Genomic DNA, 72089 nt, shown 5'->3' with positions numbered 1-72089 from the left:
CGAATTTATTAAAATTTCAGAGCAGAGAGCGATAACAATCAGACATGAAATCCTATGTATTTTTGTTTCGCATACAAAGTCATCGACTTAATTGGTGCATTTAATCGCGGTAGATAATGGATATGAAATTAACTAAATCCATTAGTGAAGAATTAGTATGAATACATATTCATGATGTATCAGTGCAGGATATCAGTTAAGTGGATTATAAAACGCTTGGAAAAAATATCTGTAAGATCTTCGAATCGAGAGTTTCTTTATCGTATGACAGATAAATAGCTAACTTCAAATGTAAAAGAAAAAAATGTGTATAGATTTAAGTTTTCCGATGCTTTTCACTATGATTTTTGGAGATGTGATTTTAATCAATCATGTTATTCTCTCTTCTAAATCTGAAATTAAATTTATTTTTATCCAAAAACTCTTCCTAAAATGATAAGCAAATATTTAAAATTTTGCACACAAAATAATTGGCAATTAATGGATTTACTGTTTCCCGGTAATGAAGCATTCTATGAAATTTTAGTTTTATTTAAATCGACTAAATTGTAAACGCTATAAATAAATTATAAAAAAAGTCCAATTATCGAAGAATCCTCAAAAATAGCTCTTTATCTTCAGATATGTCGTAATATCGTTCATTACTTTGGGAGATTTGCCATTTGGAAATCCTAATATATTTAGATCCTAATATATTACTTTTGCCAAAAAAAGATTATTTGATTTGAATGTAGAAAATAATTACCATGAGCTCCTGAAATAATTCGGCATTTTGAAAGAAAGGAGGTGAAAATTTCTAAATTGTTCTTCGACGAAATTTAATCATTAGTCTTCATACTTTTCTATAAATAAATAAATGGTAATTAGCCGATATTTTTATTTAATTAAAATCCGAAGCTGACTCTTCATTCGTCTCATTCATTTGAATATTCTTTGTCTTGTCTTACACTTCGGACTTCTCTCTGTTATTGCTGGATCTATAAAGAAATATTAAATTGGAATTTACATTATAGTGAAGAATATTGTGTTATGGCTGAATCACATTTTCCAAGTGAGTTTTTCAAATGTTGTTTTGTATTTTATTTTTTACTTGCCGCTGTACAAGCAACCCCGCGTATGTTTATTTGTTATATATATACATTTATATAAGAAAAATACATATAATTTTACGTCTTAGAGTTTTTGATTTTTTATATTCAACTTCTTAGGGTACTTTAAAACCCTCTGTCCTAATTTAAACAGTATCATTGCACAGAAATTTCAAAAAAATTGATAAAAACTTGAGAAATAGTTGCACAGAAATAAAATTATGTCCATAAAATGCTAGTACTTTCCATTTTAAGATAGTGAAATAATTCTTTTTCAGCAAGGAAATATTAGAAAGTTGTAACAGAAAACTGTAATATCCCTTTACCCTCATTTCACACCTTTTGAAGGTCTTAGAAAAATGTTTTAATAGCGCAGTTAATTCCTCTAGGTACTAAGGATCAAATGAGTCACATGGTTTTTGATTTTACTTAAGGTTCAAACAAATGGACATTCAAATATGTATAAACAGAGATAGCTAGAGAGAGATTTAAGAGAGAAAAAAAGGCGTTCATAGTGAATTTATATTTTAAGAATTATTTTTTAATTTATGATAAAAATTAGGTATTGCAGATTATAAATTGAACGGAACTTTTATTTCAAATAATGCTTTTCCATTAAAACTTCTAATTAAAATATTGTATGGAAATCAGATCAATATTATAGTATTTATATTATTCCTTATTTTGATTTGTTTCGAAGTTTTTGTCAAAAATATTGTTTTTCGAGTTCAATATTTAAATTTTTTGACATTTTTTTTCCTCTGCTACAATTTACCATATATTATTCTTGAATCCAAGGTTTGTGTATCTTTCTCAACCATAAGTTACAAGCATTTGGTGAATATTTGGAATTATAAAAGTGTTTTCAATTTTACTGCAAACTTTACAACAGAAAAAGAAAGAAAGATAATTATTCAATCATATTTGTAATTTTACTAGCTTCCAGAATAACAGGAAAGACACATTGTATTTAATATAGAAAAATACATTAATTCTTACTCCATTGTCATTTTCAATCATATGCATAAATTCCAGAAAAAGTTAATCAGCTTTACTTCAAAACTCGTATCCAGTTAGTATACCAATTGCTGACTTGCAGAATTGATTCGATAATAATTTGAAATTCAAATTATAAGATTTTAAATTAATCAAAAGATTAATTGATTTGAAATGTTCATTAATTAATTAATTTAAAACGGAGTTCATTTGAATATTAAACATTTCAATAAAATTGAGATTTAAAATAGTTAGTATCAAATAGTAGCGCATTTAATTGTTGACGCTAAATAAAAATGTTATAATTATTTATACTACTTTATTATTCTAGTCTTACTTTTTTTCTTAATATAACAATAAAACCATTTCGAATGAGAATATGCAATACATCTTTACTTTTCATACACTTTCATTTAACCATTTATTTGACGTTTGTGGAGATGGAATTTTACAGTCGTTTTATATTTTCTTCCTGCTGTGCTACTGTTTCGTATGTTCATGCATTCTTGAAAACAGTACACTATTTTAATATTTTCAGAACTTAATTGTAAGTTAACCTATTAATTTAATTGAACTTTAATTTTAACCTATTAATTTATTAAATTAATCTTGATATCATAATAGAAGCAACACATGGTAATGATCACGAGTTAAAAAGCAATTTCATGATTTCACAATATTTTTACGAAGTAATAATGAAAAGGAAACTAAAAATCAATCAATAAATAGAGTAAAAATGTGTGTTTTTTTTATTACACTAAGAAAAGTGGGTCTTTTAATAATTGTTTTTATTAAAAATTTTGAACAACTGAAATATTTTCCTTTTTTAAATTAAGGCTTAAAATACTATGATGATTTTATTTGGATTAATTTTTACTATATATAAAATATAAATTGCAATAAATTAAGAAGTCGACTGTCTTACTTTGTATTTCAATTGCTTTTTTAATGACGGAATAATTAATTTTGAGGTCAAAATTCTGTTTATTTCTCGTATTTGTTGTAAAATCTTTTCAGTATTTTCTTTAACTTCTTTTAAAGCGTTTCAGTCCTATCTTGTAAATGAATTTTTTAAAAATATAAATACATGCATCAAGAAACTGGGATTAGAGAATCAATATAAAGCTGCATTGTACATTATTTTTTCAATTCTGAATCATCAATTATAACCTTTTTCTCTGAACGATTATTGCACTTTTATCAAATTATCGATTGTTACTTTTTTAAAAACTTTGTTTTTTCTTTTATTCTTTTTTTAAGTGATAAATTCAACACAAAAATGCTGGAGAAGAAGTTATTATAAGTAAGAGAAACAAATATATGAATGTATGTTATTCCTGTCAAAGAAATTATGGTTGACATATAAAATGAGTTAGGGATTTCTTTGTGTCTCATATTACTAATAACAAAAATGCCATCACATAAAAGGTTTTTATAAGACATTATATTAAAATTATTCCTTAAATATAAAACAAAAAAACTATACTTAATTTACTTTAGATAGATGATCTTATCAACATTGTCAGTGGCTTGACGAGCCACAGAGAGTCTTGACGTTGCCAATCCGTTATTGTGACCTATAGCTATTTTGAAACATTCCCAACGTCAAAGTCGACACAATCAATCCATCTAATTTTAAATCTTCCTGTGAGACAGAATTTCCTTTTTACTTTTGCAAGAAAGATCGCTTAGACGTAGGCTTGTTTGATATGCCAATAATATAAACTGTCTGTCTCACCCATTTTAATTTCATAAAATTAACAATGGCAGGACGGAGCGAATAATGAAGCCTCAAAATGTTAGAATAAGACTTTATACTTAAACTTATATTTAAAATTTCAAATAATCTGAGTTTGAAAATCAGTATAATAAATAAATAAGAAGCATTATATATATAACCAAAAAGATAAAAAAAAATTTGAAATATAGGAAAATGTTCAGAATGATTTAAATCTTTGAAAATATTTCACTAGCTTCAACTAGAATTACAGATGTAGAAACAGTCATTTACGATTTTCGTCATCCGGGAAATGCATTCACGTCTTTTTTTTTTTTTTTAAATGTTAAGCGTTTTCATTATTTGATTATCAAAAGCATCTTTCAGTATATGACACGAATGAGGTGAACCACCATTAACAAAGAAAGACGAAGAGAAAGGGTGAATAAAAAAATGACTTCCAATATAATGCAAAAGTATCGATCCACGGATCAACCAACAAATCAAAAATATTTAATTGGAAATGGCAGATAAATAAATGGCCCAGAAAAGCACGCAATATTGGTACTAGTCCAAACAGATATCCTTGTATCAATTTAAAATAATATCTTATGCTTAATTTAATAATTAGGATTTTACCGTAAGGAAGAAAAAAAAGATTTGATTTAAATTCTGACAATCCAATTTACTGTCTGATGTAGCATTTTTTTAATAAATCAGCAGAATTGCAAATCACTAATCCAGAACAGAATCAATTCTTTATGTACTGAGTGCATGAAAATATTTGTAAAAATGATTATAATTTGGAGTTATATAAATGAATTTCTTACCTTTAAGTATTTACAATCGAGATATGCAATTTTTTCTACAAGGTTCTCAGAATATTTTTAATTGCAGAAGAATCAAGAATTGTATGCAAGATAATTGAAATATTATATCAAATCCAGATACAACCCAGGGAAATAATTTTATTAATATTTTTTTTTAATTTTTTAACTTTTTTTGAAAAAATACAATTTGGCATCTTTAGATTTTCGATAATGGGATTTTAAAAATTTCTGAAGAAAGAAGTTATTAATAGTTTAATTATAACTTAATAATTTAATAATAGTAATTATTATATTTTCCTAAATTTGATTGAACACTGATATAAAATATTATGTTGACTGCTTGCTTTAAAATGTCCATTAGAACTCAGTGTCAATATGGGATGTTTTTTAAAATTAAAAAAAAAAATCAAGATTTTTTCTTAGGAAAAACGTAGAGCATATTTTTGTTATTAACATCATGAACCATTAAATATATCAATCTTATACGTAGTATCAACATTTGGAGTATATTGGGTAATTTTTACTCGGTTTAGATTGAAAAATATCTGGAAATGAAGATATAAATCATTTTTTGATGTCGAGATAAATTTAAGATATACAGTAGCTCTTCAGATAATAAACTAAATTTTGAATCGAAGAAAGCTTGATTTGAAGATTTATTCATTTTAAATATAATGTTTGAGATATTATTTTGGCAATATATAATTTGATAGGAATTTGACTATTAAATAATATGAATAACTGAAATGAGATTTTTTGCCATATATAATCTTCAAAATCTGCTATTCTGTGGAGTTTCTTCTTCTTTTTTAGTATTTATAGCGTTATCAATTACAAGAATACATAAATCCATAATTTACAATATATGTTAGAAATCTATAAAAAGAAATCAATAATTTTTCATAAGAGATGTATGTTTATCATTTAATGCCCGTTATAGCAAGAAAATAAGTCAAATTATCGAGATTTCACTTGACAGTTATAGAATTTATTTCCTTTTTAATAAAATGTAAAAAAAAAAAAAATTCTTATTTTAAAACTGATTATAAAACATTTTATTGATATTCTTAAATTCCAACTTAATTTTCTCTAGCTTTTTTTATTAAATAAACACTGCATTAAACAGAAATATAAAAAGTTATTTTTGACTTGATAAGCAAAAGCAAGAAAAGCGCTAAGTCTTTTAGAGTTTTTTTTTTTACTATATTTTGTATTAATACTCTATAATTAATCATTCTATAATTATTTTTCTATTTTCGGATCTTTTTTTCGTTCAATTCGTCTCCCACATTATCATATCAGCTTAGTATAAATATGCTTTTTTTAAGAATGAAATCTGTTTTCCGATCCCATTTTTTTCTTACACTTCATTGCATGTGCCACTTAAAGAACATCTTTTTAAAAATTCTGCTTAAGATATTAATTTTGATGAATTTTAAATTGATGCTTAATTCGGTGTAACAGTCTAGCAATAAAAATAATACTTTTATCCTCTTTTGTTTATTTATTCATATATCATAACTATGTTGTTTGTATCAGCGTATCTTGTTCACGACCTAAAACTGGTGAGAAAAAACTGATTCAGATAAATAAATTGAAATCCATTCTTCGAGCGGAAACAGATGTCTTCCTGTAAACCAGGAAAACATCTGTTCTTCCATAACTTATTCTTCTTATTTAATTCAATTTAAATATTAAGGAACAAAATTATTGCAAAAAGTTTTCGATTCTAACGTTCTCTAAAAATTCAAATAAAAAGAAACTCCTCAGTAACTTTTCAGTTTCTCAAAATTTCGAAAACAATAAACAAAGATTACCGTCAAGGTAACTGTAAAAAGAAATCACAGTTCAGTTGGAGCAGTAAATTCGCTGATGCTTCTGAAGCGTATCGGTCTTTCAGGAAAACCATTTATGCATTATGTTTTCGTGGTGTGCGGTGTGAAACAGAGTATGACCTCGGTGACAAGAGGCCAGACACAGACTGACTGATTACTATTCAGGATCAATGACTAGAATCAACGCAGTTCGCTGAAAAATTCTGGCAGCGGAGAATTTTAATAATGATGCACTGTTACATTCACGTTCAAGGACGCGTGAATCGAGCTTTGTGGACAAAATCATTTCGATATATCACTGTATAATTTTTTCCATTAATAATTTTATACATTGATGGCTTTATAATGTTTTCTTTAAAAAAAATAAGAAAACGAAGTTGAAGCTTTTATAAAAAGAACTTCATGCCATAGTCTAATTATTTACGCTAATGAGGAAAAAAGTAAAAGACACTGAAGAGAAAAACTGTTATAAATTCCTAATTAAGCGCATTTAATTTTCAATTAGGAAAGTTAAAGCTTTATTTCTCATTTCGTTCTAAAAATGTTAAATACATAAGCACTGAAATTCAAAACAACGATGGAAATACAATAAAATTACAATACAAAGTTTATTTACGTCGAAAATTCCAAATCGGATTCTTGGTTTCCTATTTCATAATGTGCAATAATCTTTCATGTCTATTAGTAATTCTGCAGTAGTTTTATATTCAGCTCTAATAGAGTTTCTAGAGCACTATTAATTTACAAGCAACAATAATTAGAAGGTTATAGCTATTTTGTAAAATACATTGTAACTGAAAAAAAATTATCGTATTAATATTTGCATTAGGAAAACTCCTATTCATTCAAGATGATAAAAAAAAAAGTAAAGTTCTATAATTGATTCTCAACAAAGAAACAAAAAAATGTAGAGATATTACATTTAAAAAAGAAATATAAAAGTAGTAAGCTTCATAAAAATATTAACGCCACTAAATGCCATCGCAGATTGAGCAGATTTTTTTTCTCCCAAAATTATCATTATTTAACTAAAACAATCCGAAGGAAAAGAATATGATGCATGAACTATTAGTGCAATAATAAAGTTTTGTGAATTCTTCACTACCGATTTTAGAATTAGCAGTTTTCAATGAATCTTTCATCTCACAACAGTTGGTGATGGCGTGCAGACCTGGAGACGATTAATTGGTGTTTTTGGTAATCTTTGAGAAACATGTGGCGGGCGCTCTCTATTAAGCAAACATATGGCAAGCTATAACAGTTAAGCAGCATATCGGGTTGGGGGGGAGGGTCACAGATCGCCTGAATAGATATCTGTATTTATTTATTTATTATTTTATTTTTTGCAGTAGAGACACGTGTTGTCTACCCTGCCACGAGCAAAGAGAGTTTTCCCAAACAGCATAAGATACTTTACAATATTACTAAGATATCTTTAAGATTTTGTACATTTAGAACATCGAACAATATCTCAAAAAAAAAAAAAAACACCTTTATTCTAGAGGAACTGGCAAGTTATTTTAAGGAATGACAATAGATACGTGGTATGATATGAGGAGGTTTGAATTACATGAGTGATTAAACATCGCTGAAAGAGTATGGCTTTTCTTATGGAGATGGTAAATGAACAATCACTTTGAGAAAGACGACCAAAAAGTAAGTTTCATTCCGAAACTAGGAATTCCTCTGTATCTGTGCCATCACCTATTTGGAATGGTTACAAATTAAGTGTAATTCGATATTACACCTTGTAAAGAATGTCCGAAATTACTAAAAATTGATTATAACTACAGTTATCCGCATTCAGACTATAGCCATGAATTTATGTTCAATAATCCACAATGAAAATTCTGGGGTTTGCCTAAATTCTCTACCTTTTCATTGTAAACATATTTAAAAAAAATCACGGTATTATTAATGCATTATTGCTTTTGAATAAATAACAGTCCAAATTATCGGTAAATTTTTCAGAAAGCGAATTTACAACGGAAAAACTGGAAACAAGGCAAAGAAACTTTTTAAAAATATAAAAAACTATACGTATGCACACGAAAAAAAAAGGAAAAAGAAGATAATGAACAAATGTCGAGTTAATGGCAAAAACAAAGCATGTAAAAAAAATAGCTTAACATGGATTTTATCAACAATATCGAATGCTATTGAAAAGTGAATACGGAATTATATATTACTTGCAATCTATGCTGGTAAGTTTAATCCCTTTGCATAGTCATATGCTTATTTCGTGCAGTCAATTCCAGAATTTTAGTATTTAAATCTCTAATTAAGTCAAAGCAGCAATTAATTAAAAAATACTAAAAATCTTTTGGGCACACTGAATTTCCACAGGGTTGCTTTATGGTGTTAAATGAATTTAAATAACAGTAAATGTTCTAACGAGGAAGGGTAATCTAATTTGGAGGTTAAATAAATTTGTAGTTCAATAAATGTTTTAATTATAAATTCTTCCTTAGTGTAACATAACAAGCTCAGCTATTCATAATTAACGGACATGTTATGAATCTGTCGTCTTCTGAATAAGCAGCAGAAGTTCTTTTTTTTTTTAAACCTTTCTAAGAGATTTTTTTGTCAGTCATTCGAGATTTTTAAAAAAAGATACATACTTTCCAAATTAATTTAACATCGAAAAATGCTATTTCATTGTCAAATGAACTTTGCAGATATTAAAAACGATTAACGTTTTTTCATTTGAAAATGTAATCCATCCAATACATCAGTTCATTATACAATTATTATTATACAATTCATCTCATCTAGGTCCTATTCTGAAAAGTTTCATGAGATCGATACTTTTTTCATTTACAATGTCCTCATTAATATCTTTAAAGAAACACTTTAAATTTCGTATTAATATTTTAGAATTTCTACTGCTATCAACTTTATGAGATGCATCCATATACGGAATAACAATCCGAAATGTCGCTTTTCGTGTTCTTAAATGAAATATAATATCAATATGCTGAAAAGAAAATCAAATGCATTCTCACTTTAAAAACTTACCTAAATACTTTGAAAAAAAGTTGAGAGATTTTACACTTTTTTTTTTATTTAACGTAACTTATTTCACATTTGTAAAGATGCTTAAGATTGTTTTTAAGTAAGTTTGTAAGGATGTTAAAATGTGTGCATTTGTTTTCCGATGGCAATACATATTTTAATATTTACAGAATTTTTCCTCACTTAATTACTTAATGTAACTAAATTGTGATTCCTAATAAGAGGTGTCACCTGATAGTGAATTTGAGAAAATATTTATTTCAATGTTCCATAGTTTTTAAAACAATGAATTCTATATTAAAGACTAACAAGAAAAAATAACTAAAACATAAAATATACATTTTAGATCATTGATAAAAGAGTGTTTTGAAAAACTGTCGTTATTACATTTATTTAATAACGATATACGTTAATGTGTGAAGTATTTCTTCTACATTAAAAATAAGTATATCCATTTTTTTTTATTTTAAAATGATTTATTGACGAAAAACCGTATTTTCAAATCTCAACCGGAAATGAACGAAAATGATTTTTGAAATCTTTTTACGTCGGAAAAAATTTCTTACGCCATTTTTCACATTATTCGCCTTTAATTGTAGCCGTTTTAGCAAAGATTTCTGATTTCCCAAACTGCTTTCCTTTCCGGGAAATCTGGGAGCATAATAGTCATTCCCGGGATTCCTGAGAATGCATCAAAATTTAAAAAATCAAAAAATTCTATATTTTTAATTGATATTAATAAATTACATAAAATAAGGACATTCATAAATTCCATCAGAAAAAAAAAATGCCCTCTCAGCTTCAGCTACCGGAGAAGGAATTGTTTTCAAACCATCACCCGATTTTATAATATTTGTTGATTGTTTTTCTATTGAGCCAAATAACTGCAATTCTTGTCTCGCAATCCTACTCAAATTAGGACCCTTGCTGATTGAGCAATGTAGGGCCTTGTCCTTGAATGGATTGCTTTTTCTAATTTATTGTCCAACGTTACAAATTTCTCTTCTAAAGTTTCCGTGTTCTTTTCTTCTGAGTGCGAGAAGATAAACAATGATTTTTCCCCCTCTCAAAAAGGCCGTGTCACAATTACTTTAGCTAGTTGAACCAGAGGTTATATTTATTTATTTATTATTTTTGATAAACTTGAAAGATCAACAGTGACTGCAACAGCATTATATTTTTCTCCCAGAATTCAAACTGCATTAATGAAGCTAAATTACCATTGCATCTCTCATATATTCGTTGAACGAGATATCATTTCTTATTTTAGTAAATTCTTAGTACATATGTTGGTTTAACTCTCCAATAAAGTGAATAAATACTTCTTCAGCAGTTAGCAAAGTCCCGTTGTGACTGCATATTTTTCTATGGCAACTTCATAAAGAATATAGTATCATGATAATAACAATCTTACTCTTGCGTTTATTAGAATTTATGTAAAACGTTTCTGGATAAAAGGAAAAAAGAATTAAAGCGTAAATTTTAATTTTAATAATTTCAAGAATGCTAAATATAAAAATAACGAAAGATATAATTTTTTTTCAATTCTGACTTTATTTTAATTCCCATAAAAATAGCAGCTTTTTAAAGATATGTACTTATTTAATTTTATTATAGTTTATAATTTCGTGTTGCTCATTTAATCTATGGAATTCCGAGGAATAAAGTGTAATTCCCAGGAATTCTAGCGAACAAAGTGTAATTCTCGGGAAAAAAAACCCTAATTCTTACAGATTTTTGAGAATTTCTAACGTTCCATTGTAGTTGATACTACATCCGAGTCTCCTCTGTATTATCGTCAATCATGTCTCTATATCAAATGAACAAAACGACAATAAGTCAAATAAAAATATGACTAAATGAAAACTAAAAGGTAGCAACAAGATTACTGTGAATGAAATCACATGAATATTACACCCATGACACGAATATTAATTCAAGAATTCACTGAGATGTGAAGGCATTGAAAGCTCCTGTTGAATACAAATACAAGATGTCAGTAGCTTATAAATTGTGTATTTGATTCTCAACTGAAAGAACGGAAATGATCAATCTTCATGAACTTATATTTACTAAGGTGTTTTTTTTTTTTTTCTTACTCTATTTTATGACTAGGATTCCTGATTTCTTCGCTCTCTAGAAAAATACCACTGACATGTACTCTTTCGGGAATCTATTAAATAAACAACAAAATAAATCCTCAAACTCGTAAAGACATAAGAGACTTATTAGAAATTTTCTAAAATTATATTTAGAAGCAGATTTAAATAATTTCAGCTTAAATTTCAGTATTACTTCTTTTGGAAAAACTTATAAAATGAAGCAACTATGCCGCAGACTGTTTTCATTAAATTTTTCAAAAAGTTTTCATTGAATTTACTGATTTTTTTTCTTAACTAAACCTTTGGCTCAGGTCTTTTGTTAAGTCTTAATAAAACATATCTAAACACTTAAAGAAATTTAATGATATGAATTTCTTTTTTTATTTATATTGTTTATTTTTTCTGTATTTTGGAAGCTTTTTTATTAAAGAAAACGTTTTAAATGTTTGAGGAATTTGTCGAGTTGGATCATTTAAAGAATAATTTGTAGATAAACATCATAAATAAGAATAGAGATCAGATAACAGTGCAAATGAAAAATGTTATGTTGAGAAATAAAATTTTAATAATCAGTTTCGTAGATATCGTAGATGAGTTCTAATACCATCAGTTCAAACTGATACTTTGTAATATAAAGGCTCTTGTAATTAATTTAAATCCTTGTTAAATCCAGACTATGTTTAGGAAACAAATTTCAACACTTCAGATTTAGTCCTCAAAAGTTGACAAAATTACATTTAATATTCTTTGGTTTTCAAATATTTTCGCTAATTAAAAAAGACGAAGCAACCAGTGTCGATTTTTTTTGTTACGATTAGCTGCACGTATGAATAATTTTTATTTTTTCGTATACGAAGTATAAAGAAAGTATTTTAATCATCGAAATATTCGAACTCGAGATTTTGATTAATCTCCACGTTTTATAATACTTTGAGTTCGAAAAACAAGTTTTTGACATCATGTTTGCCTGTCTGTCTGTTGATCTATCTGTGCAAAAGATAACTCAAAAATATTTTTAAAAAAAATTTGGTACGTGACCTTTAAATCAAATTTTGGATTAAATCCATTCAGAAGAAGTATGTCTGTCTGTCCGACTGTCTGAATAAAAGTAATATGATAAGTGCAAAACGAAGAGAGGCTAGATAGATAAAATTTGGATCAAAGATTTAAGAAGTAAAGTGTAGATATCTATTAAATTTAGAACCAAATCCGTCAAGGAGTTGACTTTCTTTCTGTATGTAGTTTCATGATTGTCTTTATTTAGATCATTAAAATTTGCCAAATTATGTTACTTTTTTTTCTCTAAATTACTCCTTAGATAATTTCTGATTTAAGTGCATATTTCAAGCAGTTTTTAAAAAAAATTTAGGATTGAATCAAATTACAGTTGTTCTGAAACAAATTTATTACAAACTGTTTTGGATTTTGAAAAAAGAATATTATTAATTCCTGTAATAAATCGACTTGTAGTAACACTATAAGATTAATAAGGGCCGCAGATGTGATTAATGTATTTGCGAAAGATATGTGAAGTGGGGCTTTTCTCATGCAAATTACAGTTTACCTGTAAAAAACTTTTAATATTTCTTAATGTTAAATATTTTTAAAAAATCAAAATTTTTAAGGTGGGTTTTTTTCCCCCATAAAATTGAACCATACTCTATGTACGCTTTTATGCAGATTAAAAACCTTTCCTTTCAGAAAGTATCTGGCTCGGCTCAACGCAAATATTTTTCTGAAAAATGCCTTTGTAGATAAAACAGCAATAAACACAATGATAAAATGTGATTAATACATGAACATTAAGGGAATAATATGAATTCAAAGCGGGTGAAAAGAAAAGGATTTATGTAATTACATGCAATTTAATATTATTTAAGATAAAGTATTTCCTTTATGTGTGTGTGTGTGTGTGTGTGTGTGTGTGTGTGTGTGTGTGTGTGTGTGTGTGTGTGTGTGTGTGTGTGTGTGTGTGTGTGTGTGAGTGTGTGTGTCATTTGTTTGGTGTCGATTTCACAAAAATGGAAATTAATGATTTTATAAATAATCCAAACTAGTTTTGAAATTAACGCAACGTTTATAAATAATTTTGAAAGCAATATAATAAAATATTTGTCTAAGTTATCACTTCACTGTGTAACATTTCAAAAATAATACTGGCAAACTACGCTCACTACACAACTCATCAGTAAACAAAGAAGGCATCTGTTTTTTAAGATACATCTGTCAATATTGTAGTCAATCACAATGCAGGTGGTGTTTTATCTTCGAGATGCGTCTGACCCCTAACAACGGAAACCTTGCATAGCTGAAGCATCTACAGAACAAAAAAGTTCAAAGAGGCAGCTGAATCTGATAATGAATTCATACCGGTCATACGACAAGGCGTGGAATGCATCAACACCAACCGTTTGTTTCTCTACCCGAGCCTCTTCCTGCACATGGCCATTCTGTGGTCAACTGAAAAGAACAATGAACAGCACGCAACCTGCTCTCGAGCAGGTCAAAAGATATTCGGAAAAGAAACGGCAAAGAACCTTAATCCGTAAATGGTTCATTCTTTTCTCCATTGACAACAAATCAAAAAAGCCTTTCATTGCAGAACTCGTTACTTTTTCTTTTAGATAGAATCACGCTATTCTATATCAAGATACAAGCGAAGGGGAAAAAAAAAAAAAAACATACTCGCACGAGGAAAGGGACTTTAATATAAAAGTCCTGGAAAACTCATGAAATTAGGTTACGCTCCAGAGCTTTTGTTAATTTAGACGTTTCAGATGGATATATCTCTTCAATGTGCTGTAATCGTTGTAGTGAATGTAGATCTGAAAATGAGTTCGTGTCAGAACGAGGAATTACATTTTGCTGGATGTTGTTTTTGTACAAGACAGTACATAAAAACGTCATTTAAAGTGAGAGATTTCATCCAGGGGACAGTATTGAAAAAGATGCATTATTAAACAAAAGAAAATCTGAAAGATGTTTTTTTTAAAAATTATTTGTACATTTATATTGATAAGAAATAATTAATTTAAAAAATCTAAAGTATTAACCCTTAACTGGGGAGGTGAAATTTTAGGACTTAAATGGGGAGGTGCGGTCTACGAGACCGCACTTAATTTACACTCAAATTAAATTCTCTAACGAATGTATTAGTATGAAAAACTGCCAATATATTGCGCAGATATTTTTCTTGATATATAGATATGTTTTAGAAAATTTTCAAAATATATTGTCATTGAAAAAAGTAAATGCATTGGAACATACATTTTCTTCTCAAATTACATGTTACAATAAATAATAATCTGGAAAAGGCATATTACTTTTTAAATCATATTTATTTTTACAGTATATGAAGGTATATAGAAGACAGTATAATGTAAAATTCGACATTTATACGAAAAATAAAAAAAAAATGACAGTGGATAAAATTGACCCTTTTTTTATCGGCCTGTGTGACTTTCATAGCACGGTTTTCTAGGGCATTTTAAACATACAGGTAAAGAACTAGTACAAAAATCAACCTATAAATTCTGTATATATATCTTTTGGCATATTAATATATTTTATAAATTTTTCAAAATACATTATGACTAGAAAAATTAATTATGTTTGAACATACATATCAAAATCAGTTGAATGCGAACTTTCATCGAAAAAACTCTTCTGTATAACTATTCTTATCACTAAAATCACTTTATACTTCATTTAAAAGTGTCTGGAGTACTTCTTCATAATAGGATCAGTAAACTGGATGATATTTCGGTGCCCAAGAATTAACGCCCTCTGCTAAGCCTTGCTTATCACTGGGACACTAACAGGGTGATGCGGTCTTAGAGACCGCGCTCGAAAAGATAACTGAATTATTTTAAAAAACATCTGCTGAAATCGGTTGAAAAAGTACACGTGTATTCAAGGTCACAAAACAGGAAGCTACAGGGTCAATCCATTCAATTGAGCTAAAAATGGAATAGGGGGGACAGAAAATCCATCGCTAGCGGTCTCACAGACCGCACGTCCCCAGTTAAGGGTTAAAAAACATCAAATCAAAAAAAAATCAGTAATTATTTTTTTATTTAAGAAATACTATTTTAAAGTACCTTAATCCTACTCAGGAAAATTATTGCAGAAGAAGGAAAATATTCTACTTAAAATTTCACGAAAAACTATTCTTTTGAAAATGAGAATGTGATATCCCAAAGCAATTGCTATCACAAAGTACATAGGGAAAAATAATCTCTTACTGTAATGTATAATTAATATAAATTTTAGAATCGGTTTCTTAATACTATGTCCTATGTATCTTAAAAGCAGTTGAATTAAAGGTTAAAAAAATCGAAAATAATGAAAGAAATTGTATTTTCAGCATTACTGAATTCAGGGTGCTTTTCTTTTAGTAAGCCCTAGGGAACTTCAACACCTGAAAAGTTGTTAATTTAATCGTAGCACATTTATAATTTTCCTTTGAGGAATCCAAAGAATCTTTAATATTTATCAGATCTGAATAGAAACTGATATGAAAATGATAATTTTTGTTGGGTATAAATTCTTATTTTCAAATTATTAATATCTGATATAACTAAGATTATACTTTCTTCAGAAAATACACTTATTTACTATACTACAAGTGCCATTACTTTTAAATTCATTTTTTAAAAGAAAAAAAAAAAGACAATTTCAAAAAATAAGAATTGAATGGGGTTCGTTTTTTTTTTTTTTTTTTTTCTTTTCTTAAATCGAAATAAAATAAGGTTTTTCATAATTGAATTCCGTGATTTTTGCATTTTATATTTCTGTTTTTGATAAACAATATAATAAGCACGAACATCTTCAAATTTTCAGGCTCAGCAAGTGTATCATTCATGTAAAAAAAAAAAAAAAAAAACCTTTCTTACTTAGCCATTTTAAAAGAACTCCTATTACTTAGTATCTAATGAAAACTAATGGTGCAAGAATTTTATAAATCAAGCGTGAAGATCTTATTCCTTATTTCTAGAAGAAATTACCCAATAACAGATTATAACAGACTGAGTCTGATGACTAATCCACTACAGCTCTTACTTTCGAACCCATTTTTTTTTCACACAAAACAAACTGTTCGGAATAATAGAATGCAGTATATTGTGAATGTAGTTATAACGAGAATTAAGTGTGTATATAAATACCATGTCGATTTTTATATAAAACTGTATGGAAAAATTTCTTTAATTCATGTATGTATATGAAGAAGGCCATTAACTATATTTGTATTCTTTTAGAAAAACCTTGAATCCTCAGATAATTTTAATTTTTTATTTATTTATTTATTAATTTTTTTTTTTTTGATGAAGCAAATACTGGTTTTAATGATGTTGTCGTATCCGCTTTTACAACGGAAAGAGGGGTGCAGTAGCTTCTGAGGGGGTAAAAACCCCTGAGCACTCGAGAGCAGAAATCTGACTTCTAGCTCAAACGAAAATGACACTCGCACACTCGCTTGCACAACCCCTTTTTACGGGGGGGGGGGAGCTCTTTCACACATCTCACAGACAGAACACAGGGGACAAGCAACCAGGACTCGAACCCGAGTTTCCCAGATCGCAGGGAAGAAGCGCTATCCCTAAGCCAGGACATCGGCACTGGTTTTAATATACTGTCAAAATACATTTGAATTATTTGAAACTTCTAAGTATTTATTGAAAGGAAAATCATCTCGAAAAAGGGAAGGATAAGAGATTTATGAATAACACAGTTTAGTAATTTTATAGCAAGAAATATTATTAAAAAATCTTTGTCATAATTATGTTCTTCATAAATAAGCACCAAGCCTATTTAAATTTTTTATAAATTGTAATCAATAAACGGACGGACAAATTGAGATACGCTCTCATTCCCGAATAACTTTATAAATAATTTCTACAACAACCCTCTTACAACTTTATTCCGGTATCCATCCGAAACCAATTTGATTAGCCATGACAAATGTTTACATACAAAAAAAAAATAATAATAACATGTATATATAATTACAATTACGTCTGCCTCTATTATTTACTTTGTTGTGAATCAACCAGAACTGTGCTCTGTTGATAAAGAGCACTTTTAGTTGGGGTTATTCGTGAATGTTAGGTATCGCACTTCAAATATCAGTAAACAAATGAATGCTATTGATTAGATTGTCAGGACGTTGCGTTAGTTCAATGACATTTCAATGATGTATGCAGTTCTGAACAAACCACATTTTTACAACTGCTATGATGTTAATTCACATTTTTAAATATACTGGAAAAATTCGGAGCCTATCATTACAATATGACAAAGATCAATTCATATTGAATTCTGACATATATTACTGCTCTTACAACTTTATGGTGATAATATTTATGTATAACGTTCCGAAATTCCTTAAAAACTGGAAAAAGGTATAATTTCGATAAAGTAACCTAAAACATTGCCATCTTTATTTGCATTTAAAATTAGAATATTTGTAGTTCTAAAAATGTTTTTAACCATAATATAAAGTCATTTTTTTTCAAAAAATAATAAATAATACCTTACTCAAATTGAACATGAAGTTTAATTGACAGTTATATGATTTTTGTTATTTTAACCCTTTTTAGGGCCGTGGGAAGTATGCTTCCCACCAAATTTATCAATATTTGTATGAAATTATGTAGTTTGGCATAAGTTCTGACAAATTTTTTCACTAAAACAGAAACTAAGATACGTCAGTTCTTTTTCTCACACAAAATGATGTGTCTTAATTTGTACTTAATTATTAATTAATCAAATTAAATTTATCTAATAAGCTAAATGAATCTTTTTTCTTATTCTAATTCCAAGCCTCAAAATATTTTAACATAATATGACTAGAAAAAAATGGCTCTTTAAAGGGTTAATTATACTAATGTGACTATTTTAATCTTGTAGTAAAAAATAAAGTTCATTTTTTTATTGCATCCGAATAACTAAAGTTCGATTTTATTTGGCAAATTTTTTAGAAGTATAATGATTTAAAAATTTAATGAAATTAGTATAGGATCTCAACTATTATAAATTTAGTTGATTAACTGGTGCAGTAAAATATCGCATTTTGTACCTTGATTTTTGGATATACCTTGATTTGGAAATTTTCTAATATCTAATAAGTTGATTCATTTTCTTAGAATTTATTTGCTTGATAATAGCCTATAGAAAACCTTAAGTATTTCAGCAGTCTACATTAACTCCATGCATTCCACAGGAATATTTCATCATATTCCACACGGATGCCATATGGGGACTGTTTATGATATGAATTCCTAAATTCAGTAATTCGATGCCCGTGTCTGACATCAGATCTAACATTACCGTCAATAGTTTAAAGACACAATTATTGAGTAGAAGTACAAAATATTTTATTCCATTTAGAAATAAAAAAATGGCAACGAAATTTGACAGACATAAAGAAATAACTATTCATCTATGACTTGAAAAATTTTAGAGGTGTAACATTTACCAACTAACTTATAAACAGTATTTTACTTGTGATAGACGATGATTCTAAATACCATTTTATCATTGCTGGCATTATATAATTCAGGCAGATAAAACTTTGACTTATTTCACACAAATTCAGTTGATAAATATAAATAAACTTACTTCATAAAAATATATATATATATATGTACAGCTCTTTGAATGTTCTCTGTACAATGAAGGAATCGGCAAATTCTGGTACAGGTCCAGCGATGAGCTCTCTCTGCAAATTTCAAAATTAAGTTATCGGCGGAAGTTCAGCTGATGTTTGAGGGAAAGAGCAAAACGTTATCGCTCCACTTATAACATTTTCTATTATCCTGAATACTAAGCGATAAAGCATTAAATGGTTCTTGCTTTCATAATAGTATAGCAGGATTCTGATAATTCAACTTAACCTCCACCTGATAATTCAACTTAACCTCCACCCGAAACCTCCTTTGGATACCCGGTTATTTAACATGAGCTTTAATGGTCATTATGATCGATACTCCAATCAGAGGATTAACAAACCGGAAAACTAACTCCCCATTTCTATACTGCGATAAGGTTTCAAAGAATGCAATTGAGGCACTTTTCACTCAACTAAGAAATCAGTCACATTCTTCTTAACAGATTTAATGCTGATTTTACCGCTTTTTTTTCCCTCTATAATAATTATAAACCTCACTAAATTTGAACTTTAAGATGCATCTGCAACAAAAAATTAATAAACTGAAAGAATTTCGTTTAATTATGAAAATATTTATGCACCTTAAATTGTGAAAATTGTAAACTATTATTCCTGGTGTGAAAAGATCAATAACAGGAATTAACACTTTAAACTATCTTTTGATTCTGTTAATCAGTAACAATTGACAGTGAAATACCATTAACCGCTAAAAATGCTTTGTATACCGGTTTCAAACAGAGACAAATCATTGTTTCAGATAAAGTGAAGTTCTACCTCATGAATTTTCAAGTCTTTTAAGAATTAATATTATAAATAAGAAAATTAAAAGTAATTAAACAGAATTTTTTTTAAGATTCGAAAGTTTTCTGAGCTTGAAAAAGCGGAATGAATTTGACAAAAAAAGTAGAAGATCGAAGAAAATTTTGATTTTATTATACGAGATAGACAAATATATCAATTTCGTATGCTCTCAAAGTATTTTAAAGTGAGCATCTTTCATTTTGGATTGAAGAAATAAAGAATCTGAGGGCCTTGTAGTGAATACTGAAAAGTTCCTTTCAGAAATCAAATGCATTATTCCGATTGCAGCCCTGTCTTAATACCGAACAAAGCTGAATCCGTATAGATTAGTTCACATTCGTCAACAAATCAATACATAAAAAACGCATTCCAAAAGCAGAGAGATCGTTCTTAATTTCAGTATATTGTATATGTATTACAAGATTTTCTTAATTTTTGTATATGGAATACATATCTGCTAGGTTTGCATTAATTTCTATATAGGGTACACGGATTAAAAAGATGCCATAAAATTCCCAACGACTCATGATTGGGAGGTTCTAAGGATAAGATTTCGTAATCTGTTATTAATTTTAATATTTTTATTTCTTTAAAAGGAAAAATAAATACATTCACAAGTTTCATTCACAGAGAATTGATAAATGCAGATCTTGAACCAATGTCAAAATTGCCGGCGTTTTCAAACGAAATTCTTGGGTTTCAAAATTACTTTAGCTAGACTTTAACTAAACATAGATGAAACTAAAGTAAGCATTATCATTCAAACCTAAATCAACTATAAATTATATTGAATTTAAAGAATGGTTAATCCCTTTGGCGACTCAGAAAGGTGCATCAGATGTCGGATGTTTAAATTTGCAAATAAAAATTAAGTATTTTATTACAGTTATTGAACAAAAACAACGATTTAAAAATCATGTGAAATGCGTAAATACTTCAGGTGACAAACGATCTCTTAAATGGGTCAGAAAACAGCACATATTTCAAACGGAAGGTGCTGTCTTACTAAATAGCAAAGAAAATGGAGATTTTATGAGTTTAATCTCAAATTGAACAATTTAGGAACCATTGATGATATGGATGGAAAAGTTAAAAGAAGAAATAGGATATTTTCTTTAGATCGTTTCCTGAATTTTGTGTATCTGAATCCATTTGCATCCTTCCTTTTATTATACATTCCAGTTCTGTTATCCTAACTTATGGAACAATTATGCGTTCCTGTACAGTTACGGAATGTTACAGTTAAAAATGCATCACATGTAACGGTACATTTTTAACTTTGATTTTTCCCAATGCAACTTCATATTAGATAACAAGAGCACTGGATAAGCGACATATCACCAAAAGATGAGCTAAATTAAGCAATCACTAAAAGCTTCTTGTCTACTTCAAAAAATCTCAAATAAAATGTAATTCATTCAGCGGACACAGGATAAGATTCACAAATTACGTCTCTGAGGCATCCTAAATGTATTACAATAGAACACAGTGGTTACATCATTTAATCAATCTGTTTTTACACACTTTTATTTGGCTTGAGTTGTTTCATGTTTGTAAAGACAGAAATTCGTAAATAAATTTTTTTCTATTTTCTGGTAAGACAGTTTTAAAGTTTTGTACATTTGTATGCTCTTGGTAATAATACACAGGATAAAATATGGCAGGATTAATTAGGAGTTAATCGACTGATTTAATCAAACTTTAATTTCATATGCGTGGCGCACGTAGTATAGAAATTGGGAGAAAATTATTTAAAAATTCTGTAATATTTATGAGGATTATGATGATGAGTTTTAGATTAAAGACTGAAAAGCACAGTAATTATTTTTTTAAAGATCTATTTATTAATACAGCAATATGTTTTTAAATCTATTTTATAGTATTTATTTTCTATGCATTCCAACGATAGGGCATGATTAAAAATGAAGCAAAGTAGGCCATTGGCTAATGACCCCGCTAATTTAGGGTCCGATATTTCTTTGAAATGTTTTCAGATTTACTCTTTCGCCTAATTTAACCTCCAGATTTCTTTGCACTTTTTTTCATTTTTCTTTTTCGCCTTTAAAAATCACTTTAGAAGGAGAGGGTATTTGAACATACTCAAATACAATTTGAACTTCAGAACGTTATTCTAAGAATTTTTTTTTAGGTTTCCAAATTGCCTTATAAATCAATGTGATCTTTTTACAATTGACTGTCTGACTTACAAATGAAAAAACCTAGCAAGCTTAGTGGTTCAGTATAATTAATTCCTGGTTGAGATGAGGCGGCAACCGCGATAGAATGAATCAGTTATTCCTAAAATGATCAAAAAGAAAACAACTAACTAACAACAAAAGAAAACACTAAAATGTTTTTGAATAATTTTTAATTACAGTGAGGGACATATAAACTCAAATATTCATTATTAAGACTAGATTTCAGTACTTACAAGTTGATTTTTGACATTTTTTTCTCAAAAAATAATTGGTAATTTTTTAAATGTTCAAAAAAAAAAAAACTTGTAGTTTTTTTACTTGCAGTTGAAGTTTATAAACAAGATTTTGACGATAGAAAACAGTGAATAATCGAGAGTTTTTTTTATATTTTGAATGCGTTAACGTGATTTCTTTTATGATCTTTTCAAATATAATAATATCTTCTATCTTTTCTTCTTTCCAAAAGCAAACATAAACATAATCTAAATTAAATTTCAAAGCTCGAAATTAGCTAGTACTAATAGCGCAAAGAAAAGAAAGTATATTGCGAAAAAATCGTTGTTACGTCTCGGCTGCTGTTAGAATTTGCTTTTTGCTATTCCGTTAAGCAACCAAAGAAATTCTAACTTTTTTTTTCACTTTAAAATAATTCCTGTCCCATCGATCACTTCAAAACGATATTTAATACTTAACAAAGAAATAATATTTTGAATGGAATTACTGTTTTCTACAAAGCAACAATTTTTAATGTTTTAAAGATTGAATACATTTATCTTTTAATCCTTCGCACTTGCATGGTGACCGTCATTCATCATTCAAGACGGTGGATCATTTTGGCGTTTTATTTATTTATTTTATTTTGATTGTTAAAAATACTTGCAGAGTAGTAAGAAAATGCAAATTAATTAAACGGGAGATTTCAACTTTAAAAAATTATATTTATTTATTTTTCGATACAATGCACAAGTCTTTGTATCAGGTGAACAATTTTCCATTGAATTACTTTCCCGTGTGCAAAGGGTTAAATATCTTAACCCTTTAGACAGCACGGTAATGTAGTAGTTGTAATCTAAAAGTATTTTTAATGCTTAAAATTCATATATTTTAAATTCTTAATATGTTTCTTGATGTTTTTATGGTCACTAGATACATCTTTTAACTTTTGGTTGCTCGACATATAGTTTTTGAATGCTATTTGTAACACACTCTGAAATTAGAATTTTTTCTGTAAAGTGTGTTCTTTTTTAAAATAAAAAATAAGTCACCTTAATATCAAGAGACAGCACGATAATGTAGTAGTTCTAATTTAAAAGTAAATAAATAAGTAATAAAAAGAAAATAATAAATGAAAATAAATAAAATAATTTAGAAACTAGATTATAACAACAAAAAACGCATAATGGTTTTATGCATTTAATAAATGCATCTTTCTAGACAAACGTGAATAAGATAACGAAATGCAAGAAACGAATTATTTATTTTTATTTCCATGTTACTGTAGATAGGAAATTGTCATCTAAATAATTTTAATAATTGAAATCAGTTTATGAAATGAATCCGTTATAATTAGATAAGAATTTCCTGATGATATTAGAATTTTATTAAGAAATACACTGATACCTATAAATTAGAAGGCAACAGTAAGTAAATAATTTTTGTAAGAAAAAATACTCTGAAAAGGTTTTATGTTATTAAAGGTTTAGATACAAAATAGTAACAAACATAAAACAAAAATGTAATGCGAAAAATAACAAACAAATAGAAATATAAAGAAAATACCAGGCAAAAAAAAAATGATCATAAACATTTAATTAATTTTTTTTTTTTTTTTTTTTTTTTTTTTGTGAAACATTAGTAAAGTATGCCTCAATTTCTTATTGTAATTCATACTCTTGACCAGATTATCTTGCACAAATTGAGGTAAATTCTATTTCTCCTGTTTAAATGCCCCAAGAAGGTTTTCTATGTGCACCCAATGCATATTCTATGAGATTAAGGTCGGGTTAGCATGCAGGCCACTTCATTGAATGTAATTGAATGAAGTCAACATACCCTTCGTTATGACAGCGTGCATTATCATATATGATGATGGTACAATTTTTAATAGTACAACTAAAATTTTCTTCATGGGTTTTTGTAATAACTCAGCAATGAGTATGTGAACAGTTCCCTTTTCCAAGATGAAAATTTGAGTATATTTATTTTAAAACTATGCCTGCCTACATTTCCGTATGTTTTATCTGATGTATCCTTTTATTTTATTTAATTCACCGACAAAGAATCCCCTATAACGGCTCTCCCTCCCCGTTTCAGACTTATGTCTTAATGTAAAAATGGTTTATTTCTGTGTGCTGATCTACTCTCAAAGTTTGTAAATGACCTTTTGAGGCACCTTGCATAAAGTATAATGTTGTATATAATTTTGGACATACTATAATACTTAGATCAATAAACATAGCTTTTACTATTAAAATGCGTTTTTCAATGACTAATTTGACAGTTCCATTAATCCGAACGTCTTCTGATCTGATATGTGCCGGATTACTGAGAGTCTACTAAATATCAAAATTTTAGTTATCTGCTGTACAAAATGAATAGAGTGAAACTATACTCATTAAAATTCGTGGTGATAACAGGAAAATTAACTTAAGGTGAAGGAAAGAGAAAGCTTCAAGATTTGTCACAAAACAGAATTTTTTAAAGTTATTACATTTTAACTAACACTAATGAGTCTGAAAAAAAAGCGACCTTTTGTTTTAACGTCAAAATATTCTGGCAAATTTTAACTATATCCATTTACAAAATCCTTCTATGACTTTTTGAGTGCATTAAGAGAGTTAAAAATTTATCAATTTATAAGGTATGGTGATATTTAAAAAATGAAAATAATTCAGATATAAATATAATTTTTAGTTTTTTTTTCATTGAGTCAGCCAAATTATTTTCGAATAATTTATAATTATTAATTCGAATAATTTCGAATATTTATTACATTTCGAATAACATTATTTCCTTAGAAATTTCAAGAAATCAAAGGAAAATTCGAACTGCCGATAAATTTGAATTAAAAGCATTCTGCAGTTATCTGCAGTTAGTAAAACAGAATTTTCTGAATAATTTCTAGAAATAAAAAATGTTTGGGTAATATATATATTTTTTTAATTTGAAGAAAAATGCAACAATAATATTTTTGTTTTCTAACTTTAAATAAACATTTGGCATCAGGTCATCTTCCAAGACTAGCTACCAAGGCATTACTACCCCCTTTTTATTACTTGACTACTTGAAACCACTACTTGAAACGTGTGTTGAGTAGCCTTCTTCTATTAGTTCCAAAATGGATAACTTGTGTTGTGCAGTCTGGTTGGTGTTTTTACTATCAAACTTCAGTTTAATAATCGAACGCTCATTTCAATTTTCTTATTTTGGTGCAACAAGCTTAATATATAGAATTAAAAAAATGATAAAATCTGTAGACAATTATGGCATTTGTTTATTGAAAATTATTTATGGTACTTAACAAAGTTTTCGATTGATTTTTTCTTTCAGTAGCCCTGTTTCTGAGAAAGATTGTGAATTTTCATGGAATTGATTTCTATTTAATTGCTTGTCGTCAGCATCATTATCGTTTGCCAATTAATCGTTTTGATTATATTATCCGATAACTGCAGACAATTAATAAATATTTAAAGCAGCAATATGAGTTATCTGCGATCAATAGAAAATAAATAAATAAAGACATTGAATCTATGAAAAAAAATATCGATTTCGAAAAATAGGAATTCTTTCTTCACAAGAAGCAGAATCGATTTTTTTTTTCTCCTGTAGTGTAGTAACTTCAGTGTTTTTTTTTTTGGGGGGGGGGGTTGTGTGCATAGTTTTAAAAGTTTTCTTTTCATGTAGAGCTTATATATGTCGTAATAAATATTTCAAAAGTTGTCGACATTCTGATGTACGCGTCCCATGTATTGAAAGGAGGGTGTGGCAAAAACTGTTTACATCATAGTAGCATGATCATAGAACAATGGCCGCAGAGTTCTTTAATAGGAAAAAAAAAAATTTACTTGGAATTTACTGCTTTGATCTTTTTAAATTAGAATCCAGTATGATTCCACAAACTTTTCTTCCTCTGGAAAGACGAGATTTATCTGCTAGGTAAAAAAAAGATGAATTGAAATTGAGCATTTTGACAGTTTTTCCTAGATTATTTGGAAACAACGCATTTAATCCTTAAAACGGTGTTCAAGAAAGTTATAAAGTAGAAAATGAGCGATAAAATTGAATACCAAGATTCAATATTTTGTTTCAAAACTGGCTCTTATTAATACTAGCTTATACAAGCACTTGCGATAATTTTCCTATTTTCGAGAAAAACAATCGGTATTGAAATCTCCCTCTCTCTCTCAATCTCTATTATATATATATATATATACGACACAACACGAAATGAGGAAAAGCTAATGAAAATTTTATCCCTGTGAATATATACTGTGAGATTTTAATAGGGATTTCTAACTCGTGTCAATCACAAGCAAGGGAAACACAGGGATCTTTTAGTGGAATTTGTTTATATCAGCAATATTTTATCCCTTCACTAGGAGTGTGGGAATGTGTCGGCTTTTAGCCGATTCAGCAATTTTAGAACTCATATTGAATGAATTAAACAGAAAAAGTGGAATGGGATCAGGAAATAAGAGAATATTTTAGAATGAAGTTAATATGGGCTGAATTAAACTGAAAGTTAGGAAATTAACTGGAATTTGATTTAGATTTTTAAATATCATTACATATAAATATACCGGGTGCGGCATAAATTCGTGCAAACTTCAAAAAATCATAATAAAAAAAGTAATGCTCGAAAAAAAATTGCGGTTTGCGGGAATATGTTCAGAGAGCCTTTGGATTTCGTTATTTCCATTAAAAAATGTATTTAAAAATCACCGATAGATGGCGCTCACACGGTCATACCGAGACGGTTTATGCAAATCAGGAAAACAGAGCACAGTAACACTATAGTACATTTTATTTTAAAGCAAAAGAGGCTCAACATGACAGCCAACACAAGATATTAAGCAAGTGAGGCGCGTAACTACGCCTATTACAGCTGCGTGTAACATGTCGGCATCGATGCCACTAACCGCCAATTGAATGGCATCTTTCAGTTCCATTAAAGTGGCAGGACAGCCCCGGTAGACACGAGACTTCAGGTATCCCCACAACCAAAAGTCCGCTGGAGAAAAATCTGGCGATCCTGAGGGCCACTCATTCTTACATCCTCTGCTTATCACTCTGTCCTCAGTGAATGTGTCTAGGAGGAACGTCTTAACGGAACCAGCAATTTGAGGCGGGGCTCCATCCTGCATGAAGGTGACGGAAGATAACGCACGTCTTTGCTGCAAAGCAGGCATAACGTGGTCTCGCAAAAGCCTAAGATAGCGTTCTGCAGTGACGAAACAGGTTTTCCAACCGGATACAGAACAACGATTTCTAAAAAGAAAGGGTCTAGAATGAAGGACGCAGTGAAACCGCACCAAACAGTCACACGTGGAGAATGTAGTGGTTTGGTCGTGTACGCACGACAATTTAATGCTGCCCAGATAAGACTGTTTTGAGTATTAACGTCACCATGCAATGAAAAGTGGGCTTCATATGTCCACATGATGTTCAGTAACCATTGTGGATCGCGTTCCATTTGTGCGAGCACCCATGTTGCAAAGGCTTGTCTTTTCTCTCAATCTGCTGGCAACAACTGGTGAAATGCCTCTTTGTACGGATGCAGCTTCAAGATTTCGTGCAGAATGCGACCTTTCCGGAATTCCTGTTATTTTTACCTGCTTCACGTGCACTGGAACTCCCCGTTGAAGTCTCGGCTGCCACATTTCTCATGATCCTTTGGACAACAGGGACGCGGTCAGCGTAGAGGGATGGTCTTCCACTTCGTGGACGATCCTCTAATCTTCCCGTTTCCTCAAAACGGCGAACTAAATTCAATATTCCATTCAATGAAATCAGGTTTTTCTTCGCCTTAATTCCTTTCACCGTCCGTAACTGTCGCAATGCTTCAGTCGCGGATTCACCGTTCTTATAGAACAGTTTCACCACTAATGCTCGATCCGGTAGCGATAGCATGCTACTGGCGTCGAATGACAGATCCATTTCCAGCCTTGTGTTTTATAGCTATACTGATTTGCATTAAAAGTCTCGGTATGACGCGTGAGCGCCATCTATCGGTCATTTTTTAAATAATTTTTTTAATGGAAACAACAAAATCCAAAGGCTCTCTGAACATATTCCCGCAAACCGCAATTTTTTTCGAGCATTACTTTTTTTTATTATGATTTTTTTGAAGTTTGTACGAATTTATGCCGCACCCGGTATATACTAGTCTGGTACCAGTTTAATATAATTAAATTAAAATACGTTTAGAAGCTGCATGATAACTATTTAGGTATGAACCTCATAATATTGAACTATGCTTAATTATATAGATCGTGGAGCATCCACCCAAATATCTATGTCATACTGGAGTTCTTGCATTGTAGTATCAACATATTTATAAATATATGAAAATAAATAATTTTTTTGTAAAATTTTCATTAAAACAAACTCTTTGACTGTATTCGTCGTCATCTAGAAGAAAGAGAGTATTTTTTTTTAATTGGGATGTCATAGGAATTTTAATAAGATTTAGTACTCATAATTTTGTATAGTTCCTTTTATGTAGAATTTTGCACTTTATACACATACAATCATTTTTAGGATTACAAATGTCGTTATTGAGTTATCTAGGGGGAAAATTATTTCCCTTGATCCCCTTCCCCCGTTTGGCAGTCAATCTCAGTCTCACCACAACGGAAGAGGAAAACTTGGGTTGGTTTTGAGACTCTAATTGAAATTGGCAAAAAATTTCTTCTCGATTTAAACTCTGCGACCACAGGCCTATGGTCAGTCTGCTGTAATGCAGCTTTTGCAAGTCCCCGCCTCAAAATATGAGAAGCTTACATCAGAATGTCGGAGATTTTTTAGATATCATTTATAATGACATAAATAAGGTCTATGTGAAAAAAAAAAACAATTTTAATTTAAAATTAATCCTATTTTAAACATCTATTTTCGACTAAAGTTATTGGACTATAAACAAAAAATAATAATAATCTGGCGATTTTGTAGGGCAAACTAATTTTTTTTCTTTCGATAAATAAAATATTTCAATTAAATGTCAGAATAAAGTTGTTCTTTCGAATGTTCAAAAAAATATTTCGCAAAAACACCAAATTGAGAAATACAATTTTCCGGGGTTTTTTTCTTTCAAATATTGTAATCATATTTATCCAAAAGTTACTGACATGCATCATAAAATATTATGTTCAATTCCTGGTGTAGATTAAAATATAATGAATAAAATATTATGTTCAAAATTGGTGTAGATTAAAATACTGAATTTAAAAGCAGCAAAACAATTATGAAAAATTTAACTATAGCAATTTAAGATTTTCTAACGCTAGTGCTCGTTTATTAAAAACAGAATGCAATACACAAATTCTTTTTATAAAAATTAATTTTAACTTCAAGCATTAAAAATACTTTTGTAATTCATATTTTCCTTGCTAAGCCATGTCTTCAAAAGGCAATAAAAATTATAGGAGAATAAATTAAAATATTCGGAAATTTAAAAACAGGATAAATGAAAATTAGATTAACTGCAAGCCAGGAAATAATACAACCTTATCGAATGAATTTTTTAAACACAAATGCTTTGCTTGTAAAAAAAAAATCTGCTGAAAAATTTCATAAAATGTAATTAAGAAAATTATTTGTTTTTAAATTGCAAACAATAATATTTGATGAAATGCTAAACTTCGCTACCACATATTTTATTTATATATAAACAAAAATGAATAATAATCTCAGAAATGAATAATAACCTAATAAAAAATAATCTCAGTTGAGGAATTTTATAACGCAAGTACTTGTGATTATAGTAATAAGAAATGAGGAGCCCACAAGATTTTAAAACCAGACTAATAATTTATTAAACATTTAAATATAAAAACAGACTCAATTTGAGATATCTAAAAAACATTAAAGAAAAGCATGTTGAATTCATACTTCCAGCTGAACACATTTCTTATACACACCATACAAACACTTCTCATATAGTAGAAAAATTAACGTATATGTAAGAATATATAAATACTCCCAATCTCGAAATGACCTCATAGTATCAACCAATCAAAAATAAGCAAAGATTCATCAGTGAACTCAGTGCAACTCATAGCACTGAACACATAACATATTGCTAGATAAGCGATTTTATTTACAATGTTAAATTCAAAGTTCCAACACGAAACTTATTCACCTGAAAACCCTTTAGAATTTAAACGTCGAAATAAAACAAAAAGTAAAAATATCAGGTAATCAATCATTATAAGATAAATCAGTAAAAATCAAAAATTTATAAATCAGATAATCAATAATATACAATAAATCAGGTAATCAATAATATATAATATCAGTAGAAATCAGAAATTCATAAACCAGGTAATCAATAACATATAATAATATCAATAAAAATCTAAATTAATAAATCAGGTAATCAGCAATATTCCATAGTAAAAGGCAATAATAAATAACATTATCACATCAGAAATTAATAAGTCAGGTAATCAACAATATTTAACATCAGTAAAAAACAGTTATTAATAACTTTAATAATCACCCATATTTAATAACAACAATAAAAAGTAACAAAATATTTAAATTATCATATCTTTAAAATTAAACTTCATTTGGAAGTTCTGAAAATTGCTCATATAAACTTTGGCATTCTTCTTCACTTCTTTCGATAGGCAAATCATCGTCAGCATAGCATTTAAAATCTTGAGGAATATACAATAAGTCTGATAATGATTTACAACTTGAAATATCAACAGACGAAGTCATGTACATTTTACAAAAAGCCATACAGTGTAAATGAGTGAGCTTCTCATATTTTACTCGCTTAAAACCGATTTTTTCAAAAGCTGTTTTCCAGCTTTTCATCATCGGAGCATTATGGTGTAAACTCTTTGAATCAGGTGTAATTATTATGCACAAGCCATACAGTTGCAACAGTTGCCAAGCTTTGAAACAAAATATTGCTCTTTGTTCAGCAGCAGGTAAATATTCCAGAACGAGTGACATTACAACTATATCAAAACTTTCCTCAAAAAATGTTAATTTTGAATCATTGATGACTTCAGCATTCGACTTCATATGTATTTCAGCTTGAAGAAAATCACATGGCAACACATCCTAAAGAACACACATTCTATAATATGCTTTTTAAAATACCACAGGAATTTAAAATCTTATTGATACTAGAATAAATTTAATTACAGATAAAAGGCCTTGATAACAATAATTATCAACAGTGATTCAATAGGAACTAAACTAAATGAAAAGAATGATTACAAATATCAGTGGCGTAGCGATCTTGGAGACAAAGGGTGGCTCCAACATTTTTTCAGGATTTAAATTTAACCACTTATTTATTTGATTTTGCATGACATATCTAAATTCACTGATAATCTATTTTTTTTTTAAATTCACAATAAGGCAGGAAATAACCAAGATTATTTGAAAGAATTTTCCAAATCAGCAGCCTTTTTCTTAGAAGAGAAGCTTTATCGCTCTCCAAGTACTATTAATTTCTTCTATCTCAATTCCTTCTGCTGAAATCTAATAATAATCCTTTCAATAATTAATAGTAATAATATTCTCATAAATAAATTAATAAATTAATTACATTAATTATTAATTAATAAATTAATTAAATTAATCATTAATTAATAAATTAATAATATTCTTTGCAAAGCCCTTCAGTATTCAGAGGTATATTTAGAAATCAATCCCAATCGTTCCTTTTTCTCAGTAAAGTATTTAATTGAGAAATCTAGCAAAAGGGAAACTATGCTGTATATGTTTTTTTTTTTTTTCAAACGGAAAAGTGTTTTAAACAGAAATATGCTTTTTTAGGGATAAAATTTGAAAATAAATAGTAAAAATAATAATTAATCATAAATAAAAAAAAATTAAATTAGCAGATAAATTCGAATGACTTTTTTTTCTTTGCATTCGAAATGAAATTTTAAATAAATTTTACTTACAAATGTTAAAAAGTCGGAAAAAAAGATTTTTGTCAAATTCCTACAAACCCAATATTATTAAGTGTAATTCTATCAACGAAAACGAAGCGAAACGAAACCAAGTAATCTGACTTAAAGGGGGGGGGGGATTTGGAGCTTTACGTAACAAGATTTCTTTAAAATTATCAAATAAACGATTCTAATACCACATGTTGTGTTATCTACTCAGAAAAAATATAGGAAATCGGAATGAATATAATTTCTTAAAGATCATGAGTTAAATGTACTCATGCAGAATTATGGATAAATATAATATCATAAACTGACTTTTTTTTTCTTTCTAGAATTCGTATTATACAAATATATAGTATTATAATTGCTCATTGACTTTTTATTCGGGAATTTTTGTTTGAAATTTTAAGGAATCTCTACATTTAGAAATACCTAAAGTTTTTTCTTTTCCCGGAGAAGAGGGAGGGGGGCGTAATTCATGTTTGTCTATGTTTATAAACATAATAATTCAAAAGCCGAAAGAGTTAGAGAAAAGAAATTCGCTTTGAGGTCTTAACCCTAAAATCGAATACTTGTATCAAATTTTAGGCGAAATCCATCAAGGACCATCCTGTCTGCCTTCCGTATGCATATTTGCGTGATTTGATAATCATAAAGGAAAAAGTTGTTGATCTTTTCGCTCGACATAAAACCAGAAGAGAAGATTTAATTTTAAATAGTTTTTATTCATACAATAACTTATATTATTTAAACCCCTATGTATGTATTTATTTCATCTTATTTTCAATGAATTTTTTAAAAAAATGTTTAGCAGCAAATCGAAATTTTTAAAAATAAAAATAAAAGACGCAGCAAAAGCAAACAGTATCAACAAAATAGTAAGACCAGAAGAAAAAATATCAATTAATTAATTTTATTTTATAATGTCATACCTAACGTAGGGAGTAAAAAATACTATGCCATGGGCGCCACTTACCTTGTTACCAGCATCGTTTAATCATTAACCATACTGAAATTTATTTATCCATATATGAAACACAGATAGTCAACAGAAAGAATTATTATCGAGAAGAATTACATAATACAATATTATTTTTTACAATAATATTGTAATATTTATGACAATACAATATTATTATTACATAATTAATATAGTAATTATGCAATAATAGTATTTATTCAGTAATAATATAGTATATAATACAAGTTTCAAGGGTTCCCTTTGCCTTCTCCTCTTTCCAAAGTCAAATATTTTTTTAATTGATTTTACTTCCATCTATATATAAGTAGTTTTTAAGTAATGAATATTGCGATAAACTGTAATAACAAAAGATTTAAATAAGAACCACTTTCAAGTGAATTTCAGTATCTAAAGTATACAAAAAAACAAGATTTAAAATAATTCTAAATAAAATTTTAAAATTACATAGTTTTAACATAATTTAAACACTTTAATGCAACATAATTAACTAATAATTAACATAATTTATATACTCTAATAGAAAGTTTGCCAGGCTCGTTTTCCCCTGAACAAGTGCGGCTCGCTCAAAAGTATTTCAGATTTGAAGCAGTAGCGGATAGTTCCTTCTGCTGAAATCTAATAATAATCCTTTCAATAATTAATAGTAATAATATTCTCATAAATAAATTAATTAAATTAATTATTAATTAATTAATTAATAATATTCTTTGCAAAGCCCTTCAGTATTCAGAGGTATATTTAGAAATCAATCCCAATCGTTCCTTTTTCTCAGTAAAGTATTTAATTGAGAAATCTAGCAAAAGGGAAACTATGCTGTATATGTTTTTTTTTTTTTTTTCCAAACGGAAAAGTGTTTTAAACAGAAATATAGAACCCCATTTTATTCAGTGTATAAATATAATCATTAATTCATCTAATTTTGCACGCAATATCTAAACCCATTACTATTCCTTTCAGAAGAAATATTCAATATTCAGAGGAAATGCAGCTGAAGGGGGACGGTTATATCTCTTTTCACAGAGAAAGAAAAACGATTTAACACATAATACATTTTTTTTAATGTGTTCACAGTATATCCAGTCCAGAGGCGTAAGAATGTGATTTAAAACGTTTTTCCGTAGAAAATTTTTTGTCAAAAGCCTGCAATTTGAATATAAATAAAAAATGAAAATATTGGAAAATGAAAATTAATCTAAAAATATTGTAAAATAAAAGAAAGAAGAGCGGAAATTCTCTACGTGCATTTTTTTTTTATCCAACGCTTTCATGATTTTATTGTTCAATTGCAGTTATGTAAATTTTTATAAAGGAGCGTAATTACGAGTAATTAATATTTAAATAAAAGGAGAGTAATCATCCCGACCCTCTCACGGAAAAATCTGAATGACTGGATCGGAACATCGCAACAGCAAACGTAGGAATCATGGTTGTGCCCAAAAGCTATCACTGGCCATGGTACCACCCCTCCCTTAGGAGGCACTTCCAGTTACCGGTAGGGGGTAGCCGACCTCACATTATTTCTGAACCCACCGAGGCGACGAGAACCCACCACCATATCGAAAGATTTTTTTCCCCTTATCTGAGGCGCGCCCCAGGACGATTATAAAGGAGAGTAAGGAATGCAAAAAATAGTCAAAAAAAATTATTTTGTAATATAATTTTTAATTACACTTACTTAAAAATTAATAATTGCTTAGTTACAGTTTCTTTGCTAAAACTTACCTACATCAAGCCAAAAATCTAAGTATTATCTCTAATGAATTAATAATTAAACTGTTCAAAATTAATTTGAAAAGGTGTTGTTAAATATATAAAATATATGGTTTAAATATGTTATATAGAAAGGCAACGCTGAGCAATGCAATATATAAATAGCTCGATTTCTACGATTATATTGTACTATCCGTTACTGCTGTTTGTTAAAACAAACAGCCAAATGGGAAAAAAAGAAAAAAAAATGGAACGTATTAATTTGAAAGTAAATTTGAAAATGAAAAAAAAAAAAAAAATCGAAGAATAAAAATACTTAAATGATACTCAATTTTAATTTAATAAGTTGAAATGCATGGCTCTTGTAAATCAAATGACAGCATATAACTAAATTACGCAGAAAATTCTGAAAAAAAAAATATCTTGAGGATCTCGTAGATTGTGGGACCCCTAAATAGTTACTACCATTTTTGGAAATTAACCCTTATATATTCTATATTAAATAATATAAAATATATGTAGCAACAACAACCAATCTCGGAATTCATCATTATTTAGCAGCTCCAAGAAAAACACTATGAGATCCATCCACTCTTCAAATAATTGGTCAATTTAGTTTCACAGTTCAATGCATTTTTAAATTGATCAATAAATGATTGATTAATCTTATTTTTTATTTTAGAAACTTTGTGAAAATATATTTTATTTATTTACGTTTAATATGTTTATGGTGAAAAAAATGAATGAGGTAATAAAATTTTATAAAAATTAACTGTAATTTAATTAATGATTCCCTTACTTACAAATAAAAGCATTCAATTATCATGATAGATTACAAAGAATTATAGAATTAAAAATTGTTATTTTACAGGACCGACCAAGCGAATTACAATATAGCAGTTAAATGAATAATTCATTACACTTCAATTTAATTAAACATTCAAAATAAATACATCATAGTCCTAATGTTTAGAATAAATTCAATCATAGAATTCATAAAATTTGAATTTTATACACAATATTATTTAAGTAGACGCTGAGTGTTTATAAATTTTGAAACAACTAAATGAACTTAACGAAGCAAATAAAAACCAAACCAATTATATTTGACAAAGTGTAAAAACTTTCCGAATATTTTTTTTAACTAAAATAATGTGTATTTTTTTGCATATTTATTTCTCTGGAAATTATGGTAATAATATTTTTAATCGACTTGCCAGAGGCACTAGGCAACAGCTTGAGCAGAAATCCATCACTGACAACAGTAACAAAAGATTAAATACAATTGGCTATTTTTAAGCACACTACTCGATAGAAGTCAATCCCATTTGGGTCGAAAAATTTATTAATGAATTAAAAAAACTCACTCATTTTTCTATAATAAAAATAATCACTTTTGAATAAAAAGAACTGAATATGAAAATAATTTATACAGATTTTATTCCTCTTTTTTCAAATGGTAGAGAAATAACTTATAAATTACATTTCTTGCAAAAATTGCACCTGCCAGAGGCACTAAGCAGCTGCTTGATAGGAAATCCATCACTGACAACCGTAACAAAAGATTAAATAAAATTAGCCATTTTTAAGCACACTACTCGGTAGAAATCAATTCTGTTTAGGTCAAAAAATTTATTAATGAATTTTAAAAATTCGCAAATTTGTCGGAAGTATATTTTTATTTGTTATAAAAATAAACATTTTGAATAAAAAGAACTGAGTATAAAATAATTGATGCGGATTTTATTCATTTCTCAAATGACATTGCTTGTAAAAAAAAAGATTTAGCAAACTTTGAAACCTTAAGATAGTCTAAAGAGCAAATTATTTAACAATAAAGTTCGTAAATTTCTTTTAATTCATGTTTTCTTAAAATTATAAAAAGAAAATGTAATTAGAAAACAGTTTATTGAAGAAATAAATCTCCAAAAACGAGATGAAGATGGCGCTACTAGCCAACTACTATTTTGCAAGGAAAGAAATGTTTTCGGCAATTCCCTTCCCCAAGCTTAAACCTATTTTTAATTAACTTCAAATCTAACAACATGGCAATAAACCATAGGAGGTTGACAATGTTAGGGAAGAGGAATATAAAAACAATAAACCTATGGCTATTTTTCTTTCACGGTCAAATGAAGTACTAAAGTGTTTTTTAAATGGTTAGCTGTTCCTTTATTTTTTTAGAATATCTGTTACATTCCGATTTATATTTTAAATCTTTCTTTATTCAGTCTTACTTGTAATAAAGAAAAACTGAAACTGTAGTCATTTCTTGTTCCCACTATTAATTAATATTAAATACATAGTAAATTAAATCAATATTCCGGAATTTTTTTATTCGATCTATCCACAGAAGGAAAATTACATTCTGTGAACAGAAACGCGATACAGATGGATAATGCGGCTATCGATTTTTCTCTGAACAGCTGCTACCAGTGACGGAAAAGGAGGGGGAACAAAGGAATTGAAATTGCCCCGGTGCTAAAAATAGAGGACGATGGACACAAACCGTTATTGCGTTTATGTCTCTTTTTAAAGTCAAATCTAATGAGGGAGCGAAAAAATAATGTCTTGAATTGGGCGCCATTTATTTGTGTTCAGGATTACTGGGAAATAAAAAAAACTCTTGTTCACTAATTACCCTCGCTATGCCATTGACTACTGTAATCCAGTAATGGAGAAAATGTCGTAAAAGTTTGGTTGATAGTTTCCAATTCAAAACTTAATTCCAATGAGCATTTCCTGATTAGTTTTGCAGCGAAAGATAAATAATAAGGAATATAAATCGCTAAACTTCAAGAAGCATTGTCATAACAAACCTTGTTACGGAAAACGTTCCTCTGACGAAAGAAATATTACACGCTATATAATAGAGAATGGCATTTTATTCGATGAATATTCCAGAGAAAACGGAGGGTAGGGCACAAAAACACAGTCAAGATATACACAAAGAACAACATTTGTAGACACTAACAACATAAGTAGACAGCGAATCTCTAATTAGATTACAGTAGAAGAGCTCAGCGACCACAACTTCAAACTTGTTTTGCGAATTCAACTCCATAGAAAGAATTATTCCATGTGTGACCGAAGTATTATACAATCTTCATAATTTTAATTATATTATTTATTGAATTTCATAGATTGCAACGTTTTGTAGATTATTTATCACAGCTCATTAATGGAATGAGAAATATACTTTCAAAAAGATAATATCCATAATTTTGAGTGGATTTAAGTTCCATTATTCCTTTATAAATTTTTTTTATAATTATATTACATCTTCCATTCTGGGAATGTTCTGCCTTATTGATTCAATTAAGAATCCATGGAAAACTTAAGGTGTTTGCGAATTATGTGTGATTTTTTTAATACCTTCGAATGATTTAATTTTAGCTTAAAGGTTTGAGAGACAATAATTAGATGCCAATGTGATGCACGGTCATGACAATTAAGAGATTAAATGCCTCTGCTCCACTTGCATTTACTGATGCAGACAAAAATAATCTGATTGAGTTGTCTTGTGATAATTCATTAAAACAATATTTAGCACAATAGAATTAACTGGGTTTTGGTTCCTAATAAAGGATGAAAATCTTCTCCTAAAAATTAAAGTTCAGAGAATTCCATGTGCTACTTTTTTATTTTTGCGAAACTGGATTTTCGGTGAATATAAAAAGTAGCATAAAACTCTGCCATAAAGGATAGATATGGATATAGATATAGTCACTATACATTTTCTCGATTTCAGAAAATATATAGTGACTGATAGACTCATACATCTGTGATTATTACATTTATTAAAATAGATTTTATGCATTTTTACCCAAGCTATACAAAAACTATTGCTCTTTTTATATTAAAAAAAAGCAGTGGTTGGAATTTTATTTAAGTCATCCTAGGGAAAAATTCTGGGTTCACAAAATGTGCCTAAAATCGGAAAAGTTTGAGAATGACTGGCTTAGGGAAGGAAGAAAAATGAGGGAAAAGTAACGTTTATACGTCTCTATTGAAACTGAAAAGGCTGAGAAATCAATCATCCCTAATCATAAGGAACATAAGAAATTTGCACTATTTCATAATTCTTGTCTCTTTTTGTAAATTGTTTTATTTGGCTTTATTTATTTAATTATTTCACTTTAATATTCATGCGAAGACAATACTTTTTGGTTATCGAGCAATACTGCAATTTTTTTTTCCTCATTTTTTTCTGTTATAAATGAATTATTTAGGTAAAGATCAATGATTTTCATAAAAAAAGTTAAACAAGGTTCTCACTTCTGAATTAAAAAAAAAAAAAAAATCCAGGAATTTTTAAGGGCCTTTTTTTTAAAGAAAATTTCAGGGTCATAAAATTATATATTTTAAATTGTAAAATATAATGATGAATTTAAATCAAACATTTTTACTATTAATTTTCAAATGCGCCATTATTTCCTAGCTTACTATTTTTAGATGCTTAAGTGAAGAGCACTGAGAACACCTTACTGAACACTGAATTATGCTTAATTTACAGTTGATAAGACAAAATTTAAAGTTCACAGCAGATTTCGGGATTACAATGCTGGTGCTTTTAACGTTAGGAACGTCACGACTTTTAGATTCTAAGTTCACACAAACTTATTCACACCAATTAAAAAACGCTCATCCTAACATTAAAAAAAAAAAGGTTAATCCCTCAAAGATATTTAAGCTTACTTCTGATATTTAACCTTCTTCTGTGCTTGGCAGACAGACTGAAGAATAAGCAAAGAAAGAGAGGTACAAAATAACAAATTTTTGTTTACATTTTTAAAAAATTAAATGGAAATAGTGTACCATTAAATAATTTAAGTTTATATTTTAAGTTGCTCTATTATAATCTCATTTCCTCAAACTATTTGGCTTTGCTATATATTCAAAATCACCATTTTTTTTTAGTCTTTTCATCTAATTTGTTTGCAGACCTGCAATGCAGAAACCGCCTCTTAAATTTCTCATTCAATCTATTAGCTGTATTTCTGAAGTTATTTTTATCTGGTTAGTGAGCCCTTTTAGTATTTTTACCCCCCCCCCCAAAGAATCCCATATTAGCTTAGCCGATAACGGCATACGAATCTTCGTTTGAAAAGCCAAACTTGGAAATACTATTTACAGTTCTCAGAATTTTTCATGAGATTGAAAATTTCTAAACGGCCAATGAACATTTTTTTTATACTCTGGAAATGACAAAAGTGAACAATCTCTCTAGCTGAATGGATAGTAGCTGATAGGCAGTTGGATAATTTTGGTTGATGATAAGAAAAACCTCAGTTTGAAAGGTAGGGTTAGATCTTTGCTGTACTTTGCAATAAAATTAAATGAATTAATTTCGGAATTTGATTTAAGGAAACTATCTTTTTTCGTCATTCTCAATATACAATATCAAGTATTTCCCCTCGTTCAGCAACGCCTGCATTCTATAGACACCTGATTCTACAAAAATTCTTGAACATTTTCCCACTCTATAAAAATTTCGGGTAGTTCTACCTTCATGGCCAATTTTGAAATAAATAATGCACATTACATAAAAAAAAGAATCAATATCACATAAGGATATTATTTAGCCATGTTTAAATAAATTATAAACAACATAAAGGCTATAGCAACTCACGTTTCTTAACAATATTGAGAGTTCTCTTCACATTTCAATATTTGATAAATCAAAAATCTTTCGATTTATTGATGTATCACTTATCGAGATTGATAAAACCTTTCTCAGATCTTTTTTTTTTTTTTTTTTTTTTTTTTTGTAGAATTACAAAAGTATCATAAAATATCTTCAGCTGTGAAATGGCCCATGCAAGTTAAAGTTACATATCTGGTAACTTTAACTTGCCAGATATGTAACTTTAACTTGCATGGGCCATTAAGAACTACTTGTTTTTTACTTTCTCAAATTGAATATGTAAATCTATTTAATTCGTTTGCAAAGATTTGTTGAATGCTTAGTCAAATGTTAGAATATAAACATTAAAATCAACTAGATATTGAAATAAAACTCCTTTAATATATGAAGCAATTTAAGATGAAATTAAAAGGATTTTGTTGCCCAAAGTTGATCGTTATTTTGGTTCTTACTATCGGGAAACATTTCTCAAAACAAATTTGAAAACTCATTACAAGAGCTATATGAATACTAATTGCATCATGAAACTTATGCTGATCATTTATGAATTGCTGAGCAGTCAATACAAATATCTATTTAACAAAAATCATATTAAGAAATAAAAGGTATGATTCTAAATTACAGGCCAAAAACATTTGCAAATTCTAGATTAAAACAAAGGGAAAAAAAAACATTATACCATACCTTAGTAGCAGGAGTTAAATCAATTGCCACACAAGAAAATTCAGAAAACTTAGAAAAAGGATTATAGCAGCTACCAATGTCTAATAATTTAAGCTGCCTTTTTGTGCTAAAATCAAAATTATTCTGCCTTGTATCATCTGAAATCCTAAAGAAAAAAAATAAGAAGAAGAATCACACAACAAAATAATAACCAAATAGTACAAGACAAATATTAATCACTACCATTAAAGTAAGAAGTAACCATAGATTATATTAAATAATAAACTAATATTTCCACCTAAGTTTTAAGAATACTATAAGTTTAAAACATGCATGCATGTATAATTAATTCACTATTAAAGAAGAATTTATAATGATATCAAAGCATAAAGATAATACAGTCTAATGCAAATGGCAGATTATAGACAATAAATAAATAAATAATCATTCATATAAAATATTTATAAAAAAATCTTCCAAATATTAACATAGCTATCAAAATAATAAAACTGCATTTGCATAAGGTCATCCAGATATGATGTATTAAACAAGCATTCTAAAACTTAAATTGCTTTCAGATTATCTCTATTTCCTATTCAACTCAGCCTCATTTTAAAACTAATCATTTTCAGAGATAAAACAAAATAATGAAAAGATGATTTTATCGGGAAAACAAAGTGCGTTCAATGGGAATTTTTTTTAAATGCACAAGAAAAGAATGCATGTGAAAAAATTACAAAAAGCACAAAAGTAACATATTTTTTCATCTTGTAAAGAAATTCATAAAAATTAAAAATTCTTAATAAACTTTAAATATGTAATGTTCAAATACATATTTAAATAAACGCATATTGTTGTGAGCATTTCAATTTAGTCTATTTACAATAATGTTTCATTTGGAAGCAACGCGAGAGCTATTTTGGGATGAGCTTCGTCACCTTGAATGAAGGTTAGAAGACAAGCACAACTTCTGAGCCAGTGCTTTTTTCTCCAAACTTTAATGGCACACTTGAGAGAGGACGTCTGACTTTTAGCAGATTTAAAAGCGCCAGATGACTATTCATAGTGGATCGTATGTGGAATCGAGTTTCGAAGCTAGAAACATTCAGTCCCAAACATAAGATACAGCTCAACATTTCAGATTCTTGATGTAAGTGCTAACCTGACATGTTGCTTAAAAAAGACAGTTTATTACAGAGTTAAAAGGCTGGGAAATATGAAACTTATAACAAAGCTGCGTATCCACAATGTTGAAATTTGATGGGGGAAATGTTGCCATGGAAATATAATTGAAATGCCAGGGAATAAATGGAAAAAGTTTTTTAAATAGTTCATTGAAGAAAAACATACTGATGATATTTTAATGATGTAATTAATACTTCTTTACACATATATTTGTATTAATGTTAGAATGGATAATCAAATCTAATTGAAAATTATATGGATAATTGAACACCAGATTTTGAGATGCATACCTTTTGTAGAACTCTTTATTCAAAGGTGCTTTATAAGAGAAAAATTATAAATCAATCAAATAATAAATATAAAAATATATTAATTTAAACTTAAATACAAATAAAATTTAAACAAAAAAAAAATTTTTTTTCAACAAAAATTTTTTGAAAATATTTATACCCAGGTGTTTCTTTTCCTTTAATTATTGAAAGTTCCTTTATTTTTTTCTCTCTTGCAAGAAATTTTTCTAAACCACCATGATAGAAAAAATTCCTGAAAAAAAATTTCAAATATTTCCATCATTGAAAATGCAAAGGAGAATGGTATTCCATAAGAGTATTTTTTTTTTGAATGCTCCTTTGGAATATATCCTTATTTACTATAAATAATATGATTTTTTAATGTTTCTACAACCCTTTGTGGTAAATTGGATACAGCACAGAATGGGTCCTTTATGACAAAATTCGGACAATCTTATTTTACTATTACTTATTATAACATACATACTTAATATAAATATGTATTAAGAATTTTAAAGCTGCATGTTAAAAGTAAATTCAGTTTCAGGTTTTAATATACATTTTGTTTATATAATGCTCTATTTTCCTCAATATCTTATTATGTCAACTCTGTTTCTTAAAATCAAATTAAATTAAGAAGAAGGTATAAAACAAAGCAATATGCAAGAGGTTCTATTGCATTTAAAGATCTCATCTCATTTGCAAGCATATACATGCTTATGCTAATACCAAGCATAATAATCCATACTTTAAATATCACTTCATTAAGAACCAAGTTTAATGGCCAAACTAGCGAATTCCAATAATAAACACTAATAATTAATGATAAAGGATGTTTATATTATTATTTAACTATCAAATCAAATAAATGGGAATGCAGATATCTGCATCATACCAGTTGGAGGATATTTGACAACCACAAATTTAACACACATCAGATCCAATTACATGGCAATTCTTTATTGGAATTGTATTTTGAACCCAAGCCACTGCAATAACTAAAAGTTACAAGAATCACTATCTTAAGGAATCCCAATGGTTCTTTTATCTTAATTTATTGTTTATCATGAACGAAAAATAATAACTGTTCAGGCAAGTATTAATCTATACATCAATATAAAAGAAAGCACCAGCACTAAATTTGATTTCACTGACAATTGCTACATAATTCCACATTAGTATGTATTTCTTTCAGGATTCTATCTATAATTCTATCTATACCATTCTATCTATAACTTTGTTCTTCTTGATATTATATTGGACTCAAAGAGCCTAAAAATATTCACTTACAATACTTATGTGAAATTCCACTCAGTAAATTCTGCCTCAAAATTTCAATAAACACAAGATTAAATTTATTACTAAACATACTATTACTTAAAGGCAACAATTTTTTAAAGTTTTCTATTGTTCTTCAAATAAAAAGAACAAAATCAAGAATGTTAAATAAATTCAGCAATTACAAAATTATTTTTAACATCACAAATTTCATTACATGCAAGCTCTATAACTCCATTCAATGCGACAGTCTTTCCCAACCCAGATTTCAGTAGCCAGTTTCATCATAGCTTGTGAATATTTTTTTCTTAAATCTTCTTCTTTAATATGTTCCTGCCAAACTTTGTTTAGATCTTGAGCTAAAAAGGTACATCAAAACAGACTAATAGTGAATTTAAGTTTAAATATAATATATCCAAGTTGTATGAGAGAGAACATTTTCAACTGAGGAAAATATTACCCAAATCTAAAAAATAAAATAAAATAAGTAAGTAAAAAAAAATTAAGAAAAACCAATGAATGTATACAAAATAATATAACTGACAAAATAATTTTCATACAAAATATTTATAATTAAACAGACAAAAATTAGAAAACATGAAAAGTTACTGCACTAAAGAATTTAGTTTGATAAAAACAACCAGTGGCGCTCCCCTCCCCTTTTCATTTTCTGTCTTTCGTAAATGCGTTAGAGGTATTCGCCTCTCAATTTACTTGGTTTTAGTATTTGTTTCAACACTAGGGCACTTCTCAATTAAACGAAATTGAGCTTCCAGCAATCAAGAGAACATGCTACTAATCAGAATGTGATCGTTTATTGCAAAATTTTCTCATGAAACTACCATTTTAATATATAAATTGATTAGCTTGGGGAATAAGTACTGATGGATTAACTAAGTTTTATTAGCGCAAAATGCCCAATACTATTATTACGGTATTCTTCGGCATTCTGAATATCGAACAACATTAGAGATATCAATACAAGATATTATACAATATCTTGTATATCAGCACACGATATTATACAATATCTTGTGCTAATAGGAGAAAATCTTTTAAGCAACATACAGTGAACGCATGTTCAGACATAACGCCTAGGTTATTAACTAAGTGTGACAGTAAATGGAGAAACGGGATTTTTTTTAAGTGGAAATATTGATATTCTTTAGTGGGTACACAAGGAATAACTGTCCGCCGTTTTTTCATCATAACTTTACCATCAAGGTAAATATAACAACAAAATTCTTGAATGACATGTCCTACTTCTGCATTTTTTCAAAGTGGGAATGTTTATTTATCAATAACATTCCCATCGTTAATCAATATGGGCATCGTTATAACGTCGCATCGTTAATCAATATGAGTAACGATGTTGTTTAAAAGTGATCGATGTTCGAATAGTGGCATAATGAATTTAAGGAGGCAAGGCTTTCTCTATCAACACAAGATAGAGAAACTTGTTCGACATTTTGAACGATGGACAGTATCATGAAGATATCCCAATAATGTTACGAGGCATTTTGTGCTTTTAGGATTAGCAGATTTTTTGGCCCGTTTTTACAAAAACAAAAGCCAATAAGATAAATTTTTTTATGTATATTTTCTTTATGTATAGCGTTTCACAAAAAAATTCCTTAGAATGGAAATGATTTTCTTATATTCGATATGAATATCACATTCAGTGTTTTCCCAACAAAAAGTACTGTTCGTTTCAGAAACCTAAGACTTATCCCTTTTGGTTGATTTTATCTCGTAGAGGGCTGATACGTAGCTAGGAGGGTCAGCGCCAATCAATGGCAAAGTTCTTTGTTAAACCTAGGCCATCGTCCCGTAAGATGAGTTTCTTTCATTTCTTTCTTTACGCTGTCATTTTAATCCGCAATATTTTTAAAAAAATGTTGAAACTTTTGAATATTTTTACGGTTACTACAATTTTGCCATAATCCGCAGTTGCTGGGCTACCTGTTCCGCTGATATCAGAATTAATGTACTACTAATTAATGTATTAGAATTAATGTATTAAATAAAATGTAAAAGTTTCTGATCGCACTTTTCTTGCCCATTCGTTGGCGAAATCAGCGTCTCCTTCGCAAGCGCAAAAGTGCTGAGGAAATAAATTTTCGTACCTGACAGCAACATTTTAATTTTATTTAATTCGTTATTTTTTTAAAATTCTGATTGTGCGTTTTAATGTTTATATACAAAGATTGAGGCAATTAATTACTAAATTACATTCATAAATCCAATAGAAATAATTCAATCCAATCTACATCCTTTAAGCATATTTCCTTTCATAGAAATGTGTTTGGATAGCTTCTGTTATAACATACCGCATCAGTTTTTAATCTAAAAAAAAATGAGTAATCAGTACCAATTTAAATTTTTATATTGCCAGTATATAATATTTTATATACAGTATATAATATTTTATATACAGTATATGATATTTTATATAAGCATGGTCAGTATATATTTTATATACTGACCATGCTTTGAGGAAAACAAACTCTCAAATATTTAATAATTTTAAAGATCTTCTTTTAAATTGGATTTCTGTATGCCTACACTTATAAAATCACAATCTAATAATATTAATAGTAGTGTGTTCACAGGTGATTTTATAAAATTTGGTTCATGTCAAATATCTTTCTAATTCAGTTTCTGATATTCAGTTACTACATTCCTATTTATAAATTTTTTTTTAAAGTGACTTACTGTAATAACTTTTAAAGAATGCTTTGTTCAATAGTTAGCTTTTGAAGCCTTTATTGCAAATTATTAGAAAAGCGAAAAATAATCCCATTAACTGAATTTAGATACCAAAACTAAAAAATAAGAAAATACATTCTTAAATTTTTAATTACATTTAGTAGTAAAATACATGCACATTTGTCTCAACAATGTCTGCTTTATTTTACATGATATCTGTCATTTATTTGTTTTATGTTTCATTGTACAGTTATTATATTCCAAGTAATGTATATTGCTCATTTTTTAAAATCATTATTTTTAAAATTGCTAAGATTTTTCTTTATGATTATTTAATTTCGTTCGTTAAAATTATTCATGCTTATAATTATACATCATTATGAGCAGCAGTATTAATTATACATCATTTATTAAATCTGTTAAATATTAAAATGAATTGTTGCTGCCATTCTTAGCTTATAAATGTTCATTTCCTCTTTCTGTACATGTTTTAATATCTCTCTTTTTAATTATAATGACTGGTCAAATCGAATTTTATTGTGGTCCCTTCAGCTTCAAATCAGCCAGATTGGACTGTATTATAAAAGTATCAGTAAACTTCATTAATAATTATGAAATTTAATTTCATCACAGGCCATTATACATCAAGAATCCCTTTTTCAAAGTGAGTAGTAAACAACTTCAATTTAAAAGTACTGAGCATTGCAATCAATACTTGAGTAACATGAAAAGATTCTTAATAAATATTCATTAAGAAGTTTTATCAACATTCAAATTAATGATTTTGAAAAATTGTTGGTGGCAAATGGGATAAAAGTTTCTGTGATTTTAGGTGCACTGTTCCATTTTGAAAAATAAGACAAGCAATGTAACAAGTTAATTTATTAGCAATTAGAAACAAAAAATTTTAACTGATTCTTATCTTTTAATCACTAACACCATAGTAGCAGATATAGATGATAAGTTAAACACTTGCTATATAGAATGAAGTTCTGGTGATCTGATAAATATATGCAAACTGCATAACATATCATCTGAAGAATTCTTAATTTTGTAAAAACTCCTTACAACAATAATTCTTATTGATAGAACAGATTTAAGTAATGAATTGCAAATAGTAGTGAGAGGGATTACAAGAAACTCTTTGGCAACTGATATTTTCTCACATACAAATATACTTTAAATCTTATATATGTATATTCTAACATAAATTGGAAAACATGGTTACAATATTTATCAAACTGTATATGTTTTCACAATGAAATCGATGAATCACTGCTCAAGAAAGTCTTTTTCCAATAATAGTAAATTAACATAAAAGTGAAGCTGGTCTTGACACCAAGGCATTAATTTGAACATTCACAAAAGCAGAAACATGGAAATTAATATTTTCTTATCAAAAATAAGAGATTCTAGTATATATTTATCATTTGTCAATGAATTATCATGAATTTTAGTGATTTATTATTTTAAAAAAGTTAGTAAGTGTTTTTTTTTATTTCATTTGAATAGTATTTTGATAACTAAAAAAAAATTATAATGTTCTATGCATGTGAATATGTAAGGATGCATCGATGTGAGGTGCATAACTAATCATTTTGGTTAGAAGCACCAGAAATCCTTGTGCTAGTCTAGTGCATCATAGATATTGGATAAGAATATTTATAAACAGTGGATAAGTAAAGAGACCTCAAAATATTTATGTGCCCATTGGCCTTGTCTCATCAAAATCTGACACTGGAAAAAAAAAAAAAAAATGCAATTTCTCCTCCATGTGAAAGAAAAATCAAAATAAAAGATATTTTATTACTACAAACATGACTGTTTATATGTTAAATATTATTCTGAAAATTTCATTTGTTATTTACTGGATTTTACAAATGTTTATAACCACACGATAAACACAAAACAATATTATGACAATTAAGACAACCTGTGCCTCTTGCATCATCCAGTAATTAATAAGAGTGCTAAATAGCTGTTCATTATGATGCTTGCAATTCTCAGCTATTAAGCCATTATATGTGATATGATTAAATTTTCTATGACTGTATTTTAAAATTAATTTTTTTTTTTTTCATTTCAAATGTATTCATAAATAATTCAAAAAAATTTCCTAGTGGCATAAATATTTCATATATGCAGACTATTTTGCTAAAATTTAAGATTTTAGCAATGTCAAATTATTTAATTTTAACTCGGAGAAATTTAATTTAGAGGTTACTTAAATTATTAAGCTGTCATGAATATTATCATTACATACCTCTGCTAATGAACCCAATTTCTACTTTTATAATATACAAAATATCAAAATTAAACCAAATAAAATTCATAAATGGAAAAGTTAAAATAAATACATAAATATTTGTAAAAAAAAATCGAATTTATTTTACAATGGAAAATGTGATAATGCAAACTTTTAATATTATATAGAAAAAAATTATATAGTTATCATTTTAATACTGAATAATATGCTATAATGCTATCACACCATAAAATAAAAGTATAATTTTTAAAATGGATTTATTATTTACTAGATCCAATTAGTTGATGCCAATTTATATATAATACAATAAATGAAAAATAGCATCATTTGGGAGATTTACATCATGAGAGAAATGCAAGATAATTTTTAAAAAATTGGCATATACTTTATAATGATAAATTATTTGAAAAGATGTTTCATTTTATGCTTTATGTCAAGTGGAACACAAACATATTAAATTCCAAAAAGACTACAGTAGAAGAAAAGTTTAATACAACTAATAAAATTCAAGAGGAAATTGTTACAAAATTCATAGCAAATAATTTTTTAAAGAAAAAATATATATAAGCATAATGTATTACTCACTCAAATGAAAAGACTTTCGCAATTTTTCATGAACCTCTCTAATTGTATTTGAAAGATTTTGATGCTCTGTTTTATCCATAGTGGTAATGAATTTTCTGTTAGTAAATAAATAAATTTTCTGTTATTAATTAATTTGTTAATTCATTAATTTCTGTTGTTAATTTATTAATTTTACTTTTAGAGTTGAAATTAAATATTTTAAGAATGAACTGTAATCAAAACCTAAGTGGTGCAGCAAGAAGAAAAAATTGGTCCAATTAATACTTGAAATAAATTAAAAATACATCTGCTTTTAAAGTATATATATGTAATGATATATCTTAATTTAAATTCAGTCTTAGTTAATTTTCTATTTTTTATCTTAAATTAGTCCGTGGTACTTCATTCTAAAATTTCTCTTATTTTCTGAACCAAATCCCACCCTTTTTTTTATTTAACTATTTCTAACACACACTCTAAAAAATTGCTGATTCTTTGATTTTCAGTCTTCAATCAAAGGGATAAAAATTCCTAATGTCTACAGCATTCTTTAAAAGAAAATTAAGATTAGCTTTCTTAAACTGACATGCATTAAAGAAATCATTATCAGAATCTCTTAGTAAAAGTCATGAAAGGAGAAAATTTCTATCATTTTGTTCTTGTCTTCTGGTTTGAAGGAACACGCTCCACCTTCATCCCCATGTATAATCCTTGCCCTCCAGTGGTGAAATAAATTGTTTATTCCAAAAGGGTCATCTTTCAGCCTCATATCTACCAAAATTATGCTACATACATTATTTTCAGAGTTAATGCAAAATAGTTCTAATAGAGGAGATATCTTGAAATTCAAAAATATAATTTTCCACAATATCAAGATTTAAAAAAAATATATTACTTAATTTTCAGATATTTTTAAATGTTCACTTAAGATTGCTAAATAACTTTATAGCCCATAATAAACAAAAAACAATAAAAATACATATTTCTTCTTTGAATGTTAATTCTATTTAGTAAAGCAGACTAATTTTCTTAACATTTTGTGCATATAGTCATTATTTCAACCTAGTTGGATATATTTGTTCACTGCATTATGTAGGTATTTCATATTCACCTAGAAAGTGTTTTTCTGTACATGGATTAGTACAAATATTAAATTACTAAACAATTACAGTATTTTTCCTCACCACAAATAGCTACTCATAAGGGTTTCTATTCATCTCACAAAAAGTTTTTCCTACCCTGTCTTATTAATTGACTACTGGCATGATGGCTAAATTGACTGCAAATGAGGGGAGACAAAAACAGCAAAGTTATGGAAGATCTAAATGGACAACAAGTCTTCATATCCAATGACTTAAAAAGGAAGAAAGCATTTTCTTCAAAAGAAAATCTGTCAAAGGACAAACTAAAATCTGACTCGCTGTAAAACAGTTAATTGATAAACAAGGGACATACCACACCTACACAAATACAATATGGAAACTGCAAAATAACTCCTGTTCACAGATAAAGAGAAGAATATTAATACAAAAGTACAAATGTTTAATGCATCACATAAAAATTGTGTTTTCAATGCATAAACTTTATTAGAATCAATCAAGATTCTAAAAATTAAAAAAGATGTTATAGTAAATAAAATTTTTCAAGAGATCCATATACAAGCATTCATTCTGCATAAAAAAAATCATCATGTAACAAAAAAGCATTGTTTCCCTAAAAGTTGAATATTACTTAGCATGTTTAATTTTTCAATTTAAATATAAAAAAAAGGCAGAAACATTTTTTTTTATAATAGACTTTTAGATTGGAAAGAAGTAGCATGTAAATTTCTAATGCTATCTAAATCTCAGAGAAAAATATTCCTACAGCTGCCGACAATTAAATTTTAACAACTATTATTTTCTAATTATATTTTGTCCTGAATAACAATGCAACTTTTAAGATTTGATTCTTAAACATTTTCTATTGTTATAGTAAATTTTCAGCTATTCAAAAGCCAATTTCAGAACTAGTTTCTATGTCAAAAGTTTTGATATTCTTGAAGATGCTTTTTCTTTCAAAGAATAATTCTTGTTCGATATATTGTTTTCATGTCAGAGCATGTGCTATTCTTCTTCCTCATTCCTCAATACACATATATCCAATGATTACAAAAACTCTTTCAGAAATGGGAAAACTGTATAAAAATTTACATCTTCATTAATTCAAGATTATTTTAATGCAAATTAATTCTTTATATATTATAAAATATTCTGCTATGTGAAACTTTTCTTATTCAAAAATATTTCCTAGTGATACTAAACTACAGGGTCATTAACTTGTTAATGCCCAGCATCCTATTTATAGGACAGCTACATTTCACTTCCATGGCTAACGGAATCCACTCCATTGTTTATTTTTTGCTTTGTCCAACAAGCCAACATGCATTCTAAACAATTTTCAACAGGCATATAATCTCCCTAAACTAGATTTTGAAGTCAAAATATTTCTATTTTGAAATTTTATTTTTTCTCCCTTTGTTTTATTTTTAAGGTAATGCAAGGAATTTAAAAGTAAACTTTTACTATATTTTAAAAAAACTTTATAATATAATTTTATTAATAATTAATTAATTTATAATTAATTTAATATCTATCAATCAATAAGATTTATTACATAATTTTTTAATATAATTCTTCTAAATTTTAGAAAATGTGGATAGGATTAAAGGATTCAGTTTTACTTTACAGTTATCTATATTTTGACATTTCAACATCATTTTTAAAAAATACACTTAATACTATGCTTTAAATTGTTAGATATTAATGAGTTAAACAAACTTCTGAGCAAGTGAAACTACTTATTAATGCCAGATCAAACTCTTGAATTTCTAAGCTTATCAAATGCTATGCTTCCAGTTTGATTTTGATATTTTCTGTAAATGCGAAATCAAAATTCGTGTGTCTATTCGTGAACCTATGCCTAATATGCATGCCTCCATGTGAAGATGTATTTTTCTATTTTCAGAAATTCTACTCTGTAGATAGTAGATAACATCAGATGTTAATTCTTTCTATTTTACAATAGTTCTCAATCATTTTTTTCAACTTTGACTTCTAAGAATATTTTTACATACTATTTACATATAATTCTCAGCAGTATTGTTACTGTATCTTCACACTACTGTATGGCATTCAGAATATAAAGCAATATCATGGAAGTATAATGTAATATCTTGTACTAACAGGATGGTCATTGGTTTTTTCATACATTTTTATATTGTTTTGCAATGCTTTATAATACAGTAAATATAGTGATTTCTCCAAACTATGCTGATAATTTCAACATAAAAGTTTTCCAGCTACTGAAGCTACACTGTACATGCCTAAAAAAAGATTTATACCTTTTTCTGCCACGTATAGATGAATATATTTTTTTTTTTTAACTTGAAGTTACACTACACTTATAACACTTATGAAAATTTAAACAGTAAGTAGTTGAACTGTAAACAGTTTCTACAATAAAATAGCAAAGTGCAGACAAAAAAAAATTTGATATTTATGTTCTGCATATTTTTGCCCGCAATTGTACTTATAAATAATTTTGAAAGTTGCAAAGGATGCAATTAAAGTAGTTAATTACAGGAACATAAGTCTTATCTTATTTCAAAAAAATAAATAAATAAAATTTCTTGAATAATTAAATTATTTCTAGTTAGTATTATAAACACTATTAAGAAAATAAATCCTTTCGGGGTTTTTTTTAAAACTGGAAATAAAATCTAAAAGGAAAGACCTCCAGCACTGGCACAAAATTATCATTCAAAAATGTTTAAGTACTTAGTCATCGCAAGGTAGTCACTTGCCATTCGCGATGTGTTGTATATGCGTTCACAGCAAAAGTATTAAATATCGATCCATGAAACGCTGCATCCGATTCCTTTCGAAATCATTCATTGTACAATTATCTTCCAGAAGACCAATAGGAGAATAGAATTTCAGATTTGAACCATTCTTATAAAGTTGTTATTTCATTTGTTAATTTGAAATATTTTTTGAATCTCACACGAGATCTATTTTAGAGCTATAACAGAGTAAATGCAATAGCGGATGAAGACAGTTTGCAATCCTGAGCAATTACTTATGATGCTGCCCCTCTTTAAATTATCTGGTCATTATTTATTTCCACATTTCATAACATATTTAACTTAGTCACCCTGCTAATGACTTATTTTAATTTAATTCTTAATTTTATCAACTTGATGAATATTTATTTATTGTGATTCATAACTCAGCAGCACCCACGTTTATACGCAGAATATTTAAGCAAATGCTAGGGATTTATGCATATTGATATAACAAAGTGAATCTGATACAAATATGTTAAACTGTGCTTGGTAAAATGTAAATATTATCTTAATTTGCACTTTTTGTAAATTTATTTATAAGACAACTGTAGTAACGGCGTTTTTTTAATCCACATGTGTTCGTCCTTTTGAACCCAGAGAACCTAGACAGCTGCCTAGTTTGACTGGTTGGGAATTAGCCAGTTCTTCATATTCCGTATTGTTAAAAAAAAATAAGTTGCCATAAGGTCACAATATTTTATTAAATTTTGTATATTACTTCAAGAATGATTAATAACTTTCGAGGCAAATTAGCTTTACTTTTTTTAAAATCGTTTTGAACAGTCTATAATTTTTCAAGGGGAAAAAAAAAAAAAAAAAGAGAGAGAGGGATTTTTAGCGCAACAGATTTCCTCATTTTAATTAAAAAGTAAAGTTGCTAACGAAAGAAAGATTTACTGATTACAGTATTTCCTATAAAGCAATCTTTGCACTGAAAAACAGTTATTTAACAAGCGCTTGTTTACGAACACATTGGGATTCCTTTGAGAATTTAATTTTCCGCATTCGTCGGATACTTAACATTTTGCACTCAAATGTTGAAGTATAAGCAAAATTTTAATAAAATATCTGTGACAATTAATTAAAACTTTAATTTATCATTAGTGAAAGAAAGGAAAATTTCATGCCTCGCAATATTATGTTTTTTAATAAGTTTTTACTGAAACGAAGCTTTATTTAAAATCCATCCTATTTTATTGTTTTGGAAAACATCGTTTCACACATTCTATATTTCTTTTATGTTATCGATATTCCTCATATTGATGTTAATACATATATCGTAAGGAAATTTTAATAAACCTCTAATTTTCACAATAATTTTCCTAATTCTTTTCCATTAAGCCAAGTTTACATTGAAACAGTTTATTGGAAAATCACACTATGTCGATAGGACAGCGTAGATTTCTATCTGCATTCAACGCCATAGTTAATGATAACAATGTAAATAGACAGTAGTACATTATCCTGAGAAATAAGTTTCAGCATAAAATGAAACATTTCTTCAACTGCTTTACATAAGGACAAATACAAGGAGTTGCAAATTAGAAAGGATATAGGATAATTTTGACTCGATTGATTATAAATATAAATTACATTTATTTTAGTTTATCACAATACTTTACATTTTATCAAAATTTCCATTATAAAAGGCATAGCCGTAGCTGTATTATAAACGCTAAACTTCAATATTTGAAAAAAAAAAAAAATACTGAAGTTCACAGGTTTACGAATGACTTTGAAAATCCTAAAATGATATATTAACCTGTCAAAGTTAATATCCAAAAATTATCGTTTTTCTGTAAAACGTAAAGATTTCATTATTTTATTAAAAGTGTATCCCCATTATCAATTTTATTAACAATTAAAAATTTTGACTGAAAACTGCGTTCAAATTTTTTATTTAAAAAATATTGACAGTTTCATTTAGGATTCTTGAAAGTTTTTGATGTGAATAGTTCTAATCCCTCTTGAAAACTTAAAACTTTTTTTTTTTTCAAAACGAATCCTGTGCTTGATTACTATGAGCATGATTGCTTTCTGTAGCTCCTTTAAAGCTACATTCATCGTGGTATTTCATAATTTTTTTTCTTTTATTCACACTAGGAATACAAAGGCTAAGCGCGTTACATTGTTAAAGAAAAAAAAAAAAAAAACACCCTTCGTTTATGAAATTTTAGATTTAAAAATAAGCAAATCACGGACAGAATAGGCAGATTACTAGTAGCTTTCCCAGTGTTAAATGGAGTCCTTACACTTACAATAATATGGGCCCTTAGATGCATATGTTGGCTTAAAATTTCTCAAGATCGAACTATTAGAAATTAATATGTTTGCAAAATGAATTTTGGTGAACGGAGATAAAATCAAAATTTCCACAGACAGTTTGTGTTTTACACGAATATTAAAAACCAAATTTATATTAGATACAGATGTTACATATGAATTTTTGAATCAAATTTTGTAAGTCTCATTTGCGTCATTTGAATATATTTCGAAACTTAGGGAATGAGTTTGGTTACCCCCGAATATGGTCAAGAATTAAAAATTCCTATCCCACATTTTTAAATTAAAAATATTTCTACACATCATTGTCGTCAAAAATTTAATTTCTTTTTAATGTATTCTTTCTGATATCTTTGAAGGATCATATGCCCAGTGATAATGGTAATAAATTTAATTCTCACACACTTAGTCTTAAAAAAACACTTTATATTTAAGTGGCAATTGATTTATTTGCATCTCAATTAAAAATATTTTAAAGAAACAATTAGTTTATTTAAGAAAAGAAAAAAAGTCAGTTAAACTAATAATTTTAATGCGAATATTATATGCATTTTTTTTCCTTTAAGGAGAAATACACTATACACTGGAAATGAAATTAATATTGTGATGAAATAGTAGAAATAAAAAAAAAAAACCAGTTTTCTCCATCACACTGCTAACTATATTATTGATAATATATAAAAAATATGCATCTACACTTTATGTCAACATATAAGTTTTAAGTTATGCATTTAAAAAAGTATTTACATTTGGATGAATTTTTATACATCACCCAAGATGTATTTAAAGAATTACGAAGGAAAAATTATCATTTTTTATAAATTTAAAATATGACTATGAATATATTTTCCAGTAATTCACAAATATTATTTCTTCTGATTCTTTTAAGTTAATTGAATGATGGAGAAATATCTCACAGAATTTGGAATGCAAGTTAACTTTTCCCATAAATTCCATCATCCAAATCACAAATTACCATCAACGGCTATTCTCTCTTTGTTGACAATTGATCGACAACTGGTGCTCTCTTTCTTAAATTCTCAAAGGGGAAGGACAAATTTGGTCTGTTTTCACGAACAAAACATTGCCCTCAGCTTTGGAGTAATGAATGGAATTCTCACGCTAATCAGACTCAGATGCTTAAAGTAATGTGAATATCAAATCGTTTAAATCATGGGAAAATTTTAGTAATAGTAGTAAATATGTTGTTTATATCTATTTAAGGGATATCGTATGAGAAACTTGTTTGGAGTAATAGATATTTATAGAAACTTCTTTGAGAAAAAATATTTTTCTGTGTAGGATGAAATCTTGTTTACATACTAGATGGAGATAAGCTTCTTTCCGAGATAGTTCGAGGGATGATTCTTACCACACGGTTGTTTCGTGAGAGTTTCTTCCTGTCTCTCTTGAAACGCCTTTCCTGTTTCTCTTGAAACGTCAAAAGGTTCCTCCGCAACTACTCAGAAGGTCTTTTCCTGGAATGTGTGTCTCTATGTAAGGGTCTTTCCCCTATGCATCAATGGATTCTGCTTCCACCGGCTTGGAGAGATCGAATCGAGGTTATTTTCTATCGTGATTTAAGAGCTCTAATCGAAATGATCACCATTAAGATTATTTTGATGATTTGAATCACAACTCTGCATGAATAGTATTGATTATTTATATTTGTGATTTTTTGATATTGGTTAAAAATTAACAATTCCTCAACTATTCTCCATCCCTAGTATAGAGATAATGAGTTATTACTTGAAATAAAAATGGGGGAAATCGAGTTAATAATTTTGGATTAAATGACCGGTCCTTTTGCTTTGACAGTTATTTTAAACATATAAGTTACGCAGAGAAAAAAGTAAGAACTTGAAAACCAAGTAGATATTATTAAATAAAGAATTTTTAAAATTTAATTAAGACAAAACTGGCCTACTTTCTGTAAACTGAAGCTGTAAAAAATCGTTAGGCACAGAATGAAACGTTTAATGCATTCAGCCAGAAGAATCAAAGTTAAAACATTATCATAATATGGTCTCTTGGACTAAAAGCTCGAATTTTTAAAAAATTCCCTCACCTTCAGTTATCATACAGTATTCTTATATCCATACATTCCAATTGTAGTTAATGACCTTTCTGCTTTCCAGAGTTTCCCTGTTCCCAGAATGTGAAGCGTGTGGCCATGATCATCTGGAAGGTTGTGATTCTGCTTTTTCTACTTTGGATCTTCATGTGCTCCCTCGACTTACTGAGCACCTCCTTCAGATTGGTCTGGGGAGGCCAGGCGGGACGCATCTTCCATGAGGGTGAGCTTCTGCACAACCCTATCGTGGGACTCATGTTAGGGGTGTTGGCCACGGTGTTGGTCCAGTCTTCCTCTACCTCTACGTCGGTAATCGTCACTATGGTCGGAACGCACCGTGAGTATCGACTATAACCCTTTATCCTGTAATCATTTTTGTATTGACTGTTAAGCTTTACAAAGAAAATTTACTGAAGAACGAATTATGATTTTACTAATCAAGGTTAATCTTTCAAAATCCATAGTAATACTGAGATAAGACATACAATAATAAGATTGCAATTTTTATTGTGACTGTAACAAATGAACACTGAAAGAAGTTACCACAGAAATCAAATGATCCGATTAATTTATTTTAATGCATTGAAACTTGATAGTGGTCCAGATTAATTGAGAGAAATTTAACAGTAAAAACTGTCCTGTCTGTTTCCACTTCTCTGGGCTACTTTCTTTATTTACCTAGGCTAGTTCTCATTCCAGACAGCAATAACATATGCTTTGCGATACAATATGCTACTGTCTGATTAATCAGGCCAATAGATCTCTGTTAGTGGGGCTACGCCCCGTTAACGCAGACAGTAAAAGTAAAGACAACTTCAATCCCTTTACCTTATAATCACGTGATGTAAATAACCACGCAGGCCATCTTACTGCCTGATATTGTATTGCGAGACACATTCTTTTTCCTTCTGTTAGTAGCGAAGAAGATTCTATAATCGATGAGTCATAGTTACATCATGTAAACACAAATTTATTCTACTGATTAAAGACAGACTATAACATAAAATCCATATTATTTTTGTTGTTTGCCTTCAAAGTGAATCAAACCTAGTACAGTTTTTTTTTTTTTTTTTTTTTCTAATTCTTCTTCCCTAAATAATAAAGAATTGTAATAATTTTTTCTCAGCCATGTATAGCATACATTATTATATTGTCAGTATATATAAATCCTAAATTGCTTATGCATTTAATAACAACCAAATGTTTGTATGAAAATCGTTTATATCTAATTATTATTATATTTTTGTTATTGAATGTTTTATACATAATCTTTTGTAAGAATTTAAATACAAAAATATTCGTTTCGTTCCATTCGAAAATAAGCTCATTTGTGGGAATTCGCCGTTTTCGCTATTTTTCAGTGATAAATGTGCGTGACGCCGTGCCTATCATCATGGGCACCAACATCGGCACCTCCATCACCAACACAGTTGTGTCCCTGTGCCACTCTTTCGATGGAGAAGAATTCCACAGGGCCTTTGCTGGTGCAACCGTCCATGATATGTTCAACTGGCTGGTCGTTATTGTTCTCCTACCATTAGAGGTCGCAACAGGTAGCTCTATTGAATTTTGCTCTCTTTAATCACACTGAATTTTTTCTATGTGCATTAAATTTAATTACATTAATATTCAGAGATTTCTTAACTTAGATAACAAAATATTTTTCAATAAATTTATCTAATGAAAATTCGACGATAACATTTTAGTTTAAGTGGGGTAGCAACTATAAAATTTTATTTGTTATTCATCGATAAATTCAGCTAAATTTTGCTAAATATTTAAGGTGTACAAAATCCATAGATGTCTTGATATTATTAACGTACTTTCCACCACCCCATGTATTAGATTTCATTAGAACCAATGTGGGGAACAAATACTTGGCTAGTTCTAGATTCCGTAAAATGTTGTGAGATACATTGCTGGATAGTGTTCGTAATAACGTTCTGGATAACGTAAATTAATTTTCGTATTGCTTTTAAAAGTATCAACGTATTTAAAATGCTGAAAATGCAAATAGTGGTAGGATGCAGTTATCAATATAAATAACTGCATCCTATCACAGTTCTTCTTCCATAGAATTCAGCTTCTTATTTTATGGGAAATCATCATTAGTTACGCAAATTCAAACTAAGAAACCACAATTTTTCACCGCAGAACATATGAAAAAGAGATCACAGTACAGATGCTAGAACTGTATATTTTGATCAATACCTCCACCCCCTCCTCCCCGCACATTTTACATCAGTACACATATCTTCGACGAAATTAGCTTCTTAAATATATCATCCCTTTCTCTATCTCACCTCATATTCTTTAAGAATAAAATTTGAACTTATTAACATCCTGAAGCTTTTATATGAGATTGTAAATGCTCGCAGTAAAAATTAAAAATTATAAAGAATATTTCTTTGGGAAATTTGGATTTCATGTCTCAAGACAATGATTTTTGAAATGCTCTTAAAGAGAACTCAGCAGCCTAGGCTGAAATCGCAGTGAAGTATAATGTGATGTATGATTTATTACTCGATTGAAATTTCTGTTGGCACTAATTTGCTTCCAATTTTTGAAAACTTTTAAAGTATTTTTGAGTAAAAGAAATAATACTGATGGAATACTTTACAATTTCACACACACACACACACACACACACACACACACACACACACACACACACACACACACACACACACACACACACACACACAAAATTACATACATAAGGAAGGAATAACTGCATGTCAATAGTACAGTATTTACTTCAACAAATTTCATTTTAATTAGAATTGACAACAGACGACGATTTACTAGTAGATTTTTTTTTGTACTTTTACTTTAGTAAAAAATGTAAGCGTTTTTGTTTCATAAATAAAAAAAAATCGATGATTTTATATCAGTGACTTGAATGCTTTCCGTTTTTAAAACTCCAAAAAATGAGAAATATTTTTATTATTCCCCTATTTATGCAAATAAAATGAGGGGGGGGGGTTGTTGACTATAAAATGTAATTTCTTAAAAATTATACGGCAGCATAGAGATGGGAAAAATGCTGTAGAATGAATATTTCGGTGATTAATTTAGTATATATTGTTGCAAAAACAATTGTGGCAATTTTTTTCCTACGAATCAAAGCACTAATCTATCCTGAATTTATAAATGAATTTTTACCAATGATGTAATTTCCATTTTGTGATAATAGTTTCTCATCTTTTTTGCAACTTCAATGTCCCACATTCATAGAACTTTTAGTCCCTATATATATATAAGTTAAGTGCAATTTTGCTGCATTTTTATCACTGCCATTTCTCCCATTCAAAGAGCTTTATGAAAGCATAAATAATTGATAATGTGATGGTGCTAAGTCCGGTTTCTTAACAAAACTCAAAGAATTTTGTAGGAATCTCTATAGAATGTGTATGATCTTTTGTTATCATATTGGACAATTCTTCCTAAACGATTTGTGAATTTAGGATATTTTTCTTTGATTATCTGATCTTTTTCTGATTATCTGATATTTTCTTTGATTATCTTTATCTGATTTCACTAGTTTTTAACGTTACACATTAGAAGTCATTAAGAATACACAATATCTTCGTAATTTTATCAAACTAATGGCATTATCTTCAGCTTTTGGCCTACTTTCTGCTGCTGTTCACGATTTCTCCAGGATATTTTAAATTGCTATTTTAAAGCAAAAAATTCATAATTATTGCCATTTATATTTGGGTGTCAAAATGGACAGTTAAATAAGTTTGGGGTGGGGGCAAGCCATAGGATTCATACACTCCCCCCCCCCTTCATTTAGAGTGGAATTTAAGCATTAAATCTTTTAAAAATCCTAAAATATACAAATGCCTGTTGTAAGGTGAAAACTGTACTGGCAGCCTTTCTCCAACTTCATGTGTCAAAATACGATAATCCAAATTGGTTATGGCAATTATTTAGTCATAATCAACTTCAGATGGTAGACTGAAACGTTGGTCATCTTTTAGAGAAACTTAGCGGAAAGAAATTTAGTAAACCAATTCTGATATTTGAGTAGTATTAAAATATGTATGAAATCCTAAGAAGGTTAATCATCAATAACAAATTCCATTTATATCTTTGTGATTGCCAACCGCTTTATTCCCTTTGCGATAATAAAACAAATTTATAAATATTCCCTCTTTCTTACTTCATCTTAAAATCAACTCGATGTAAAATGCTTTAAATAAAATAATGTGAAACGTGTATCAAATATTTTGTTAAAGTATAAAATGTTAAAGATAGCTATCATGAAAAGAAATAATTCGTTTGACTGATAGAAAATATTGAAAAAAAAAAAAAAAAAAAAAAAAAACTAGCTAAACTGTTTGTTTTTGAAAACCACAATTGTTTCTACACCAACTAAGTAGATTTTTAATTCAAATTCAAACGAACCAATTTTTAAAATATTTCAATACCCTGCAAATAGTTACGATCATGACACCATTCTGCCGATATATCGTCACAGTTACTGCATGTGGCAACTGACTCTGGCTACTCATTTCAGGTTACTTAGAAAAACTGACCGGTGCCATCATGGGATCTGGTGAGTGGTTCCATACGGATGGAGGAGTTCAGAAACAAGGCTTTGTGCAGACCATCACAAAGCCCGTCACCTTGTTGATAGTACAGGTGAATCTTTCTCTTCTGTTAAGCATAAAATAAACGCTTGGTGTAGTAATTATTACACTGCGCGCAAGATGAAATCGAATTCAGCATAATTAATTTTTTGAGAGAGGATTTGCATTAAGTATAGCTCAGATTTTAAAAAAGTATGGATAATTTAAAGAAAATTAAATTTTATTTTGATCAAAAGATAAAAAAAAATTACAAATTTAAATGTAAGGATTTTTATTTCTGTTGAATAACTAAGTGTATGATACAATTATTCTTTAAGAAGAGCTGATAACTTTTGCTTCGGAGAATGGCTAAGGCGACTCTTAAAAGTTTAGCGGTAAGGATCACAGCTTTTTTCTCGCCTGTCTTAAAACAACTTCTTTCTTTTTTTATTACACTTAATCTCCAATGCAAAATCAGCCAATAACCGTGTCTTTTTTAAAGATTCGTCCTAATTCTTGTAAGTTAAATGCACTTTATCTTCACCATCGCTACTTTTACTGTCGGCTAATATTGCATCGTCTTCCAGTTCTTCATTTCTGGTAATCTTTTTCTTCCTGGTAATCCTTCATCGCCAAGTACTTTTGAAATTTGTATGATTCCTTGTCTTCATTTTCAATATGGCAACGCGAACAGAATTTTGCAACCTATTGTGAGTAAATGAAATTCTAAACTTTAACAAATTAGATCAATATAATTAATCGTTCGAAGCAAATCCGAATCGAACGAAGGTTTACTGTACTAGAACGTATTCGTCTTTTATTCAACTACCTAATATCACAAGTTGACAACTCCGACCAGCCTTGAAACATATGGATAAACCTGAATGATCGGACCACTGTGACAGCATTGACAGGCCAGTGTTGCCGGGGCGGTTGTACCTAAGGGCCATCAACGGCCACTATTAGATATTGTGTATAAAATTAATTTTGAAAAATTTATATAAATGAGAGAAATAAAACATAGGAAAATGAAATTTATGTTACTGAAAAGCTGATTTTTTTTGACATTAATATCGTAAAATAATTTTTGCTTTATAATATTTTCGGAAAATTTCGCAGAAAAAAAATCTCGTTCGATTTTTAATTCATTGAAATTTTAAGATGACAGGAGATTTTAATAGCAGTATTTTTTTAATAAAATTAAATAAATTATAGAATTCACTTAAAAGAATTAAAAAACGTTGCCAAAATATTTCAAAAATAAAAGAGAAATATTTAAAAAAAAATAAAGGTATAGTAGCTCAAAGTCTTAGCATTTCCTGGCAATGAAGTATCTATAATATTTCTATTTGGTAAAACAATAAATTGATCTAAATTTAGTCGTTGCAAATTGCATTTAAAATGAATTTCGAAGGCTCCGTTAAAATGAAATAAACAACTATACCATAATGAAATTAGTAACATTAAAAAAATTATTTCGCCGTGTTTAAAAATGATTTTCTTTATGGTCTAAAAGTATTTTTGTACCCTAAATATTTACAAAATTATCTTCAAAAATGGCGAAAATTATCTTAATTTTTGCTGTTTACTTAAGTATCTTGAATTAGTTAATTTTGAAAGTTGAAAATAATATAGTGGGTTTCAAAATTCATCTCAAAAATTTCTCAAAATTCATGTCAAATTTCAACTTACAATGCTCACCTTTTTGATATACTTTTACGACTGATTGAATGATACAAGAATCTCTTCTTTTATATTATAGATTTATCCTTTTACCTTTTAATACGTGTGTAACGATATGAAACCCTGATCTGATTACGATCGTCATTGCGCTTTACATTCAGTTCTTGCAAGTGTGAAATGGAAGTCTTTAATGAATATGTTTGAAACATTCATACCATTACATTAATCAAAACTTCGTCCTTTTAATGGACCGTGTAACATTTGACCTGGATTCCGCTGACTCGTATCAAGCTTTATGTCTTTTAGATGGATTAGATCGGCATTAAATAAATAAATAAATAAAAATAAAAAAAAGCCGTGTGGTCAAACATAAATACGTTTATTTATAATGCTACTAATCGCTCTTAATGGCATTGCTAAAAATTTCCAAGGAGCATTAAAAATCTTATTTCCTAATGAGAATTTACATAACAAGAATGGTGATAGCAAAAGAAATAACAAGAACCATTGCCATGATACCATTTGAAAATAACAAGAACTCGTTGCCTATGCTCATAAGTTTTTTTTTTTTTCCATAATTGGTTTTAGACATTGTCAAGGCGCTTTCGGGCATTGTCATGCCCTTACTATCGAGCATTGAATAAGAGAGCAAAATATCTCTAAAGTTCTATGGATATGGTACAAACAAGATTCGTAATTACATTTAGCCAGCATACACTAGAATGAGGCCAGCTGGTGCGCCAAGAATATTGGTTGTATTTACTTTTAATCAAAACTTTTTTGCATAATTTAATGATTTTAATTTTCCCAACAAACATTTTTTTAAACATGAAATCGTGATAGACATCCAAGCCATATTAATTTAATAGCTTACACTTGTTCTATTCACTGTGTATATGAACCATCTTAATAGAATGAAGACACATGGCATCATAGTACTATTAAAAGGTGTATAATGTATACTGTCCAAATAATCTGTATGGACAGTATACATCTCTATCTTCTAAGTTTCGTGGTATTTAACTTCATTTTCTTATTCCTCAAGTAAATTACAAAGATATTAAACAGAAAATAGCTGGATGAAATATTTTATGTAACTGTGAAATCTGTTTGAATTTTGATTCAGAAATAAAATCTATTGTTAAAAATTGTGATTTTTTTTTTTTTTTTTTTTGAAAATTGTCAAAATTTAGAAATTTTTTCAATAGCAACTAAATAAATATCTTTAAAAGGTCAATTTTGTGAATTTAAAACGCTTTTAAAAATTTTAAAATTTGCAATTCCATTAATTATTTTTATTGTTTAATTGTTAAAATTCACAGTCACAAATTTTCAGGACAGTAGGTAGGGGACTAGGAAAAATCATTTTATACATTTTAGTCCGTTTTAAAAATGTGGAATATTAATTTTTTATTTAAATAATTATTAGCTTTAAAATTTTCATTTTCTGTAGCTGCACACATTTTTAGGCCCAGTTTTTAATTCTAATTTCTTAGATAAATCGGCATTTTGTTGCTGCCCCGTCAGCTTCATATTTACCAAGGTACTTATACAATTTCCTAGAAGTACTGACCTCTTCTCATTGTATTTTTCTCTATAGGTGGACAAGAAAATTTTAGAGAAGATAGCTTCGGGGCAGTTGAATGAAACTGAGAAAATTTCTCTCTTGAAGGTTTGCTCCCAGAATGGAACCAAAAGGCCTTGTGAGTAACGATCTCAAATTTTTAAAAATTCTCATGTCAATATTTCTAACTCAAAAACTAGTTTTTAAAATATTAGCAAACAACTAACAATCATTTTTTATTTTTAGTGTTGACATCAGTTCATGAAACATCGGACCAAAATTTCAGTAAAATCTATTTTTGAACGAACAGATTATTTGAATGATATCGGCAGGAAAATAGCCACGATAGCTTGATGGCTCGGATTTGGATAATCTTATCCCTCAGAATCCATTCTTTTGGATATTCACTGTGTGTATGATTCTGGTGCTTTCCAAATCTGATATCGTGACTCAGAACGACCAGAATATGATTTTTTTTAATTTTTTTTTTTTAGTTTGGCGAGTGATCGCCAAACGTTGTCAAATGACGGTTCTGTCTGTGACATAGCAAATCTAATAACGCCTGGGCATTCAATATTTTCTTGCAATCTTCCTCATACTTTGCTTTGAAATTCTAATAATTAAAAAATATTGCATAAAGAAATCTATAAGCATGCTTCTAAGCACTTTATAGAGTAGAAAATGTCTATTAGATTAATTGTTTTTTTAAATGCAGTTTGTGATCCTTGTATTTCCCTTTTCTTCGGGAGGATTTCAATACCACTAAGTTACCAATGCATAAGTACCTATAAAAGTGCACAACTGCAAATATTGCACCAATGGAAAGAATAAATGAAAAATTTGAAAATTCTACAGTGTTATTTTCTTTTTTTATCTTTATTATTTTCTTATCTTTGTTTCAAATTTAGGTGGTTACCTTCTGGAAAATATCGCTGGATCGGATTTCATATTGGGATTATGTCTGCTGATTGTATCTCTCCTACTGCTGTGTGGTTGTCTCGTAACTCTAGCCAAGGTGCTACATTCATGTATGGGTGGTCCTGTTGCCTCTCAACTACGACACATCATCAATATCGAGCCACCCTGGCCTTATCATTTGCTTACCGGCTGGGTAGCAATGGCCCTCGGGTGTGCTCTCACTGTCCTGGTGCAGTCAAGCTCCGTCTTCACATCTGCTCTCACACCACTGGCAGGCATGGGGCTGGTGTCCTTGGAGCGCCTCTATCCACTCACTTTGGGTTCAAACTTAGGCAGTACGGCCACGGGACTACTAGCTGCTTTCGCTGCACCACCAGCCACAATAAAGGACACATTGCAGATTGCCTTTTGTCAATTGTTCTTCAATCTTTCTGGGATCATCCTCTTCTATCTCATACCAGCTACCCGCCTACCTATTATGCTTGCCAAAATGTTGGGCGAGATGAGCAGCCGATACCGATGGTTCAGCCTTTTATACCTCTTGGTAATGTTTCTTCTACTCCCCTCATTTGTACTTGGACTCTCAGTAGCTGGGCCGCAAGTCTTTGCAGGTGTGGGAGGACCACTGCTAGTGCTGATCGTTATTATAGGGGTAATAAACGTCCTGCAGCGCAAGCGACCATCGCTGCTACCCTTGAAATTGCGAGACTGGTCCTTCTTACCAGAGTGGATGCACTCTCTAGACCCGTTAGACAGAGTTATTGGGCATATCTGTTGCTGTCCGCAAAGCGAGAGACAAGATTCCTCAGTTCCGGACGTAATTCCCAACCAGATTGAAATGGACATTCTTCAGCCAGTTTCGGCGTCTTTCCCCGTGTTCACGCTGAACTCGTCAAGTGTGTCCGACCCCCATACTTTGAATGGAGTCGGAAACTCGTTTCCGGAGAGATTCTAAAACCCCTGAAGACGAAAAAGTTCAATAAGAGCTATATCAAACCACATTAGGATTTCTGGGATACAGCCGCTTTCCTGTGACAATCCCTCGTATGAGCAGATATTTGCCTTGTGACAAAAGTGTTCTTATTTATAAGCTGTTTTTATAAGATTTGTAATTGCATAAGCTATATAGTGGGTGTGATTCCAGATATTTCACACACGCCCATCCTATTCATTGCAGCATGTGTCTTGATTGTGCCGAAGAACTCACGTATAATGTTTCAGAGCACAATCTTTTCTGGTAGGTACCATGGAGTTGGTGATATCTGATCGAAGTATTTCTCATTTCTCTGACTCTAAAATGAGCCAACATCAAATCGAAAACTGAATAGTGTTGAATGCAGTCCTTCAAATTTTGATCAAGATCTTAGTTGAAGATCTTATATTTCCATAATCATGATTCTATTCCATCATCTTTTACGATTATATGTATTATGAGAAAGAAGGAAATGAGATTGATAGTTTAATTACATTAGTTTGTTTATATATCTTTATGTATTCATATATTATGATAATTGGAGAAATAATTTTGGCGTTTCTTCTGTTCTAAGAATCATGATTTGGAAACCCAGAATGAAATATTTCCAAGTGCTAAAACTTTGATTAGTGTAAATTTCTTAATGACCAAAGGATTCTAAGTTTGGTTTCAGAATTAAGATTATAGACTTATTTATTCGGTTAGTCGATTTAACAGACATCACCACCAAAGCCTATGTTATTTTGCTTCCCAGTTATTGGCAGATTTAAATTTAATGCTGTAGTAATTTAGATTGTACTATAGACTTCAGTTTGAAATCTATCTGGCCCCAGATCTAGAACCAATTTAAATTTCAGCATTCCAATGACATCCTCGACTTTACAATGCAGAATTTTGCCGACAGATGTAGGCAACGTTTGTATAATAAATTCATGTTTTATTTTTATACTCCCAGAATATAAAATGGCTAATAAATCTGATCCACTCCAGGTGAAAGTCTTCTTTTAAAAAGCTTATGTAGCGACAGTGGCAACTGCCAAGCTGGGAAGTTCTTTCGACCCCGACACAGTCTGCAAAGACAAAACACCCACTTCTTGACAGAAACTCAAATTACATGATTTTTCTTAATGAGAGATAAATTAAGATATGCTGTTGTATGTAGGGCTGGCTCGAATTTTACTTTGTCAGGGAAAAAATTGATGCTTTTGAAAAATTTATTTTTTGATATTAATTTTTGCAAATAATCGATTTATCAGTATCATAACCATGAGTCAGGGTTCACAATGAATCGAAATACAGTGAATCGATACTCATAATTAATTTTCGCTTTTGATGCTTAAAGTGGCATTTATTAATCAGTTGTGTGTTTGTGTGAATCTCACCTATCGAAAACGAAAATAGGACAGAATTTAATAAAAATGTAAGTGTTTACTTTTCTTGCCCTTCATTGTTTTTCTTCTTTGTACATAATTTTTGTGAACATTTCTGTAAATATTGTCATATTTTAATACGTAAAAATACTTACTTTAGGCACGTCATTTTATACTTGCGGCATCTCTCTTTTTAAATATATTGAAATAACAAAAGAACTGTAATTAAATTAAAAAGGAATTTAATTTAAAATATAAAGACTAACTATTGATATCAAAACAAAAAATATTCATTTGGTTAACACATAAGAAATATGTCAATTTTAAAAATAAATACAAATACCACATATGATATTTCAATATCATTTAAAATTCATCATAACTCTTCAATTCTCCTTCAATAATTCTAATTCATATTGTAGAATTACATGACAGACTACATTAAAATGATCATTTTTAAGCAGCACAGTTACCCACTGCAAACTTTTTAATATTTTTCGAAATTTCGCCATTGATTATTACTAATCTTTAGTTTTTAAAGAATTTAAATTTATTTCATTCCGTTTGCTATATGGGATAAAAAATTGTAAAAAAATTACTATATAGGCATTCAATTCCATAGATAGAACAATGATCAAAATATAATTTTGAAATTACTTTTCATTTTATTAAGAATTTTATATATAGTATTGTTTTCACTAATCGAAATTAAGAAAACCTACAAAAATAAGTAAATTAATTTTAAAAAATCGGTATTGGTTATTTTTAGTATTTTCAAGCTGTTATACAAAATTAAATTGCTATAACAACTAAAAAGTAAACTCTGGGTTTGATAACTGAGGGAAAAATGCTTCATTATGAGTAACTCAAAATTACTATCCGGGAGAAAATGACAGTCAATGCCTATGGTTTCACTAAAACAAAATTACAATTAATGTGAACTATTTTGATTTATTATAATACATTGCTTTCGTTTAAAAATTAGTAAAAATTGGGTATCGTCCCAATATGCGATCTCCCTTACTTAAATGTGTAGTTACGCTATGGATCAATAGGTGGCGCCCCTTAAAGTGGTAAGACTTTTTTTTTTTTTTCATGGGTCATTTTATCGTACATTTAAAATGAAAGGTAAGGAATTTTATCTTGCGATAGTCACTGAAGAATCAACTGTTCAATTTTTTCGTGAATCGTCTGATGCTAAAAATATATACAAGCAAAAAAAAAAAAAAAAAAAATGCAAACGATTAGAAGGACAGTAGGTATTAGGTATGACATGTCAAACTGACAAATAATTTAAAATTTTTATTTTTAAATAATAATTTAATATAATAAATAAATAATTTAATTTTTATTAGTTTATTTCATATAAATTATGCTTTTTAAAATTTATTTTTATAAATATTCATGTGACGCCATCTTTCCATCCGTAAAATAACTACACAAGTAAGTAAGGTAGATCGCATATTGGGAGAATACCAAATATTCATTATTTTTTATAATATACAAATATTTTTTTGACAAAATGAATATTTATTATATAAACAGAAAAAAAAAATCATGCACAGAACTGCAGGAAGTCATATTCATAAAATATATCTTTTTCTGGACTTTATTTTTCAATCAATTGTTTTGCATGAATTTTCTCGTACGAAACAAAGTAATTCAGTATTAGATTCCATTACCTTAATGCTTTGAATACAAATAAAAATGAGTTTTTACCCACATTGCCAACTCTTCCATCTCATCCTCGCCATTTAATTATCAATAAACAGAAATAAGATTAGAAATTCCAAGTGCTAGGGAACAAAAAAATGTAATTATGTTTGAATACCAATGATCGTTTTATTTTGTGCGGATAAATTATTTTTGTCAGAAACGCAATAAATCACTCACGATAATGCAGCAAATCAAATCGAATCCAATATTTCCAGATCGATGCTGTGATCAATATTTCAGGTGTTACAGTTTATGTGCATATTCATTCTTAAAAAGAGTAAACTTCGTCTAGCTCCTGATCAATTTATGGGCACGCAATGAAAATAATAATGCTGAGAGAAATAGACGAAAAACATTAAGTAAATGCGATGCGACTTGATGTAATGTCCTATATGGTTTTAATTTAAATAGAAAATTTGACTTTTGTTTTTATTCGATTTTATTCCATTATATATGTATATTTATTCTTTAAAACTATTTCGTTATCGTTTTGATACCGATTTTCAATGTTTCATGAACTGTTGACAGTACACATGAGCTCATTCTAATCGCAACTCAATAGCTACTTTCTAAACGGTTACGATAGGCATCTATTTCCGATTTGAAAAATACTTTAAATGACGTAAAGAATTATATTTTATGTAGTATGAGTCAATGAATGTACTTCTAAAAAAATTAAGATGCCAAATTTTAATTCCCAAGTCCTGTTGATAACATTTAGTAAAACGTTTTTGACACATTAACATTTTAAACAAAAGCAATATTTTATATATATATATATATATATATATATATATATATATATATATATATATATATATATATATATATGCACTCACATCAACCAAGTAGTGATGCTTCGAATATCACTATTTTAGACCATTTCAACCATCTAGGAAGACCCATCAATCAACCTATTCTTATTGACTCAATGAACATTAATTCTAGACATTATGAAATTCTGAACTCTTCCTGATACAAAAAAAAAAAAAAAAAAACCCAACTTATTTTAAATAAATATATAAGTAACAAGAAAACATTGATATTATTTAATATCCCAAAATCTATTATAAAAAAAGAAAATGACTGCGAATTACAAATGTGGAAAATTGGAATGCAGAAGCTAACAGGCTGAAAAATTCCATATGAACAAACATTAAAAAGTCGATATTTATTATTATTTATAAAGTTCCGTTGCGCTCAAGTCTGCAAGATGTGCTATGGCTGTTTTTTTTTTATTTCTTGTTGATGAAATTAAATAGAGAAATTGATCTGCTTTCATTAAAGCCTGAAGACAGCAGCATTTAGCAGAATATTTTGTAACAATTTTTCTATCATATTTTATATACACATAAATG

General features: G+C 28.7%; 2 protein-coding genes across 8 annotated transcripts; one reads left to right on the top strand and one right to left on the bottom strand.

Moving 5' to 3' along the window:
- Positions 1-30273: 30273 nt before the first annotated feature.
- LOC129960313 (S-adenosylmethionine sensor upstream of mTORC1-like) lies at positions 30274-53659 on the bottom strand. Of its 7 annotated transcripts, none has more exons than XM_056073655.1 (6): positions 53503-53659; positions 49706-49800; positions 44363-44504; positions 43028-43120; positions 41414-41558; positions 30274-31545 (listed from the first exon to the last, which is right to left on the bottom strand). In XM_056073655.1, the coding sequence occupies exons 1-6, from the start codon at positions 53529-53531 to the stop codon at positions 31030-31032; spliced, it is 1020 nt and encodes a 339-aa protein (XP_055929630.1). In that variant the 5' UTR covers positions 53532-53659; the 3' UTR covers positions 30274-31029. The 7 variants fall into 7 exon arrangements, with proteins under 7 accessions (XP_055929630.1, XP_055929631.1, XP_055929634.1 ...); XM_056073656.1 differs by having other exon boundaries at positions 53459-53534; XM_056073659.1 differs by lacking the exon at positions 53503-53659 and adding an exon at positions 53306-53452.
- Positions 53660-56218: 2559 nt separating this feature from the next.
- LOC129959676 (sodium-dependent phosphate transport protein 2A-like) lies at positions 56219-67799 on the top strand. Its single transcript, XM_056072565.1, has 6 exons — positions 56219-56234; positions 57992-58264; positions 59289-59480; positions 62456-62580; positions 65791-65893; positions 66663-67799. Exons 1-6 carry the CDS (start codon positions 56219-56221, stop codon positions 67625-67627), a joined length of 1674 nt encoding a protein of 557 aa, XP_055928540.1. The 3' UTR covers positions 67628-67799.
- Positions 67800-72089: the final 4290 nt, after the last annotated feature.

Source organism: Argiope bruennichi, chromosome X2, assembly GCF_947563725.1.
Source record: "Argiope bruennichi chromosome X2, qqArgBrue1.1, whole genome shotgun sequence".
In the NCBI taxonomy this organism is placed as follows: Eukaryota; Metazoa; Arthropoda; class Arachnida; order Araneae; family Araneidae; genus Argiope; species Argiope bruennichi.
This window is presented reverse-complemented; position numbering and strand designations above follow the sequence as displayed.

Excerpts from the sequence above, each read along its gene's own strand:
- LOC129960313 (XM_056073655.1), bottom strand. The coding sequence starts at position 53,531 with ATGGCAAGTGACTACCTTGCGATGACTAA. Across the intron at positions 41,559-43,027 it reads AAAGGAAAAGAAACACCTGG|GATTTCAGATGATACAAGGC; the intron begins GTATAAATATTT and ends TTTTTTCTTTAG. Across the intron at positions 31,546-41,413 it reads ATTTAACTCCTGCTACTAAG|GATGTGTTGCCATGTGATTT; the intron begins GTATGGTATAAT and ends TGTGTTCTTTAG.
- LOC129959676 (XM_056072565.1), top strand. Across the intron at positions 58,265-59,288 it reads CACTATGGTCGGAACGCACC|TGATAAATGTGCGTGACGCC; the intron begins GTGAGTATCGAC and ends GCTATTTTTCAG. Across the intron at positions 59,481-62,455 it reads ACCATTAGAGGTCGCAACAG|GTTACTTAGAAAAACTGACC; the intron begins GTAGCTCTATTG and ends TACTCATTTCAG.